At 32.0% G+C, this 64,649-nt stretch overlaps 1 protein-coding gene, 4 long non-coding RNA genes and 1 pseudogene across 10 annotated transcripts; 5 read left to right on the forward strand and 1 right to left on the reverse strand.

The window, feature by feature from the left end:
* Positions 1 to 730, forward strand: part of LOC145792041 (protein GAMETE EXPRESSED 1 pseudogene) — a 1,845-nt pseudogene extending 1,115 nt beyond the window's left edge.
* Positions 731 to 1,663: 933 nt separating this feature from the next.
* Positions 1,664 to 2,211, reverse strand: LOC145790340 (uncharacterized). Its single transcript, XR_014329024.1, has 3 exons — positions 2,090 to 2,211; positions 1,873 to 2,003; positions 1,664 to 1,780 (listed from the first exon to the last, which is right to left on the reverse strand). It is a non-coding gene; the product is annotated as an uncharacterized LOC145790340 (long non-coding RNA).
* Positions 2,212 to 14,587: 12,376 nt separating this feature from the next.
* LOC145791159 (uncharacterized) lies at positions 14,588 to 18,013 on the forward strand. 3 transcript variants are annotated; one of them, XR_014330923.1, is made up of 5 exons: positions 14,588 to 14,926; positions 15,983 to 16,281; positions 16,455 to 16,597; positions 17,357 to 17,473; positions 17,614 to 18,013. It is a non-coding gene; the product is annotated as an uncharacterized LOC145791159 (long non-coding RNA). The 3 variants fall into 3 exon arrangements; XR_014330922.1 differs by having other exon boundaries at positions 14,657 to 14,974; XR_014330924.1 differs by lacking the exon at positions 17,357 to 17,473 and having other exon boundaries at positions 14,661 to 14,974; positions 17,614 to 17,884.
* A 10,096-nt stretch (positions 18,014 to 28,109) lies between these two features.
* Positions 28,110 to 31,529, forward strand: LOC114296977 (uncharacterized). 3 transcript variants are annotated; one of them, XR_003641358.2, is made up of 5 exons: positions 28,110 to 28,482; positions 29,493 to 29,791; positions 29,965 to 30,107; positions 30,867 to 30,983; positions 31,124 to 31,529. It is a non-coding gene; the product is annotated as an uncharacterized LOC114296977 (long non-coding RNA). The 3 variants fall into 3 exon arrangements; XR_003641359.2 differs by having other exon boundaries at positions 28,129 to 28,434; XR_003641360.2 differs by lacking the exon at positions 30,867 to 30,983 and having other exon boundaries at positions 28,129 to 28,482; positions 31,124 to 31,397.
* A 7,105-nt stretch (positions 31,530 to 38,634) lies between these two features.
* Positions 38,635 to 41,844, forward strand: LOC114296978 (homeobox-leucine zipper protein ATHB-13). The gene is made up of 3 exons (XM_082871327.1): positions 38,635 to 39,060; positions 39,576 to 39,958; positions 41,038 to 41,844. Exons 1-3 carry the CDS (start codon positions 38,922 to 38,924, stop codon positions 41,440 to 41,442), a joined length of 927 nt encoding a protein of 308 aa, XP_082727453.1. The 5' UTR covers positions 38,635 to 38,921; the 3' UTR covers positions 41,443 to 41,844.
* A 12,566-nt stretch (positions 41,845 to 54,410) lies between these two features.
* LOC145791161 (uncharacterized) lies at positions 54,411 to 59,385 on the forward strand. Of its 2 annotated transcripts, none has more exons than XR_014330927.1 (3): positions 54,411 to 54,519; positions 58,767 to 58,871; positions 59,126 to 59,385. It is a non-coding gene; the product is annotated as an uncharacterized LOC145791161 (long non-coding RNA). The 2 variants fall into 2 exon arrangements; XR_014330928.1 differs by lacking the exon at positions 54,411 to 54,519 and adding an exon at positions 55,536 to 55,642.
* The last annotated feature ends 5,264 nt before the right edge of the window (positions 59,386 to 64,649 follow it).

Raw genomic sequence — 64,649 nt, forward strand, 5'->3', positions numbered from 1 at the left:
TTTGAGAACGAACAAGAGGAGCTTCTTAGAAGACAAGAACTGCTTCAACAAGCCCATGATCATTTGGTTGAAAGTTCAAAAACAATATTGGCGGCTCAGGTTGGTGTTTCTATAAAGAGTAACCTAAAAACATGAAATGAATAGCCTAAAAACATGAAATGAAAATCCACATGAAACAAGCTCCTTCAAGCCCATTTCAACTAAAGCATACTCTCTATATTTCCTTCTATAGTTACACATCCGATCATCAAGAGCAATGACTTGAATAAGAATGATGTGATGAGAAGAGGAAGATATAATGATACATAGGTAGTTTGACCATATCCAAGCGTATCTATAGCAAATTTATTAATAACTTTTAGAGACTAGATTGTTGACAGTAGTAGTTCAAAGTGCTTTAGAGCAAAACTTTGAATAAAGCATAGCACAACCATCAGAGTTGTCAATATCAAATTCATCAATATTCTGGATCTGCTCTTGTTGCTTCTCAAAAGGCTAACCTTACAATTCAAATCACAATCAATTAACATCACAAAGATTATGAAACATACAGGGAACTTTGAAAAAATTATTGATGCTCAGAAATCACAATAAAAATTATCACGAATTGAAATATAAATATGGCCTCAATGAACAACAATTGAAATATAAAAAGCAGATAGAAAGAGGAAACACAATGATCGAAGAGAAGAAGAGAGTGCGAACAGAGCGATTATCTGTTGGAAATTGAAACTACATGAAATGAAATAGTGAAAAACAGAAATCACGTATCTCTGAAGAAATCGCGAAGAACAAAATTCCAAATGATATTGAAGGCATCGATCATAAGAAGAAATCGCAAAGAACATAAATTGAAGAATAGAAATCATGAAGGACAGATGAATGTATCGATCTAAACCCTAGCAAATATATATACACATACACACACAGGCGATAGAGATCGAGAGAGTGAGAGGAATTAAGAGATCGAGAGATATTGAGAGATCAAGAGAGGAAGGGTGATTCATACCTGTGTTTGGGCGAGCGAGAGAAAGAGAGCGATGCCGAGAGTTTGAGAAAGACTAACAAGGGAAAATATAAATAAATGAAAATAAGTGAAATAAAGCACATACATAACCTCGACTTGGAAAATGGTATATTTTTTGCTACGGTTAAATAGACGGTCGCAAAAAAATAGACGTAAAAAGTCAATTTTCTAGTAGTGTAAGTAGGAACTGCGAACCTGAAAGAGCCTTCAAAGAAGAAAGCAGCAAAGAAAACCCAAATTTAAGCAGACAGATGTTACTGCACTTTTAATGCGCACAAGCTATCTTTTTTTAAAAGAACAGCAGGGGGCAGGGAGCCTGAGCCAATTGGTAATGCCTTACGTTTTAAGCACATGGTATAACAGCAACATTGCTCATTGTGCATTACAAGACTAAAGAAATGGAAACAACTAACATTACCTATTTTCATTAGATGGTATCTTATGTGGATTTCCCAATTTATCAGTATTTGCTTTTTCACAATTGTTTTTGCTATTATATTTTGCACTTTAGATTAACTTGTGGTCTAAAACCACTGCCATTAAGCAAATTGGTCCTAATAACCATGCAAACTTAGTCAAATATACTACCTCAGCCAACGGTGTGCTTAGAGGAATAGCTAAAATCATTTCTATCACATCCACGATTTTTTGAAAAGCTGGATGATCATCGCATTCATTCAAAAGAAATACAATTCTCTGTTGAAGAATTGTAACTAGCTCCACCATCTTAACCATCACAGGAGCATTTGAATCCTAGACACAATTAAAAAAGGAGATAAAAGGTTAAGGACCAAATGAGTTTAAAAAGTAAATTGTAAAATACATAGAAATAAAGCTTGGAAAACCTTGTAAAAAATATATGCATGAGCTGATTTATGAGACGAATTTAATTTCTGTTCATGCTCCAAACAAAGGCGGAACAAGTGTTTAAGAGCAAGTTTAGCATCCAAACTGGACAATAGTAATCCCTCTAAACCTGGACAAAAAGACATCATATGAAATATGTTCTCGTATGAACAAATTACCGCATATTACTTAGATGAAAGTTTTAAAATTAATCACCATTAATCATTCTTATTCCTAGTCTGTAGGAGTCAAGGATGACAACCAATCTGCTTCAGAGACCTTTAGAATTCCAGGCTGCTTTGGGGACCAGAAATTAGAATAAAAATAGTTCATGGTATAAACCTCAGTTTGAATATAGAATACACAAGCACATACAAAGAAATAAAATAACTGAATGTGGCATAAGTTTTAGAAGGCCACAATGATGGAAGCAACAAAACTAAGATCTGAATATATATAGCTAGCATAGAAATAACAAACAAAAGGTAAGTGGCAGATATATTTGATTTGACGTTTATATCAAATTAGAATTAATATCCTCTGTTAAGAAAATGATTAACTCAGTGCAAGAAACATGTTCTCCGTATTAGATTCTCAACACAAAAATTAAAAGACACTACTAGCTTATACTGAGAGCAAGGTAATTGAGTTGCGAAGGTGGAAGGACATTAGGGGAAATAGGGGCAATTGCCCCTGCAGAGATTGAAAGAAAAAAAAAAAAATGTAGCCACTTATACTGTCATTCAACAATAGCTTGCAGAAAATTTAGCCCCACTCACCTTTGAATTTTGCCCCATTTTGATGAGTTATATGAATTTAGATGTACCGTAAGATTTGAGTTTTTGGTATAAATTTGTTTAAAAATCTTGTGAGTCATGTAAACTTTTTATATAATTTTAGAGCTCTAAAAGCCTCTACCATAGAAAGTAATAGATAGTATTATATATCATAAATTTTAATAAAATGTGCAAAATTTAGAAATAGAATTGCATTCAAATCAATTGAGCCTAATTCATTTTCTCCCCCCTGTTTTATGTTCTTTAATGAACACTGAAGTCACAACAAATATTAGAGTTCTCATATTGTCAACAAATACACTTGGCAAGTGAGGGCTCTGTAATATAAAATGTAGTATCATTTATTGAATTGATTTTGCAATCCACAATATGTCATTGAACAAGGATTTATTTGGATTATGTATTAATGATTTGGTTCTGTGTAAACTCAACTTCTATTTATTAAGCAATCCACAATATGTTTTAAGGATTTATTTGAAAATTGCCAAAAAAAGAAGAAAAAAGAAAATCAGAAATGCATTACAAACTTAAGATTTCAAGCTGAACTCAACTTCGAGGAGCAAAAACAGTTAGAACAAACATATATCGAATAAGTCCTACCAAATGCTGGTTCAAATCAAAAAAAAAAAAATTACTCTTTGAAATCGACAAATTTCAAATTCTAGGGCTGAAAATCAAATTCATCGCCTTGAATAGTAGATCATTTTCCATCATTTCCAAAATAATAACAATCTCAGCATAGTCGGCAAAATTGAATCAAAAAATGCATGCATGCTATGAAGTTACTGATATTGCTTGATTTCCAGTTCAATATTCAACTCGAAGGAACAACAAATCAATCAAAAATCAAACTCGTAATCTTTTTTTTTTTTTTTTGGAAGATAAAATTGAAATGAAAAAAAAGGAACCTGAGTGAGTTGGGAGACGAAAGAGTCGTGATTGTGAACATCAGAAGCGAAGGAGCAATGATCGATGCTACTAGAAGCGGAAAACAAGAGGCTGAAGTTGGATGCGACGGTGAAGATGACGAAATCGAATGATCTCTACTGGTTCTGATCATCAAACCTTAGTAGCTCCGGCATTGTTGTCTGCTGCTTCTCATCACAATCTTAGAGAGAGAGAGAGAGAGAGAGAGAGAGAGATGTGTTTGTGAATCGTCGGGAAAGTGAAAGTGAAAAGGGGGTTAGGGCATAGGTATAATAAGAAAGGGGCAAAATAAATAAAAGAAAGACTCAGGTGTTGTTGTAAATATTATTTTTTGCGACCGTTTAATAGTCAGTCGCAAAAAATTAGTCGCAACAAGTCACTTTTCTGGTAGTGGTTGTTTTTGTAGGTTTTTTTAATTGTAGGATATTATTGGAGAAAAAATTTTAGTTGGATTTTTTTGTGGTTGGATGTGATATTTGTGAGAAAAAAAATAAAATGATTATGGGGTTTGATGTGATACTTGGTTTGGATTTGTTTTTTTTTTTTTTTATTTTGTAACCAATTTGTCTTTTAATGAAAAAAAATAAAAAATAAAAAAAACAAAAAATTTCCTTTCCAAACACCCCCATTTTGTGAGAACAAAAAAAAATAATTTATAAAGAAAGAGTTATATTTTTTGTGATAAAAAATATATATTTTGTAAAAAAGTTATACTTTTTTGTATAACATGCATACCATATAAACCAAACAAGGGTACACATTAGGCTTTCCCTACAAAGCCTCCGTTTGGAAAGTGTGTTAACTTTTTGATTTTTTTAGCTATTTGAATCTGGGCTAAAAAATTTGGTTTGGGAAGAACTTTTTGACTTTTTGATTTTTTTGACTTTTTTGACTTTTTTTGTGAGAGAAGAGTATAATGATTATGGGTTGGATGTGATATTTTGTTTATTATGACTAAAATAACATATTTTGTCTTTTGTGACTATTTTAGCCACAAACTAACTTGCCAAACACCACCAAGGTAACATTTTATTTAAAACATGGTCATTTCACTGCTTTTGTCTCTATTATTTCCCTATTCTTCAATTGGAAAATATTAATACTGGTCCACGGAATAATCATTAAATTTGATGAATAAAAAAATATATATAATGAGAAATGTGGGAAAAGGATTTTTTTTTTTTATAAATATTTAACTCATATAAGATATTCTAATGAAATTCAGTGAATTATAATTATAATAACATACAATACATACTTTTTACAAAGAAACTTCTCAAGTAAGAGAAAAAGTTCAAATTAATATTCAGGGAATAAACCCCACACGTAGATGAGGAGATTCAAACTATTACCTTTTAGTGAAATGTAAGAATTTTGACTAATCAAATTGACTTGTTAATTGTGTGAAAAGTTAAAAAATGTAAAAGTATGTGTAAGAATTTTGACTCAATATTGTAATTTTGCATGTTACTCACTCTTGTTAATTTGATCCTTGTTCAATTAATAAGTAGCTAATACTTGCTGAAATGTCACACGTGACCTTAGTTTTTGTATTTTACTCACCCTCTTGTTAACACGAACCTTGTTCAATTCATATAAATAGTTAAATGTTTCGTTGGATCTACAATCACAATCCATTAATTTTAAGATAATTATTCAATAGTCCAGCATATTGACATGATGTCTCTGAAAAAATAAGAGTATAGTAGTTATTTATTTTTGTTTCTCGTTTTTGTAGTTTCATTGATCCAGGCTACATGCACAAAGGCTCCAAGTTAAATAATTTTTCTAAAATCATATCACTTATGTTTTGGATGACAAAGATAAAAGTTCTTTTTAGATTTTTATTTTTTATTTTTTATTATCGGTAAGGTGTTTCAAGACATAAAGGTTTTTTTCTCCTAATTGGCACAAGGTGTTTTATCGTTAATGTGTTTTCACAACCTCCATAGAAAATTTTATTTCTTTTGTGTACAAGTTGTACTTTTTTTTTTTTATCGGAAGAAATATTTCATTTAAGGAAGCCAAACAGCACTTACAAGAGTCCATTCAATTCAAAGCTTACACCAAACAAAGTGAAAATAAAGCAAGAAGTACTAAGGAAGAGAGTTATGAAAATATTCAGACATACATTTCGTACTCGTACTCGTATTGTGAGGCAGAGCCGATCATAAAAGTTCGGCAATAGAGTGTGTCTGAAATAAATCATAGATCCCTACCACAATGAGAGTAAGCTTAACAAATTCGCACAAATAGACTCGAAGAGACCAAACAAACCCAGCAACAGCTAACAGACAAATAGGAAAAGAAGAACAAGGAAATAACTCAAGACTAAACCAAAACAACAAATTAAAAGTAAACCCACAACCAAACAAAACCAGCAGTGATGTCGACGAATCCGGCAATGGAGGTGGTGAAGGCAGCGGGGAAGAGGCGGGGAAGGCGTAGATCCTAAAGCCGCGGAGCCGTGAGGCCACTTCCGGAGTGAATGGAGGGGAGAAAGCTGTTGTTCAAATTTTGAAATTAAATAAATAGATTTATGAAGAAATCAAATTATATATATACTAAGAACACATGCTAATAATTACAACTAAATTTCAACAGAAATACACAAAACAATAAAAGGGTAAAGAGACGAAACCGAAGCCTGCACGGAAGCAGTTTCCTTAAAACAGATTTCGCCGCCTCACTGGTCGAGTGCTTGAGGAATCCCGGCGTCTGTCTCCCAGGATACGATGATCAAAACCAGCTACGGCAGAAGCACTCTCTGTCTAGCTTAGCGAACAAAACAGTGGCAGCACTCTCTCACTGTAGGAACTTTCAGGCAAACTGACTTGTGAAATGGAAGTAAAAATTTATGTGTTTGAGACTTGACAGGAGGGTCTCAATTTATACATGTATAAGGGAGAGAGGAAGAGCCTCCAGCCTTTATGGCTGTTCATAATGCACCATTAACCTCTGCAATAAAGGCAGGAGTTACAAACCCCATTAATGCAGGAGTTACAAACCCTATTAATGCAGGAGTAACAAACTTCATTATCTTTTTTCCATGAAGCTAACTTCATGAGGTAATTTCTCATTCAAATCTCAATGATTTTTGGCCATTCTATCTGTAGTGTAAAGATCTCAATGCAAAGTATCGAGACCCACTTGGACCCAACACAATAGATGGTTGGGACCCACTTTAATTTTTAATTAAAGTCACCACACTTTAATATTAAATTAAAGTCCCCAAAAATCATTTTTTCCAACAATCCCCCACATGAATAAAAATTGACCGAATGACGCAACAAACGAACACCGTTCAACAATAATGACTCTGAGAGAGAGTACAACGGACTAACTCCGACATCAGAGAAGGTAGCTTTTGGCTTTGAACCTCTCCCAGTGAAAACCTATCGAGTTTACTGGCTGATCAGTGAATAAGACATCTTGAACTGCTCTGCCGTTTATGTAAACTGAGACAATAGATCTCACACGGGAATTACTCCTACCACCATTCTGTTCTCACTAGTGTGCCCTGTGTGGCCCTGGACACTAGCCTGGTTCAGCGAGTGGTTTCAAAGAATCTTGGCCTGCCCAATTCTTCTAGAAGCGACCCCACTTCACACTCACATAGGTGACTCTACTTAAGTATCCTGCTATACTCAGCTCAATAGCTTAACACACTAGAGTCATTAAAAGCTCAGCTTAACCTCTACACTTGCAGGTATCACTGATAGAAAGAATGGCTGGAGGTTTAACCTCCTCAGTGACATACCACCGTTACACGCAATTAGGTTGTCCCATTGAACCTGGATCTTGGGATCTCCAGTCAACTAGGTTGGGTTTCCATTCCGGTAACTTCCAAAGGCCTCAACCCCATTCCTTTTGACGACGTTTCGACTAACACTCGATTTAACCCTTTGGTTAGCGGATCCGCAATGTTGTCCTTAGACTTTACATAGTTTATAGAGACAACTCCATTCGAGAGTAGTTGTCGTATGGAATTATGTCTACGACAGATATGTCTAGACTTTCCATTATATATATTACTCTGTGCCCTACCAATTGCAGATTGACTATCACAATGAATACAAATAGCAGGCACAGGTTTGGACCAACTTGGAATATCTTCAAGGAAATGGCAAAGCCATTCAGCTTCTTCCATTGCTTTATCCAAAGCAATAAACTCTGATTCCATCGTTGATCTAGATATACACGTTTGTTTAGAAGATTTCCAAGACACCGCTGCTCCACCAAGAGTGAACACATATCCACTAGTGGACTTTGAGTCCTTTATATCTGATATCTAATTTGCGTCACTATAGCCTTCAAGCACCGCTGGATATCGAGTATAATGCAGCCCATAATCCCGAGTGTAGCGTAAATACCTTAACACCCGCACAATACCCTTCCAATGAGAAGCATCGGGATTACTTGTGTATCTACTAAGCCTGCTAACCGAGTAGGCTATATCCGGCCTAGTACAACTCATCAGATACATTAAACTTCCAATTACCCAAGAATATTCTAACTGTGAGACACTTTCATTATTATTCTTGGTAAAATGTAGACTTAAGTCTACAGGTGTCGATGACACACTCGTATCTGATCCACTAAACTTCTCAAGTACCTTATCAACATAATGAGACTGAGATAGTACAATTCTGTCAGAGATTCTGGTAATCTTAATTCCCAGAATAACATCTGCAATGCCCATATCCTTCATGTCAAATTTAGAGTTTAACAACTTCTTGGTAGTTTTGATCATTTCATCGTTACTGCCTATAATGAGCATATCATCAACATATAGACACAAAATGACATAACCTCTGTCAGTGTCTTTGACATAAATACACTTGTCACATTCGTTGATTCTAAACCCATTTGACAACATTGCGTTGTCAAACTTCTCATGCCATTGTTTAGGCGCTTGCTTCAAACCATACAAAGATTTGACAAGTTTACAAACTTTCCTGCTTTGCCCTGGAGCTGAAAATCCTTCAGGTTGCTCCATGTAGATTTCTTCATTCAAATCTCCATTTAAGAAAGCTGTCTTTACATCCATCTGGTAAATTTCTAGATTGCGCAAAGCAGCAATCGCAATCACCATCCGAATGGATGTTATCCTAGTAACAGGTGAGTACGTATCAAAGTAATCCAGGCCTTCTCGTTGCCTGTACCCTTTGATAACGAGCCTCACCTTATACTTGTCAATAGACCCATCAGCCTTCATCTTTCTTTTAAAAATCCATTTGCAGCCTAAAGGCTTACAACCTGGAGGTAAATCTACTAACTCCCAGGTGTGGTTCTGTAAGATGGAGTCAATCTCACTTTTGATCGCTTCTTTCCATAATGGACTCTCAGGAGAAGTCACAGCTTCGTGGAAAGTTTGATGTTCGTTCTCAACCATATAAGTTAAGAAGTCTGGACCAAAAGATTTGGATATCCTAGCCCTTTTACTCCTTCTGGGCTCATCTAAAACCTCAATTTGATCATCACCTGAATCATCAATATGATCATCCTCACTAGCAAGCTCATCAAATTTCTCCAAAGACCTTGGAACCCTTTCATGGGTTTGGCAAGGAAAAATGTCTTCAAAGAAACATGCATTTCTTGACTCCATAATGGTATTCCTGTGTATGTCTGGAATTTCAGACTTATGTACAAGAAACCGATATGCACTACTATTATGTGCATAACCAATGAATATACAATCCACGGATTTCGGGCCTATCCTAACCCGTTTGGGTGCAGGAATTGCCATTTTTGCAAGACACCCCCACACTCGTAAGAATTTATACGAAGGCTTAACGCCTTTCCATAACTCTTTTGCTGAGCTCTTGGAACAAAACACACTATAGAGTGAGTCTGCCAAGCTGTTGAACACATAGTTCCGGCAAAGATAGTCTGTCTGCTTCCATGTGTCAAGCGTCATGACTTTCTGCCTATTAGGCTTATTCTCTGCCACGGCTGGAGGATCCTCGCTCAGAACCTTTGCAAGGTTTAGCGTGGTCAAGTAGAACAGCATCTTTTGCTGCCATCTCTTGAAGTTTGCCCCAGCAAATTTCTCTGGGCGCTCATGATGACTGAGCGGTCCTCCTGGAATAGCCGGAGTAACGCCATGGTTGACCACAGAGGTCACAACAGTAGGGGTTGGTAACCCAGTTGCCCCGAGGTTCAGATCCCCACCAACATTAGCAGTAGCAGCAGCATCAGTGGTAGTTGCCATTTCGAACAAATAAAACCTCCTTTTTAGCCAAGGCTAAACACTTTGGTTTCTATTCCAGAAAACCAAACCAAAATCCAAACTTACAAGCAATTTAAACTTGCAAACAATTTAAAATTGCTACAACTAAATACATGCATATAAAATGCGTCTAATAAGCAAATAAAACTTGCTACTACAAATTGGTAAACAAACCAACTAAATCTCAAGTAAAAAATTTCTTCAAACATAAAGAAAAATAACCAATCCAATTGAGGATTATAAGTAGTCCATACAATTCCTTTCTACGCTTAGGTATGCCTACAAAGAGAGTTAGTAGAAAACGACAACATAATATAAAGTAATTGTACATACAATCAAATATTATTTAACCTTCTAGCAAATCATAGAATAGCAAAATAACTAAGGAATTAAGATACTATACAAGTTACAAAACCTTATAACTTCTACATTAATAAATTATATAAGAATTTAATTCACAACAACCATGTAAATAAATATATGCAAGTTACACAAATTTTATAACTCCAAAGAATTACATTTAATTCAAACTTTAATTCATCCAATTAAATCACACACTATTCATGGAAATCATAGAAGGGGAATGATAAACCATACTCATAAAATAAGATCAGAGTAATACAATTAAGTATACAAATTATGATAGAGCATTCTAATTAAACTAAACAATTAGAGAATCACATTGCATAATTTACAATCATCGAAATAGGGAGCAATTCCGCAACAGTTCCTAGTAACATTATACAAATGTCTATATAAATCTATTCGATCAATTTCATAGGAAAAACATATATGAAAAATCTGTTTTAAGCTTGTTGTTCAAATTTTGAAATTAAATAAATAGATTTATGAAGAAATCAAATTATATATATACTAAGAACACATGCTAATAATTACAACTAAATTTCAACAGAAATACACAAAACAATAAAAGGGTAAAGAGACGAAACCGAAGCCTGCACGGAAGCAGTTTCCTTAAAACAGATTTCGCCGCCTCACTGGTCGAGTGCTTGAGGAATCTCGGCGTCTGTCTCCTAGGATACGACGATCAAAACCAGCTACGGCAGAAGCACTCTCTGTCTAGCTTAGCGAACAAAACAGTGGCAGCACTCTCTCACTGTAGGAACTTTCAGGCAAACTGACTTGTGAAATGGAAGTAAAAATTTATGTGTTTGAGACTTGACAGGAGGGTCTCAATTTATACATGTATAGGGGAGAGAGGAAGAGCCTCCAGCCTTTATGGCTGTTCATAATGCACCATTAACCTCTGCAATAAAGGCAGGAGTTACAAACCCCATTAATGCAGGAGTTACAAACCCCATTAATGCAGGAGTTACAAACTTCATTACCTTTTTTTTCCATGAAGCTAACTTCATGAGGTAATTTCTCATTCAAATCTCAACGGTTTTTGGCCATTCTATCTGTGGTGTAAAGATCTCAATGCAAAGTATCTAGACCCACTTGGACCCAACACAATAGATGGTTGGGACCCACTTTAATTTTTAATTAAAGTCACCACACTTTAATATTAAATTAAAGTCCCCAAAAATCATTTTTTCCAACAAAAGCAACACCTCACAAAGGAGGGAGAGGGTAGAGAGCCAAAGCCTCCAAGTTATTGGAAAGCAAAGTGGGGAAAGGAAAGAACAAAAGAGAGATAGGGGGAGGGGAGAGGAGGCCGGAGGCCGCCGGAACCCCCTCACCCACCGTCGGTGGCTAGAAGCTCTGAAAACCCTAAGAAAGAAAAGTTTAGAGAGAGAAGATCTCAAAACTAGAGAGAGAATCCTTTGTATAAGTTGTGCTTGGAATCATCTATTTATCACAATATATATAGCAAAAGACTGTCTGGTTGATGTTTCAGAATCTTCTTTTCTTTTCTTTTTTAAAATCAAAAGTTGGTCTTTTAAAAAAATAAAAATTATTCATTATTTTCCATTTTTTGTGATTGAAATAAATTTAAAAATTCAAAAATATTTTTTTTGCGTTTATTTTTGTCAAATTACTTTATAATTTAAAAAAATCAAAAAACAAGTCATGAAAATTCGCCAAACTTATTATAATAGCTCCACCTTAGGGTATGGTAAGAGGGAGGTGGTTCAAGCTGATGGACCAGTGATCAACTTTTTAATTGTAATATAATTATACTAACATATTACGTTACTACCATAGTTCTAAAAATCGGCCGATACGCCATGTACCGGTAGGTCTGTATCGAAAAAATGGAACACCGCGACAGATATAGGCCGGTATAGCGCTGAGATCGAAAATCACAGGAGAATCGGTCAAGTCCTGGTACATAGCGGTTTGTAACCGTTATACAAGCCATTACACAACCCGCAATGGACCGATACTCACCGGTTTGGACCGATAGGGGAAAAAAAAAAACTAAAAAACTTGTGATATGATTTTTAAAATTTTCACCACGACACCTAATTCCCGATACATACTAACCGATACTGATACTCTACAATCGATACCGTTACGTTACCCGATACCGTGATTTAGAACCGTGATTTAGAACCATGATTACTAATGTTGTTTTTGTCAAAGAAAAAAAAATAATTATGAATAATAATCACTTTATTTGGTTAGAGTTTTCCAAAAACACTTTTCAGAAAATTCTACTTTTTTATTTTTCGTATTTTTTTGTTTTTACCTAATTTTTTTATATTTTTAATTTTTAGACATATCTAACATAAATATACCTAAAAAGTAAAAAATTTGTGAATTTTTTTTAAATTCACTAAATACCAAAAATATAAGAATTCAATATATTTTTTGTATTTTTATGTATTTATTAATCTTTTTAAATATTTTTTCACATTTTTTTTACCTTTTAGATATATTTAAGTAAAGTGCATCTAAAAAAGTAAAAAAAAAAAATATTTACAATTTTAAAAATATTCACTAAAAATAAAAAAACACGAAAACCAAAAAACTCCAGTTTTCAAAAAAATTAATTCAGGAAATTCAACCCAAACACACTGAATAATAATAATAAATATTTATAAAAAAAAACTAACAATTTTTTAATTAAAAAATCATATAAATAATATGTATAAATAATTTTAAATTTTTTCTTTTTGATGTGACAATTTAAGGATCCAAATTATTATTTGTTAGACCCTCTTCAATCCTTCATCCGATCTTTTATCAAATTTAAATTTGATGAAAATAGTGCTTCAATCATTTCATCAGTTTGGTTTCAAATGTAGGAATCAGTGCTTTTTTCATCAAATGAAAGGAGCATTTATTCCTTCATCAAATTTGTAGGTAATTGTTAGGTTGGACATCCTCTCAGACAACCGATTTTAGGATGAATTTGATAAAAATTTACTTTAGAAGGACGACTTGCTAGATTTGTTGAAAGGATTAGAATGCATCATATTAGATTAAGCCAAGTTTGAGAACTTGTAAAAAAGTTAAAAAGTCAAAAATTACTCAAAAAGTTAAAAAGTTAACACTATTCACCAAAAGTCAACAATTACGGCTGCACAACTCCCAATTCGAATTTTTCCCTACAAATCAATTTTTATAATTTTTTATTACACATTTTTCCATAAAAAGTCAAAGTTAACCCAAACATCCATATTTTCAACCTCAATTTTTTAGTCCAAAAAGATAAAAAGTGTACTTATTTAGGACACCCCAAACAACCCCTAAACTTTTACTTAAATTTTTATTCAAATTTAATGAAAAATATTTGATAAACAATTGGAGATGCTCTGAGTAAAAAATTCTTGATCAAGTTAAAATAAAGGGTTTGGCTTTTCTCCAATTCGTGATCGGACTAGAGGATGCTGTTGGGTCCGTGGGGTACATCACTAGTCTTGTTCGATAATCCGAATCGTTCAATATGTAGAATTTGTTGATTACTATATGTCTATAAAAAATCACATCGATCGGATATCGATAGCTATCTCATCGGATCAGATTTCTATCAATCTTTTATTTTTTCACCGTCTATTTTTTTTTTATACAAAACTGATTTGATCACGTAACTATTAATAGCCGATCAACGTGATTTTTTATAGACATATAGTACTCGATGAGTTCTACACATTATATGGTTTGAATTATCAAAACTGGATCCATAGTGGAATCTTACGGGCCTAACAACACTCTTTAATTTGATCACAGACAAAAGGGAAACTAGACTTAAAATAATATATATATATATATATATATAAAGAGTGGTGCTACATGTACCAATTAAGTTACTAATTAATATACCAATACTAGTTATGATCTTATTAGTGACTATACTTATTATACAAATTACAAATATAAAAAATATCTTAAACTATATTAATTTATCAATTAAAACACTAGTTAATACCCTAGTTTGGTGTATACACCATTACTTAAGGCCATCTCCAACGTTGCATCAGATTCAGTGTCAAATTTTAAGTTGATTAAAAAAGTCACTTTTTCTGCTCTAATGGTTTCACAAACTGATATCAAACTGAGAACGGAGCAAATTTTTCACCAAATTGAAAATCTGTGTGAGCCTTTACTAATTCACTGTACTGTAGCGTTGTAAGTGGGCCAACCGGTCAACTTGCCGAACGTCCGGCTAGTCGACCCATCGGTCGACCGGAAACAGGTTCAAACAGTTCAATTAGGTAGGTTCAAACAAATTTAAAAAGGTAAAACAAAATATTTTTTAATCTTACCGATTGACCTGCCAGACGTCCCTTCCTCTGATGCATAACGTTAAAACAAGCTATATCAGATTAAGAAAATGAGTTATTTTTTATTTAAATTTAATAAAAAAAATAATACACCGTCGGAGGTGCTCTAAAACTTGAATTGTACGGAAATTTGTGGTAGATTTCCATCAACGTTTACCGATAATCTCCCACAAAACTCAACCCTACGCCCGCCTAAATTCGATCATTTTCTCTCTCTACTTCTCTGTCTCTCTCTGGTTCCGCATTTCGAAACCCTAGATCTGGATTTCTAGCGATGAACAATGAACAACGCAAGTCAGAGAAAGTGTAATTGGCTTCGGAATCGAAATTGGCGGGGCTACGCGAAGTTCCTCCTCCTCCTCATCATCATAGGGTAAAGCTGGAGCTGGATGATAAATCCAAGGTTTCCATTGAGAGCCACTCTCTCTCTTTCTCTCTCAATGCCGTAATTGTTAGTATTCTGGTTTGTGTCCTGTGTAAAATTGTTCATGTGTTGATTTTGGATATTAGTTACCATAAATATTGAAATATTTATAATTAGAAGAGAGAGACTAACATGAACATCTGGACTAGCTCAATAAGATTTGGTAATATATATGTGTGTGTGTGTGTTTGCATTTGCAAATTGTGTGATGGTATGCTTTGCCAAACTTTCTGGGTTTGAAATTCAATGCTTAACTGGTTTAATTATTTGTTTGTTTTGTTTTTGCGGAGCATATTGGACTCCAAAGCTATTTTTGGAGGGAATCTAGGAAGGAAAGAGATTAAATTTTGAATCTTGACATTTTGTCCACTAACCACTGTACAAGACGTGAAACACAATTTTAGTTAGTTGGCCTAATTTATTTATGTTTCCCTCATTTTGTGAAAAAGGACAATGATTTAAGTGGGGTGTAATTATTAACTTGTTCTGTTTTCATGTTTACCCATTTTTTGATCAATTGGATGCTAATATGGTATTTTGGTCTAGTTGAAGATAAGTTTTAATTCTTGATCGGAAGTGTTTGTATCTCGTAACTTGAATAAAATGAATGTCTTTAAACAACGATGGAAGTGAAGCACACCTGATGAAAACTACTGCTAATTTGGTGAGGTCCATCTTATGCGAAGCATATCGAGAAAAGTGTAAATCATTTGGATTGAAAACAGAGCTAGTATTAGTAGTTCAATATATATATAGATATATATTTCCTTTTCGGGCTTTTGGAAGTCCACAAGGATGTATAAAGGTAAGCAAAATTGGAAGTCCACAATGATGTATATGTATAAGGGTTTTACATCAGGTTAGATTAGCAAGCCACTGAAAATTTCTTTTTTGTTGTATGATCACATATTAATTATGAGATGATCTCTAAGTTTTTTTTTTTTTTTTTGACCATCAAATGCTTTGAATAAGAAACATTAGTCTTCCAGATTCACATTGTTTACCATATTATATTCATGCTTGTGAACACTCTAGTTTGCGATGGAGTTTCCATTAACACAAAGACAGCTCCATCTTTTGGAAATCCTCAGCACATGCTCTACTCTATGTCCTTTCAAAATCTCAGACTGACAGACATGTAAGATGACAATCCATTGGGGAACAAGTCTGAGATTAGTTATCACATGGAAAGAATCCAGAATCAAAAACCGAGGAAGATCAAAGTGAAACTTTCAACGATAGCCCCGGTGCAGTCTTGGTCAATTTGTTGACAAGCTTAATGCATTTACCACCATCCATGCATTCAGTGGCTGATTGTTCTGGCTCTTACCTGGGTAAGTGCCTAATTGTTGTGCATCACAACTTGCTTCACAGCTATGTGGTGTCTTGTCATGTTAGCATTGGGCCAATTATCTTTTGAGTGATTATTTTCTATGTATTTATTGCTGTTTTAAGTTTTTATTTTCTCCCTTTTCCGATGTTATAGCAATTTCTTTCCTTCATGCAGTTGGCGTGGTTTCCCTTTTTCCTTTTGATACGGAATGGATGGGGAGAGAAGCTTATCTTCGAGACCCAAAAGGGGATATCTCTCGAGTTCAAACTTATGATCAAGGAGCCAGAGCAGCAACATTTGATTTTCTATTGAATTCAGTAAGAACTCGTATTGTGCATCATGAATTTTACTTTTCCTCAATATTTATCATTGGCAATGGAAAGTTTATGCAATGACAAGGATTTTATTTGTGTTTCATAATTATGTTGATCTTATTGTGCCATGTGTTTTCTTCTGCTCTTTGTTCTTTTTTGTTTTTCCCCTTTCATCTATACTTCTATACTATCATATAAGGCACACCACTCACTAGGTATGAACAACTTTGTCGCACAATTTTGATTCCCAAAAAACCCCAACAATACTATATTTTCCCCAAATATTTGTCTCGCCTACTAGTTACTATAAAGACCAAAAAGTAAAATCACTAAACCAATAACTGCTATTTAGTAGACGCGACTCTCTTCAATCACACCCACGACACTTCTAGTACTATTAGAAAGTGTATAGGTCATTTGGTGTGAACATTTGGTCATGCTTTTGTGATTTTCCAAAATTCCCACAACAATTGATGAATTTGAGAACTACCATGCGAGAAAATCAAGCTCATTCAAAATTTTAAAATTCACATAAATATGGATGATTTCTATTCATCTTCTTTATTCATAAACTACATATTTTTGCATGTGCATCGTGTGTGCACACACTGCTAGTATATTTAAACTAGTACATTGTTTTGGATATGTTGTCCTTGGCATTAGCTCTTTCTTCATTGAGCCAATGTGTTATGGATACAAGACTTGTTTGGGCAATTAGCAATTTTATTGTTTGAAATAATTAGTGTCGTTTCGGTGAGACAGTATTCCAAAGGGATTCATGTGATTGGAGGAAACAGAGCAATCAAGATTGTCTCCTTGGTTGTTTTCGCTCGTCTCAGCTTGCCTCTTTCTGTAATATATCTCTATTCTTGCTGCAAGGTAGTGTGCTGCGTTGTTGGTTCCCACACACACACCTCATGTATTTACAAATTCTTCATGATCTTGTGTCAAGAGTGCTGCCATGTGTCCATGTTCTTTGAGTTCTTCCCGCATAATTTGTTTTTGTCTGCAACTTGCAGGTTACTTCTTGTGTTCCCTTCTATGTTACAGCTGAGTTGACTGCTGATACAGGAGACGATCAAGGTTTGTGTAAAATATTCCAAAAAGAGATTCCAAAAAAGTCTGCTCTTTTTTTTTTTGGGTTTTATTTTTGGTATTTGGTGAATTTTTTTCCTATATATATATATATATATTATCTTGTAAAACCTAGAAGTGTAAAGCTTTTCGAAAATCTTTAAAAAAATTCATTAAAAGCCAAAAAAATAAAAATAAAACTAATCACAGGACAAACCATTGTGAGTTTAGAATTAGTAGTTTGTGGAGTGTTGGTATTTGCACTTGATGGTGGTAGGTCTTTTCTTAATGAAGATTTGTGGATGGAACGGTGAAAAAAAGTGATATAAATTTATTTAATTTAAATGAGTATATAGTTGTGGCTAAAAGAGACCAAAACAGGCCAGTTTGGTCTGGTCGGGTCAGTTAAATTGGATTATCTGATTTTCTTTACATGGGTCAAGACATGCTACTTCCACATGTTAATACACATTTTTATGTTTTATTATTGGAAATATATATATATATATACATATAAAAGAATATTGTACGATTTTTATGTAAAAAGTATCTCATATCATTTTGTTTGCTTAAACAGTATTGTTTACGATATATATATATATATATATATATTTAAAATTCATAGAAAATATTTTCTTATATGGTTGCATTTTTGAAATTAATGTATTAGTATTTGTATTAGTGGGTGGGTGTGTGAGAAGGGAGGGTGTGATGGAGGTGGTGGTGTTGGTGGTGGAAGTGATGGTAGTGGTGGTAATGTGTTTGATAAAAAAAGATGTATAGAAAACGTTTTTACTTTTTAAAACTAAATATTTTTTGCCCAAACAAATTTGTTTTTTATTGATTAAGGAAAGCAAAATTTTTTTTTTTTTTTGGTTGGTTTTCATCTTTCACTATACTAACTGTAAAGCAATGCGAAAATATTTTCCCTTTAATTAGTGTGAATGCCAAATTATTACAACCAATTGAACAAACAATGTGGGAGGCAAACATTTAGGTCCTGGAGGTTAAACACCAAGCTCACAACAGAAGCATCTCTAATCTGCAAGTGTTTTTAGCACAATGTTAAATAAATGTCATTTGTGAACCAATCATGAGAAAGGTTGAGATAAAATCTTGCTGTTTGGTAAAAAATTTAGCCTTGGTTTGACTATCATTTTGGAGTTAAAAAAGCACATAATGATAAAATAGACTAAGTTAATAAGACAAAATATCATATTCAATCAATAATCATTACACTTTTTCTCTTATGAAAGTCAAAAAAATTAAAATATTTAAAAAAATTAAAAAATTTAAATTAAGCGAGGCTAAAAAAGTCAGATTAAAAAAGTCACAACACAAAAAAATTGGCTATATTAGCCAATGCCAAATGAAGTTTGTAATGCTATAATTTGGCAGCAGAATGATAGACCTCTGGGAGCTTCAATTTGTCAAAATTGAAGATTTTAACTTCACTATTGTGGGACTAATCTTTACTAATCACCGTTTTGAATAGTTCATCTCAATTTTTGGCCGTTTTGAATAGTGCATCTCAATTTTTGGCTAATTGTCTGGAAACTTTAACTCCAATTTGTCAAATACATAGCCAAATTATAGATATTTCAAATCTTTCGTCAAGTTTGATACAAATTTTGGCAAAGCAAGATCTGCCACATCAACTCTATAGGATGTTCAACGACTTTAATTACGGTGAGATAACCTAATGGTTGCAAAAGAGGAAAAGGTTGTCGTGTCTAAAAATGACTCTAGTACCAGAGGAACAATATTGTCAAAATAAATAAATAACAAACTGACACTGTAGATAGCCAAAAAAGAATAATTTTGGCTTTGCTAAATTGGCTATAATCGGTGAAATGCTCTAAATTGACAACATGATCAACACATTATCGGAGATTATGTTAGAGAAGTCTTTGCTAAATTTTGGCAAATCTCTTGGTTTCTATGCCTCTGTTTGGGAAGAGGCTTTTAGGGTTTTTTTTGGCTAAAATAACAATAAAAAACAAAATAGATTTTTTAACCTAATAAGAAAAAACATCACATCCAACCTGTAATCATTATATTCTTTTTCTTACAAAAAAGTCAAAAAAGTTAAAAAAATTAAAAGTCATTTTCAAATCAGACTTTTTAGTTCTAGGCTAAAATAATAAAAAAAGTTAAAAAGTCAACCTACTTCTCAAACGCCACCTATGTTTATTAGTGAAAAAAAATAGTCAATTGTAACATTAAGGTTCATTTTAAAATCACACGAGTTGAAGCTGAGGCACTGAACAAGTTAAAAGTGAAGCTTCCGTTGGTCGACAAAAATAAAGAAAGAAAACAACTTCACATAATTTTTAAAATTTTAATAAAATATCTGATTAATTAATTGACCCACTTCAAATAGAATATATCAAACAAATCCAGCTAAAAAAATATTTAAATAAATCATAGCAGAACTAGTGGTTGAAGAATCACCATCAACAGATGGAGAGAGATGAGAGAGACAGAGAGAGAGTGACGTCAAGCACAGAAGGAACATGGGATGATCAGTTTGTAAGCTGAACTCACCAGAAACATGAAGGCATGTGTGGATGAGAAGATTCAGCTATTTCTTTTAATATTTTTTTGATATGGTTGAGGCTTATCTCCAGTTAAACTTTAACTCGAGTTGTCGTTGGGCTTCAGTAGGTAGGTTGATCGTGAGACTCACAACAAGGATCAGAACTACTATTCAGATAATAGTGTTGTTTGAGTAGATTATTTATGGAAAAATTAAATTAATTAGATAATTGTGACTATCTAACTAAATCACATTTGTTATAAAATAAAAGACGACAAGCATAATTTCCAGGTTAGACCATTCATTATTTTAAATACAAATATAATCTATTTATGTGTTTAATGTGTCCGATCAATTTGATTTTTTCATGAATGATTTGCTCGGAAATTTTTACAAATTGATCGGATTAAATTATTAAGGTGAGTCTACAGTGGACTCACAATGACCCAACAACACCATCTCATTGGCTCTGTTTGATATATATATATATATAGAAGGTGACTTCTCTTTATCCGCATTAGTGGACTGAACTACACAGTTCCCGCTCTAGTAATTTAAATCATTTATCTTATCTACCCTTATGCTATATCGTTAATGAAAGAAATCAAGTTATTTCAATAGTCGTAGAGAGATAATTTTATTAGATTTATTTTTAAAAAAATTGATAGTAAGGTCTCGTTTGGAAATAAATTATTTTAATAATTTTTTGACTTTTTATAAAAAAATATATATAAAAGTAGAGAGTAATTTGATAACTTATAATAATTTTTTGATTTTTTAATTAAAATAATTCTTCTTCAAACGAGGCCTTAGTTGATCTATGCACGGGTTGGATAGTAAGTATAATTATAATTATTAGATTAATTTAAATTTTATTATGAATGATCTATGCACGGATTGACGAGTGAAATACAGAGAGAATCACCATCCTATACATATATATATATATATCATATAATAATAGTAAGATTAGCACGCAAAAGAGGCTAAGAACATGGATCCACATTATTCCAGTGGGTAACCCCCATCAGCTTCCAACTAATAAATCATGTGATGGAGTGAGAGAAGCTTGTCCTTTAGCCAATATTCTTTGAAAAAATGGTTAAAAGTTAAAATTAATTTTTAATTTATTTTGGGTCATATTATTTTTTTATTTTTTTATATATTTTAAAAAAAAATTAAAAAATCAACTTTTAACTAACTTCTCAAAATAATTTATAAAAACCAGTTTAGTTGCGGGACCCAAACCACCCTATCATCACCAGTATATAGATAGGGGGGTCCATTATTCCTTTGGATGGTAGATGATGATGCATCCCTATTTGACCTATGCTTCCCCCATCAAAACTAGAATGGAACTTGCCTCAAGTTCAGGAATTAGATTGGAGGATTCAGTTCATGGATTGTGGATCTTTTCAATTATTTGGTTTTTAATATTTGTAATAAAAAATATATAATTTGATTATATATTTTTTTTTTATAGAAAAACATTGACAGTCTATTCTCTTAAATTTGGAATCAATTAAAAATTAAATTGATAAGATATTAACAACTATATAAATTGTCAATATCCCATTTTGTGTTTACAAATTTTACATCTGCAATGCCCATATCCTTCATGTCAAATTTAGAGTTTAACAACTTCTTGGTAGTTTTGATCATTTCATCGTTACTGCCTATAATGAGCATATCATCAACATATAGACACAAAATGACATAACCTCTGTCAGTGTCTTTGACATAAATACACTTGTCACATTCGTTGATTCTAAACCCATTTGACAACATTGCGTTGTCAAACTTCTCATGCCATTGTTTAGGCGCTTGCTTCAAACCATACAAAGATTTGACAAGTTTACAAACTTTCCTGCTTTGCCCTGGAGCTGAAAATCCTTCAGGTTGCTCCATGTAGATTTCTTCATTCAAATCTCCATTTAAGAAAGCTGTCTTTACATCCATCTGGTAAATTTCTAGATTGCGCAAAGCAGCAATCGCAATCACCATCCGAATGGATGTTATCCTAGTAACAGGTGAGTACGTATCAAAGTAATCCAGGCCTTCTCGTTGCCTGTACCCTTTGATAACGAGCCTCACCTTATACTTGTCAATAGACCCATCAGCCTTCATCTTTCTTTTAAAAATCCATTTGCAGCCTAAAGGCTTACAACCTGGAGGTAAATCTACTAACTCCCAGGTGTGGTTCTGTAAGATGGAGTCAATCTCACTTTTGATCGCTTCTTTCCATAATGGACTCTCAGGAGAAGTCACAGCTTCGTGGAAAGTTTGATGTTCGTTCTCAACCATATAAGTTAAGAAGTCTGGACCAAAAGATTTGGATATCCTAGCCCTTTTACTCCTTCTGGGCTCATCTAAAACCTCAATTTGATCATCACCTGAATCATCAATATGATCATCCTCACTAGCAAGCTCATCAAATTTCTCCAAAGACCTTGGAACCCTTTCATGGGTTTGGCAAGGAAAAATGTCTTCAAAGAAACATGCATTCCTTGACTCCATAATGGTATTCCTGTGTATGTCTGGAATTTCAGACTTATGTACAAGAAACCGATATGCACTACTATTATGTGCATAACCAATGAATATACAATCCACGGATTTCGGGCCTATCCTAACCCGTTTGGGTGCAGGAATTGCCATTTTTGCAAGACACCCCCACACTCGTAAGAATTTATACGAAGGCTTAACGCCTTTCCATAACTCTTTTGCTGAGCTCTTGGAACAAAACACACTATAGAGTGAGTCTGCCAAGCTGTTGAACACATAGTTCCGGCAAAGATAGTCTGTCTGCTTCCATGTGTCAAGCGTCATGACTTTCTGCCTATTAGGCTCATTCTCTGCCACGGCTGGAGGATCCTCGCTCAGAACCTTTGCAAGGTTTAGCGTGGTCAAGTAGAACAGCATCTTTTGCTGCCATCTCTTGAAGTTTACCCCAGCAAATTTCTCTGGGCGCTCATGATGACTGAGCGGTCCTCCTGGAACAGCCGGAGTAACGCCATGGTTGACCACAGAGGTCACAACAGTAGGGGTTGGTAACCCAGTTGCCCCGAGGTTCAGATCCCCACCAACATTAGCAGTAGCAGCAGCATCAGTGGTAGTTGCCATTTCGAACAAATAAAACCTCCTTTTTAGCCAAGGCTAAACACTTTGGTTTCTATTCCAGAAAACCAAACCAAAATCCAAACTTACAAGCAATTTAAACTTGCAAACAATTTAAAATTGCTACAACTAAATACATGCATATAAAATGCGTCTAATAAGCAAATAAAACTTGCTACTACAAATTGGTAAACAAACCAACTAAATCTCAAGTAAAAAATTTCTTCAAACATAAAGAAAAATAACCAATCCAATTGAGGATTATAAGTAGTCCATACAATTCCTTTCTACACTTAGGTATGCCTACAAAGAGAGTTAGTAGAAAACGACAACATAATATAAAGCAATTGTACATACAATCAAATATTATTTAACCTTCTAGCAAATCATAGAATAGCAAAATAACTAAGGAATTAAGATACTATACAAGTTACAAAACCTTATAACTTCTACATTAATAAATTATATAAGAATTTAATTCACAACAACCATGTAAATAAATATATGCAAGTTACACAAATTTTATAACTCCAAAGAACTACATTTAATTCAAACTTTAATTCATCCAATTAAATCACACACTATTCATGGAAATCATAGAAGGGGAATGATAAACCATACTCATAAAATAAGATCAGAGTAATACAATTAAGTATACAAATTATGATAGAGCATTCTAATTAAACTAAACAATTAGAGAATCACATTGCATAATTTACAATCATCGAAATAGGGAGCAATTCCGCAACAGTTCCTAGTAACATTATACAAATGTCTATATAAATCTATTCGATCAATTTCATAGGAAAAACATATATGAAAAATCTGTTTTAAGCTTGTTGTTCAAATTTTGAAATTAAATAAATAGATTTATGAAGAAATCAAATTATATATATACTAAGAACACATGCTAATAATTACAACTAAATTTCAACAGAAATACACAAAACAATAAAAGGGTAAAGAGACGAAACCGAAGCCTGCACGGAAGCAGTTTCCTTAAAACAGATTTCGCCGCCTCACTGGTCGAGTGCTTGAGGAATCTCGGCGTCTGTCTCCTAGGATACGACGATCAAAACCAGCTACGGCAGAAGCACTCTCTGTCTAGCTTAGCGAACAAAACAGTGGCAGCACTCTCTCACTGTAGGAACTTTCAGGCAAACTGACTTGTGAAATGGAAGTAAAAATTTATGTGTTTGAGACTTGACAGGAGGGTCTCAATTTATACATGTATAGGGGAGAGAGGAAGAGCCTCCAGCCTTTATGGCTGTTCATAATGCACCATTAACCTCTGCAATAAAGGCAGGAGTTACAAACCCCATTAATGCAGGAGTTACAAACCCCATTAATGCAGGAGTTACAAACTTCATTACCTTTTTTCCATGAAGCTAACTTCATGAGGTAATTTCTCATTCAAATCTCAATGGTTTTTGGCCATTCTATCTGTGGTGTAAAGATCTCAATGCAAAGTATCTAGACCCACTTGGACCCAACACAATAGATGGTTGGGACCCACTTTAATTTTTAATTAAAGTCACCACACTTTAATATTAAATTAAAGTCCCCAAAAATCATTTTTTCCAACAAAAGCAACACCTCACAAAGGAGGGAGAGGGTAGAGAGCCAAAGCCTCCAAGTTATTGGAAAGCAAAGTGGGGAAAGGAAAGAACAAAAGAGAGATAGGGGGAGGGGAGAGGAGGCCGGAGGCCGCCGGAACCCCCTCACCCACCGTCGGTGGCTAGAAGCTCTGAAAACCCTAAGAAAGAAAAGTTTAGAGAGAGAAGATCTCAAAACTAGAGAGAGAATCCTTTGTATAAGTTGTGCTTGGAATCATCTATTTATCACAATATATATAGCAAAAGACTGTCTGGTTGATGGTTCAGAATCTTCTTTTCTTTTCTTTTTTAAAATCAAAAGTTGGTCTTTTAAAAAAATAAAAATTATTCATTATTTTCCATTTTTTGTGATTGAAATAAATTTAAAAATTCAAAAATATTTTTTTTGCGTTTATTTTTGTCAAATTACTTTATAATTTAAAAAAATCAAAAAACAAGTCATGAAAATTCGCCAAACTTATTATAATAGCTCCACCTTAGGGTATGGTAAGAGGGAGGTGGTTCAAGCTGATGGACCAGTGATCAACTTTTTAATTGTAATATAATTATACTAACATATTACGTTACTACCATAGTTCTAAAAATCGGCCGATACGCCATGTACCGGTAGGTCTGTATCGAAAAAATGGAACATCGCGACAGATATAGGCCGGTATAGCGCTGAGATCGAAAATCACAGGAGAATCGGTCAAGTCCTGGTACATAGCGGTTTGTAACCGTTATACAAGCCATTACACAACCCGCAATGGACCGATACTCACCGGTTTGGACCGATAGGGGAAAAAAAAAAACTAAAAAACTTGTGATATGATTTTTAAAATTTTCACCACGACACCTAATTCCCGATACATACTAACCGATACTGATACTCTACAATCGATACCGTTACGTTACCCGATACCGTGATTTAGAACCGTGATTTAGAACCATGATTACTAATGTTGTTTTTGTCAAAGAAAAAAAAATAATTATGAATAATAATCACTTTATTTGGTTAGAGTTTTCCAAAAACACTTTTCAGAAAATTCTACTTTTTTATTTTTCGTATTTTTTTGTTTTTACCTAATTTTTTTATATTTTTAATTTTTAGACATATCTAACATAAATATACCTAAAAAGTAAAAAATTTGTGATTTTTTTTTTAAATTCACTAAATACCAAAAATACAAGAATTCAGTATATTTTTTGTATTTTTATGTATTTATTAATCTTTTTAAATATTTTTTCACATTTTTTTTACCTTTTAGATATATTTAAGTAAAGTGCATCTAAAAAAGTAAAAAAAAAAAAATATTTACAATTTTAAAAATATTCACTAAAAATAAAAAAACACGAAAACCAAAAAACTCCAGTTTTCAAAAAAATTAATTCAGGAAATTCAACCCAAACACACTGAATAATAATAATAAATATTTATAAAAAAAAACTAACAATTTTTTAATTAAAAAATCATATAAATAATATGTATAAATAATTTTAAATTTTTTCTTTTTGATGTGACAATTTAAGGATCCAAATTATTATTTGTTAGACCCTCTTCAATCCTTCATCCGATCTTTTATCAAATTTAAATTTGATGAAAATAGTGCTTCAATCATTTCATCAGTTTGGTTTCAAATGTAGGAATCAGTGCTTTTTTCATCAAATGAAAGGAGCATTTATTCCTTCATCAAATTTGTAGGTAATTGTTAGGTTGGACATCCTCTCAGACAACCGATTTTAGGATGAATTTGATAAAAATTTACTTTAGAAGGACGACTTGCTAGATTTGTTGAAAGGATTAGAATGCATCATATTAGATTAAGCCAAGTTTGAGAACTTGTAAAACAGTTAAAAAGTCAAAAATTACTCAAAAAGTTAAAAAGTTAACACTATTCACCAAAAGTCAACAATTACGGCTGCACAACTCCCAATTCGAATTTTTTCCTACAAATCAATTTTTATAATTTTTTATTACACATTTTTCCATAAAAAGTCAAAGTTAACCCAAACATCCATATTTTCAACCTCAATTTTTTAGTCCAAAAAGATAAAAAGTGTACTTATTTAGGACACCCCAAACAATCCCTAAACTTTTACTTAAATTTTTATTCAAATTTAATGAAAAATATTTGATGAACAATTGGAGATGCTCTGAGTAAAAAATTCTTGATCAAGTTAAAATAAAGGGTTTGGCTTTTCTCCAATTCGTGATCGGACTAGAGGATGCTGTTGGGTCCGTGGGGTACATCACTAGTCTTGTTTCGATAATCCGAATCGTTCAATATGTAGAATTTGTTGATTACTATATGTCTATAAAAAATCACATCGATCGGATATCGATAGCTATCTCATCGGATCAGATTTCTATCAATCTTTTATTTTTTCACCGTCTATTTTTTTTTTATACAAAACTGATTTGATCACGTAACTATTAATAGCCGATCAACGTGATTTTTTATAGACATATAGTACTCGATGAGTTCTACACATTATATGGTTTGAATTATCAAAACTGGATCCATAGTGGAATCTTATGGGCCTAACAACACTCTTTAATTTGATCACAGACAAAAGGGAAACTAGACTTAAAATAATATATATATATATATATATATAAAGAGTGGTGCTACATGTACCAATTAAGTTACTAATTAATATACCAATACTAGTTATGATCTTATTAGTGACTATACTTATTATACAAATTACAAATATAAAAAATATCTTAAACTATATTAATTTATCAATTAAAACACTAGTTAATACCCTAGTTTGGTGTATACACCATTACTTAAGGCCATCTCCAACGTTGCATCAGATTCAGTGTCAAATTTTAAGTTGATTAAAAAAGTCACTTTTTCTGCTCTAATGGTTTCACAAACTGATATCAAACTGAGAACGGAGCAAATTTTTCACCAAATTGAAAATCTGTGTGAGCCTTTACTAATTCACTGTACTGTAGCGTTGTAAGTGGGCCAACCGGTCAACTTGCCGGACGTCCGGCTAGTCGACCGGAAACAGGTTCAAACAGTTCAATTAGGTAGGTTCAAACAAATTTAAAAAGGTAAAACAAAATATTTTTTAGCCTTACCGATTGACCTGCCAGACGTCCCTTCCTCTGATGCATAACGTTAAAACAAGCTATATCAGATTAAGAAAATGAATTATTTTTTATTTAAATTTAATAAAAAAAATAATGCACCGTCGGAGGTGCTCTAAAACTTGAATTGTACGGAAATTTGTGGTAGATTTCCATCAACGTTTACCGATAATCTCCCACAAAACTCAACCCTACGCCCGCCTAAATTCGATCATTTTCTCTCTCTACTTCTCTGTCTCTCTCTGGTTCCGCATTTCGAAACCCTAGATCTGGATTTCTAGCGATGAACAATGAACAACGCAAGTCAGAGAAAGTGTAATTGGCTTCGGAATCGAAATTGGCGGGGCTACGCGAAGTTCCTCCTCCTCCTCATCATCATAGGGTAAAGCTGGAGCTGGATGATAAATCCAAGGTTTCCATTGAGAGCCACTCTCTCTCTTTCTCTCTCAATGCCGTAATTGTTAGTATTCTGGTTTGTGTCCTGTGTAAAATTGTTCATGTGTTGATTTTGGATATTAGTTACCATAAATATTGAAATATTTATAATTAGAAGAGAGAGACTAACATGAACATCTGGACTAGCTCAATAAGATTTGGTAATATATATGTGTGTGTGTGTGTGTTTGCATTTGCAAATTGTGTGATGGTATGCTTTGCCAAACTTTCTGGGTTTGAAATTCAATGCTTAACTGGTTTAATTATTTGTTTGTTTTGTTTTTGCGGAGCATATTGGACTCCAAAGCTATTTTTGGAGGGAATCTAGGAAGGAAAGAGATTAAATTTTGAATCTTGACATTTTGTCCACTAACCACTGTACAAGACGTGAAACACAATTTTAGTTAGTTGGCCTAATTTATTTATGTTTCCCTCATTTTGTGAAAAAGGACAATGATTTAAGTGGGGTGTAATTATTAACTTGTTCTGTTTTCATGTTTACCCATTTTTTGATCAATTGGATGCTAATATGGTATTTTGGTCTAGTTGAAGATAAGTTTTAATTCTTGATCGGAAGTGTTTGTATCTCGTAACTTGAATAAAATGAATGTCTTTAAACAACGATGGAAGTGAAGCACACCTGATGAAAACTACTGCTAATTTGGTGAGGTCCATCTTATGCGAAGCATATCGAGAAAAGTGTAAATCATTTGGATTGAAAACAGAGCTAGTATTAGTAGTTCAATATATATATAGATATATATTTCCTTTTCGGGCTTTTGGAAGTCCACAAGGATGTATAAAGGTAAGCAAAATTGGAAGTCCACAATGATGTATATGTATAAGGGTTTTACATCAGGTTAGATTAGCAAGCCACTGAAAATTTCTTTTTTGTTGTATGATCACATATTAATTATGAGATGATCTCTAAGTTTTTTTTTTTTTTTTTGACCATCAAATGCTTTGAATAAGAAACATTAGTCTTCCAGATTCACATTGTTTACCATATTATATTCATGCTTGTGAACACTCTAGTTTGCGATGGAGTTTCCATTAACACAAAGACAGCTCCATCTTTTGGAAATCCTCAGCACATGCTCTACTCTATGTCCTTTCAAAATCTCAGACTGACAGACATGTAAGATGACAATCCATTGGGGAACAAGTCTGAGATTAGTTATCACATGGAAAGAATCCAGAATCAAAAACCGAGGAAGATCAAAGTGAAACTTTCAACGATAGCCCCGGTGCAGTCTTGGTCAATTTGTTGACAAGCTTAATGCATTTACCACCATCCATGCATTCAGTGGCTGATTGTTCTGGCTCTTACCTGGGTAAGTGCCTAATTGTTGTGCATCACAACTTGCTTCACAGCTATGTGGTGTCTTGTCATGTTAGCATTGGGCCAATTATCTTTTGAGTGATTATTTTCTATGTATTTATTGCTGTTTTAAGTTTTTATTTTCTCCCTTTTCCGATGTTATAGCAATTTCTTTCCTTCATGCAGTTGGCGTGGTTTCCCTTTTTCCTTTTGATACGGAATGGATGGGGAGAGAAGCTTATCTTCGAGACCCAAAAGGGGATATCTCTCGAGTTCAAACTTATGATCAAGGAGCCAGAGCAGCAACATTTGATTTTCTATTGAATTCAGTAAGAACTCGTATTGTGCATCATGAATTTTACTTTTCCTCAATATTTATCATTGGCAATGGAAAGTTTATGCAATGACAAGGATTTTATTTGTGTTTCATAATTATGTTGATCTTATTGTGCCATGTGTTTTCTTCTGCTCTTTGTTCTTTTTTGTTTTTCCCCTTTCATCTATACTTCTATACTATCATATAAGGCACACCACTCACTAGGTATGAACAACTTTGTCGCACAATTTTGATTCCCAAAAAACCCCAACAATACTATATTTTCCCCAAATATTTGTCTCGCCTACTAGTTACTATAAAGACCAAAAAGTAAAATCACTAAACCAATAACTGCTATTTAGTAGACGCGACTCTCTTCAATCACACCCACGACACTTCTAGTACTATTAGAAAGTGTATAGGTCATTTGGTGTGAACATTTGGTCATGCTTTTGTGATTTTCCAAAATTCCCACAACAATTGATGAATTTGAGAACTACCATGCGAGAAAATCAAGCTCATTCAAAATTTTAAAATTCACATAAATATGGATGATTTCTATTCATCTTCTTTATTCATAAACTACATATTTTTGCATGTGCATCGTGTGTGCACACACTGCTAGTATATTTAAACTAGTACATTGTTTTGGATATGTTGTCCTTGGCATTAGCTCTTTCTTCATTGAGCCAATGTGTTATGGATACAAGACTTGTTTGGGCAATTAGCAATTTTATTGTTTGAAATAATTAGTGTCGTTTCGGTGAGACAGTATTCCAAAGGGATTCATGTGATTGGAGGAAACAGAGCAATCAAGATTGTCTCCTTGGTTGTTTTCGCTCGTCTCAGCTTGCCTCTTTCTGTAATATATCTCTATTCTTGCTGCAAGGTAGTGTGCTGCGTTGTTGGTTCCCACACACACACCTCATGTATTTACAAATTCTTCATGATCTTGTGTCAAGAGTGCTGCCATGTGTCCATGTTCTTTGAGTTCTTCCCGCATAATTTGTTTTTGTCTGCAACTTGCAGGTTACTTCTTGTGTTCCCTTCTATGTTACAGCTGAGTTGACTGCTGATACAGGAGACGATCAAGGTTTGTGTAAAATATTCCAAAAAGAGATTCCAAAAAAGTCTGCTCTTTTTTTTTTTGGGTTTTATTTTTGGTATTTGGTGAATTTTTTTCCTATATATATATATATATATTATCTTGTAAAACCTAGAAGTGTAAAGCTTTTCGAAAATCTTTAAAAAAATTCATTAAAAGCCAAAAAAATAAAAATAAAACTAATCACAGGACAAACCATTGTGAGTTTAGAATTAGTAGTTTGTGGAGTGTTGGTATTTGCACTTGATGGTGGTAGGTCTTTTCTTAATGAAGATTTGTGGATGGAACGGTGAAAAAAAGTGATATAAATTTATTTAATTTAAATGAGTATATAGTTGTGGCTAAAAGAGACCAAAACAGGCCAGTTTGGTCTGGTCGGGTCAGTTAAATTGGATTATCTGATTTTCTTTACATGGGTCAAGACATGCTACTTCCACATGTTAATACACATTTTTATGTTTTATTATTGGAAATATATATATATATATACATATAAAAGAATATTGTACGATTTTTATGTAAAAAGTATCTCATATCATTTTGTTTGCTTAAACAGTATTGTTTACGATATATATATATATATATATATTTAAAATTCATAGAAAATATTTTCTTATATGGTTGCATTTTTGAAATTAATGTATTAGTATTTGTATTAGTGGGTGGGTGTGTGAGAAGGGAGGGTGTGATGGAGGTGGTGGTGTTGGTGGTGGAAGTGATGGTAGTGGTGGTAATGTGTTTGATAAAAAAAGATGTATAGAAAACGTTTTTACTTTTTAAAACTAAATATTTTTTGCCCAAACAAATTTGTTTTTTATTGATTAAGGAAAGCAAAATTTTTTTTTTTTTTTGGTTGGTTTTCATCTTTCACTATACTAACTGTAAAGCAATGCGAAAATATTTTCCCTTTAATTAGTGTGAATGCCAAATTATTACAACCAATTGAACAAACAATGTGGGAGGCAAACATTTAGGTCCTGGAGGTTAAACACCAAGCTCACAACAGAAGCATCTCTAATCTGCAAGTGTTTTTAGCACAATGTTAAATAAATGTCATTTGTGAACCAATCATGAGAAAGGTTGAGATAAAATCTTGCTGTTTGGTAAAAAATTTAGCCTTGGTTTGACTATCATTTTGGAGTTAAAAAAGCACATAATGATAAAATAGACTAAGTTAATAAGACAAAATATCATATTCAATCAATAATCATTACACTTTTTCTCTTATGAAAGTCAAAAAAATTAAAAAATTTAAAAAAATTTAAATTAAGCGAGGCTAAAAAAGTCAGATTAAAAAAGTCACAACACAAAAAAATTGGCTATATTAGCCAATGCCAAATGAAGTTTGTAATGCTATAATTTGGCAGCAGAATGATAGACCTCTGGGAGCTTCAATTTGTCAAAATTGAAGATTTTAACTTCACTATTGTGGGACTAATCTTTACTAATCACCGTTTTGAATAGTTCATCTCAATTTTTGGCCGTTTTGAATAGTGCATCTCAATTTTTGGCTAATTGTCTGGAAACTTTAACTCCAATTTGTCAAATACATAGCCAAATTATAGATATTTCAAATCTTTCGTCAAGTTTGATACAAATTTTGGCAAAGCAAGATCTGCCACATCAACTCTATAGGATGTTCAACGACTTTAATTACGGTGAGATAACCTAATGGTTGCAAAAGAGGAAAAGGTTGTCGTGTCTAAAAATGACTCTAGTACCAGAGGAACAATATTGTCAAAATAAATAAATAACAAACTGACACTGTAGATAGCCAAAAAAGAATAATTTTGGCTTTGCTAAATTGGCTATAATCGGTGAAATGCTCTAAATTGACAACATGATCAACACATTATCGGAGATTATGTTAGAGAAGTCTTTGCTAAATTTTGGCAAATCTCTTGGTTTCTATGCCTATGTTTGGGAAGAGGCTTTTAGGGTTTTTTTTGGTTAAAATAACAATAAAAAACAAAATAGATTTTTTAACCCAATAAGAAAAAACATCACATCCAACCTGTAATCATTATATTCTTTTTCTTACAAAAAAGTCAAAAAAGTTAAAAAAACTAAAAGTCATTCTCAAATCAGACTTTTTAGTTCTAGACTAAAATAATAAAAAAAGTTAAAAAGTCAACCTACTTCTCAAACGCCACCTATGTTTATTAGTGAAAAAAAATAGTCAATTGTAACATTAAGGTTCATTTTAAAATCACACGAGTTGAAGCTGAGGCACTGAACAAGTTAAAAGTGAAGCTTCCGTTGATCGACAAAAATAAAGAAAGAAAACAACTTCACATAATTTTTAAAATTTTAATAAAATATCTGATTAATTAATTGACCCACTTCAAATAGAATATATCAAACAAATCCAGCTAAAAAAATATTTAAATAAATCATAGCAGAACTAGTGGTTGAAGAATCACCATCAACAGATGGAGAGAGATGAGAGAGACAGAGAGAGAGTGACGTCAAGCACAGAAGGAACATGGGATGATCAGTTTGTAAGCTGAACTCACCAGAAACATGAAGGCATGTGTGGATGAGAAGATTCAGCTATTTCTTTTAATATTTTTTTGATATGGTTGAGGCTTATCTCCAGTTAAACTTTAACTCGAGTTGTCGTTGGGCTTCAGTAGGTAGGTTGATCGTGAGACTCACAACAAGGATCAGAACTACTATTCAGATAATAGTGTTGTTTGAGTAGATTATTTATGGAAAAATTAAATTAATTAGATAATTGTGACTATCTAACTAAATCACATTTGTTATAAAATAAAAGACGACAAGCATAATTTCCAGGTTAGACCATTCATTATTTTAAATACAAATATAATCTATTTATGTGTTTAATGTGTCCGATCAATTTGATTTTTTCATGAATGATTTGCTCGGAAATTTTTACAAATTGATCGGATTAAATTATTAAGGTGAGTCTACAGTGGACTCACAATGACCCAACAACACCATCTCATTGGCTCTGTTTGATATATATATATATATATATAGAAGGTGACTTCTCTTTATCCGCATTAGTGGACTGAACTACACAGTTCCCGCTCTAGTAATTTAAATCATTTATCTTATCTACCCTTATGCTATATCGTTAATGAAAGAAATCAAGTTATTTCAATAGTCGTAGAGAGATAATTTTATTAGATTTATTTTTAAAAAAATTGATAGTAAGGTCTCGTTTGGAAATAAATTATTTTAATAATTTTTTGACTTTTTATAAAAAAATATATATAAAAGTAGAGAGTAATTTGATAACTTATAATAATTTTTTGATTTTTTAATTAAAATAATTCTTCTTCAAACGAGACCTTAGTTGATCTATGCACGGGTTGGATAGTAAGTATAATTATAATTATTAGATTAGTTTAAATTTTATTATGAATGATCTATGCACGGATTGACGAGTGAAATACAGAGAGAATCACCATCCTATACATATATATATATATATATATATCATATAATAATAGTAAGATTAGCACGCAAAAGAGGCTAAGAACATGGATCCACATTATTCCAGTGGGTAACCCCCATCAGCTTCCAACTAATAAATCATGTGATGGAGTGAGAGAAGCTTGTCCTTTAGCCAATATTCTTTGAAAAAATGGTTAAAAGTTAAAATTAATTTTTAATTTATTTTGGATCATATTATTTTTTTATTTTTTTATATATTTTAAAAAAAATTAAAAAATCAACTTTTAACTAACTTCTCAAAATAATTTATAAAAACCAGTTTAGTTGCGGGACCCAAACCACCCTATCATCACCAGTATATAGATAGGGGGGTCCATTATTCCTTTGGATGGTAGATGATGATGCATCCCTATTTGACCTATGCTTCCCCCATCAAAACTAGAATGGAACTTGCCTCAAGTTCAGGAATTAGATTGGAGGATTCAGTTCATGGATTGTGGATCTTTTCAATTTTTGGTTTTTAATATTTGTAATAAAAAATATATAATTTGATTATATTTTTTTTTTTTTATAGAAAAACATTGACAGTCTATTCTCTTAAATTTGGAATCAATTAAAAATTAAATTGATAAGATATTAACAACTATATAAATTGTCAATATCCCATTTTGTGTTTACAAATTTTACATTTGGAATCAGTTTTAACTTTTGTTAATGAAAAAAATTACCAAACAAAGTTTTTCGTTTCTGAAATTCAAAAAAATAAAAATGAAAACAGGAAATGAAAGGATTAACCTATTTGGTATCGTTTTTGTTTTCATAATAAACAAAAGTGTTAAAGAATTTGAAAACACTCCTATTTTTCATTTTATATAAAAAAAATAGTTTTTAAAAATTCAAAAACAATTTTTTCATGTTTTTCTAAAAAATGAGTTGTTTTATTAAGATTTTTCTCAAAAATAGTTCATCAAACAAGTCCTCTCGATTTTTTTTAAAAAAAATAAACCAAACAAGATAATTAAATCACAATACCCATAAAATCAAAAATAAATAAAGGGCATTGCTTCCGACCCCAGTGGCACCTCCAGTGACGTGGCAGCGTGTGGCTGGCTGAAATCTAAAAAAAAAAAATTATTTTTACACCAATCAGGGATGACCCCAGCACCCCCAGTTGGGGGTATAAGTCATTTTTCATAAATAAATTAGTGTAATTAGGGTTAAAGAGATGTCTAATCTGTCTATTGTAGTTATAACTAGGCATTGTGCATTGACGTTAACAAAAGCTATATTGATTGGATTACATTACCTTACAATTGTCATCAGCAATTGTCAAAATCAAACCTTTTCAAGTTTTAGATATGCTCAATATCTCAATATTGATACACTGATGGTGATCATATAATTACCAAACCATTGAATTTTCTCCATATCTGTCTTAAGTTAAACAAGTTCTAAACAATTGATTTGGGTGCTTAAATCTTTCCATGGGGTCCTATGTCTTTTCTTTGGAGTTTTGTAACTTTAAATTGATTTACATTCTTGGGTTTATTTCCTCGTGAATTAAAATCATCAGTTTATGAGATTTTTCATGTCAGCAATTGTGATTTTATGAACCAATAAGATTTAAATAAAACGAGACAAGTGATTCACATGTTAAGATTCAGAGATAATTAGTTATCTAACATGGCATTGAAACCAAGTTATTGGAGATCCATAGTTTATATCCCTAATATTGTTATACCATGCTCGATACTTATTCATTTTTAGAGTTTGACAATTACTTTTTAATAGTTTTTCATTAATTTTTCCATTTTTAGTGCATTAAAAAAATTAAAAATATACATTTTTATATTCTATTAGATTACACGGATTTGGAAAGTACAAATAAATATTCTTTTGGAAAAAAAAAAAAGTCTATTAAAGAGAAAAGAATACTGAAGATTAAAAATATACAACATTATTAATTCATCCCAAATAGAAACCTTTCTACACATCATTGCTTATGAATAGATTTCCTTTGGAACTTGAAAAGAGTTAGGACGTGAAGAGAGAGAGAGAGAGAGAGAGAGAGAGAGTGAGTGAGTGGTGAGAAGGAAGGAGAGAGGAAAGAGAGGGAGGAAGAGACATGTCAAGGGGGCCATATTTGGGTGGTGTGGCAGCAGAGAGAGGTGCAATACGATAAAGATGGACACTATATGCGGGCACAAAGACAAAATAAACCAGCTTGGTAGGGTTACCAAAGAAAAAAAAAAAAGTGTTTAGGAATTTCAAAAACCAGTTTACAAAAATTAATAATAGATTAAGACACAAATTATATATATGAATTAACAAGATTCTTTAAGATTTGTTAGTGAAACCTATTTTTTAAAAATATTAACTATTTATATATATATATACCAATTTTATAATTAAATTTTGTGTTTATAAACTTAATTTTTAAAAAATCTCACACCTTTTGCTGAGGGGATAATGGATGGGAAAGGACTTCCTCCTGGTGCATGATACATGTTGGTGGGTTAGGTGGCAACCCCTGCCCCCTCAATGGACCCATACCTAGATTCCTGCTCCTCTTCTTTCTCTATCTCTCTCTTCAAAATCTTTAAGTTCACTAATACATGAATTATTCATACAATTAAACACATAATATATATATATATAGATGTATTAGATTTTTCAAAAGTTAATTTAACAAATTTTATAAAATATTTTCTATTTATATGTATTATATGCTTTATTCTGTGTTTAATTTTTATATTCGTAGCACAATTACACTAAAGAGTAAGCCAACTCATTTTTTTATTTTCTTAAGAAACCTCTTAGTCCCAAAACTAAAACAACGGATAATAAAATAACACCTCTTTAAGCTCTCCTCAAAACACCCCACCCATTTGATGTCTCTAATTTATTTATATAGCTAGGTTTTTAAAATGAGTGCCCATTGCTTTTCTCTTCAAAGACACTTGTCACTTGAAAAGCATATAAATTATAATATGATCCCATTCTCTCTCCTTTTATTAGTGAAGGAATCAAGCCATGCAACAAGAGCTTGCTTCTCCTTCCTAAGTCTAATATGTTTATGAATAAAATTTTACTATTATTTTTATATAGTTCTCATATAAAATGATATGATTTTTAATTTTTTAATTTCAAACTAAAATCCATTATTACTGTTTATGATTTTTGTAAAATACATCAAATCAAAATACAAATTGCAACTTACAAATAATTTCCTAGTGTCGAATTCACAAATTTGTGAGTGTGTTTAGTGTACTGTTTGATTTTTACAATCTACGTCTTTAATAGACAATGGAGTATTGAATTAATGCATTATATATCTTGCAATAGAGATCACAAAAACCTCCCTGAGTGCCCAAACAATTTGTTCATTCTAGTGTAGCCTTGCTCGGGGAGCTTCTATTTACACACACAATATACACTTTTTACACATCTTCCTCACTATATTTTTTACACACCTTCTTCATTAAGTGTGTGTATAGAGTGAGTTTGGTGTGTGTAAATAGAAGTTCCCCCTTGATCGAGAGCGCTTTTGGCATAATGTCAATTTTGTCCTTTTTAGCTTTGCAGCATTAGAGACTTGTACCTTGCATTATTGAACTCACTTGTACCTTCCGATGCTTGCAAAACTTCTTGATGTAGATTAATTAATGTCTAAAATTAACAAAACATATACAATAACTCAACAATCAAATCAAATAAAAATTACAAAGACCGTTTTCCCAACGAAATTGCCAACTTAACTAATGAGTCAATGATACTATATCATTCACCACTCAATCACAATTATCGACAAATTTTCTATATAAAAATCTGAGGAGAATTCTCCACTTAGAAAATATACCCATCTTTGTCACAAGGCCAAAAAAAAATTTAAATTATGAAAGTAGTCTGAATTTGATGGGAAGAAACTACAAAATATATATTATAAACCATAAAAATAAAAGTACAAGTTACATAAAATCCGAGCCCATATATGAAGAGAAAGCGACCTCTCTCTCTCTCTCCCTCCCTCTCTCTCTCTCAGACAGAAATATATATATATATATAATAAAAACTTGGATCTGATAAGGTATATAAGCTATCCATCATACAGCAATGAATGCTCCCCCTTCCCAATTCAAGAAATTCTCATTTTTTTCATGTTATGACAAAACAAAAACCTATGTGATATATTAAGCCTCTCCTTCCTTCTTCCGCACCAAAATCCCCCCCTCCTCTCAACATGACAAGCAGATCATCGGCACCACAGTTTTTCAGATTGGTGGCCATACCAAGGTCATGACCTGCATTGGAATGGCATTCTTTCAATCCAATTTCATGCTTCAAACTCCTCATGAAGATGGGCATCATCATCATCATCAACCTCCAACCTCTCTCGGTCCAATTCTACCCCCTTGCGCTTCTCAAGACTTCCATGGTACTACTCCCTCTATCTGTGTTTACTGATCTATATATATACCATATAACCATAGATATCAGAGATTTGAATATCGGCCAAATACATCATCAAATTGGAATTTTAGACTTCTGATATCCGATATAAGCTGATAATGTTTCATATTTGCCGATAATACTAATATATAATCTATTTTTTTTATTATTATTTAAAATCATGATAAAAGGTTTTTACGTATCGGGATTTTGGACTTCTGATGCTATTATTCATTGATGTATTAATTGATACTGTTGATATGATAGTTTCAACTCCCAAGCTCGGAAAAAGGAGGGGAACCCTCAACTTTCCAATAAGGCCAACGGGAATAAAAACACTCGACCAACTGGGGGGGAATGAATATTGAGACTTTGAACTTCCAAAAATGTTACTCATCGATATATCAGCTGATGCATATGAGCTGATATATACTGATATGTATCCCGATACAGTTGATATATATAGGATTTGAATTTTTTAATGATGGTGGCAATTGGCAGGTGTTGCATCACTTTTGGGGAAGAGATCTATGTCATTTTCAGCCATTGAAGTGTGTGATCATGAAACCAATGGGGTTGAAGATGACTTATCAGATGATGGGTCACAAGCTGGCGAGAAGAAGAGGAGACTGAACTTGGAACAAGTGAAAACACTTGAGAAGAACTTTGAGTTGGGAAACAAGCTTGAACCTGAGAGGAAAATGCAGCTGGCAAGGGCTCTTGGGCTGCAACCAAGACAAATAGCTATATGGTTTCAGAACAGGAGGGCTAGGTGGAAGACAAAGCAGTTAGAGAAAGACTATGATGTTCTTAAGAGACAGTTTGATGCTATCAAGGCTGATAATGATGCTCTCCAATCTCAGAACCAGAAACTTCAAGCTGAGGTATGGTTTTTGAAATTTTTGTTTTTTGTGTTTTCGGAAACAAAAATAATGAGGAGTTCAGAAACACTTATCGTTTTCGTTTTTGTTTGAAAACAGCTGTTGAAAATTTGGAAAAGCTTTTGGAAGTGTTTTTCTAAAAGACGGGTGCTTTTAGAAATTGCCAAACAAAGTTTTCAGATCATTTTTTTAAAAAAAAAATAATAATTTTGAAAACAAAACCAAAGGGAATTGATTCCAAAATTATTTTGATGCTTTGGGAAGATGCTTGTGTTGATAACTGTTAGATTTTAGTTTGGACAAAATTCCCCTTCTTTATTGCCAATTGAGTAAGTGACTTTTCTTTTCTTTTTCTTTTTTTGGGTGGATTGATTAAGAAGGAAAAAAAAAAAATTCAATTTGAATCACTTTAGATAGCCGTGATTATGGTCGTCATTTTGGGTGTAGTTTCTGTTTTTCAAGTTTTCAGAAACAAAAACAATGAGTAGTTCAAAAACACCAATTGTTTTCATTCTTTTGTGAAAGTAACTTTGAAATTTTAAAAAACAATTCAAATAAGCTTTTTTCAAAAAACTTCAATTTTCAAAAACAGTTGGCAAGCAAATTTCCTAAGTCAACTTCTATTTTCTGTTTTCAAAAGTAAAAGACTATACTAAACTCACCCATAGAGTTGTTGATTTTCATTCCATTCTGTTGCAAACACAGAAAAGAGCATAAAACATGCATTAATGAAATAAAATTTTATAAAATTCGCTGATGAGGCCCACCCTTTAAAAAAATTGCCTTTCCATATATAGTAATGCTACAAATCCGGAAGATTTACTTTAGAAAATCACACAGAAAAAAAAAAAATTCAATGGTCTACATCTATTGTGAGTGTGTGATCCACATTTCATCAATTTTAAATTTACATCACGCACTCACTTTTAGAATAATATTCAAAATAAATTTTCATGAACTATTGCATTTTATTCCATATATATTTTATGTCTGATGCTATAATCAGTTTTTATGTATCCAAAACTTCTTGATTTTTCCTATCTAAACAACAAGCTTGTTGATTTTGAATCAAATGAATGCAGATAATAGCACTTAAAAACAGAGAGCCAACAGAATCAATAAACCTAAACAAAGAGACAGAGGGTTCAAGCAGCAACAGAAGTGAAAACAGCTCAGAGATCAAGCTAGACATCTCAACAAGGACCCCACCAGCCATGGACAGCCCTTCATCAAACCATCATCATGGCCATCCAATTATTCCAACAAGCAGCAGCAGACCCCTCTTTCCACCCTCCATCATCACCAGGCCCACTTCTGCTGCTGTGGCCCACCTCTTCCCAAACTCTTCTTCTTCATCAAGACAACCTGACCACAAGATCATTGATCATCAAAATGCTGTCAAAGAAGAAAGCTTTTCCAACATGTTTTGTGCCATTGATGATCAATCTGGGTTTTGGCCATGGTTGGAACAACAACACTTCAATTGAATTGAAACCCCCCCTTGGCTGTATTAGAATCAACAATGCTATATATTCAGAAAACAAAAAAAAAAAGAAAGTAATGTTACATGTAATCTCATTTGTTACCTTATTTTCTCACTCATAAATGCACTTGAGACCCACTTACTGTGTTTAGAGATGAGAAAATACGATAAGAAATATTATTATATGTATCATTTTTCATTCAAAAAAGTGTTCAGAAAATGCTATGTATGGATTGGATCAGTCTATGTGGGCCCATTTCACGCCAAATTTGCATTTTCACCGTACATTTCATTTCTTTGGGATATTTTTTTGAATTTTTTTCAAGTACTTAGCAACTTGTGACCCGGGTTCAGTGAGACTAAGTAAGAATGAGAAAATATTTTCTATCTGTGAGGTTTGATTAAATCTTGTTTTTTGATAGTTAAACTTGGTGTAAAAAAGGAGCATATATATCAAGTTAAATTTAATTGTGGACTTTTGAAGATCTTTATGGAGGAATGGTCTCTTTGCATTTATACATATACCACGTTTTTCCAAACTCAGATAGATGTTTGTTGGGTTGGTTCATGCAACAAAGATTTCAAAGTTGAATTTATTTATTTATTTTATTTTTTGCTGGTTTAGCTCTAGAATGGGCGGTGAAAAAAAGAGATTCTGTCCTTACAATTTTAAATCTTTACTATTTGTCTTCCTTTTTTCTTGCTTTGGAATCATGTTTTTTTCTTTTTCTTCGTACTATCAAAGTGGTACGAAACAAAGAACTTTTAATGATTTTTTCTTTTGCTGATTTCATCATCAATAATGTAGGTTGAGGATCGTATTTATTTATTTATAATTTCATTTGTTATTATTTTATTAATTTCATAATTTCATAAGAAATATGAATTGAAATTCCAATTTGAGTAGTCTATGTTCGTCATGTTGATGTTTTTTTTTAATAAATTAATGATATAAATTTTGTCTATCTATTTAAAAACTTTATATTAAATTTATGTAAAAAAATTGAAAAAAATATTTAATAAAACAATAGGTAGGTAAAATTCAAAATTTTAATTTATAAAAAATGCCAATGTTGCCGAAATCCATTGCTCAAATTTTTCTCTCTGTAAATAATTTTATGGTGCTATGCATATAACAACCTTCATAATCCAAAATCGTGAACTATCATGATTTTCACAAATAATAACATACCCGAATCAGTTATGCGAAATCTTTGAAGGACCCAAAATTGATTGAACATAAACCTAATAATAATATTAGTGGAAAAGAGTTTCTCTCTCTTGACCCTCTTTAGAATACATTGAATTCAAAATTAATTTGATGAGTATTCTAAATGTCCTTTTATAGGTAGAGAGAGGACCAGTTTCCTTATTCAACAATGATTCCACTTTCCCATCAAAGTAGGATATTTGGAAAATATTCTTCTTTATTTACCAATTAATTGTAGCAAAAATGTGGAATCATAATCCTGTCAAATCTCTAATTCATATTACCATATAATGTGGGTCAATATAATAACTAAATAAATAATTCAGTCTTACATTCTCCCACTTGGCCTATATGAGAACTTACATCAAGATTTAACAAGATTAACAATAGGCACGCAATAAATCATATTCAATATTACATTTAAATTAGTTATCATCATAACACTATAATTAAATAGTTCACTAATGTGAGTCATGGCGGTTCTACACCAATAGTGCGACATAATCCCTTCTATGTATTACAGCACTATCAACTAGTTTAACATAGACCTTTAAGTGAAGAGTATAAAGAGGTCCAGCAATAGTGTTTTTTATGAAAGACTATTCCTGTCATCATTAATTCATTCCCATATATGTACGTACTCATTTCATAACAGGAAATATATCAGAAACACAATTAATGAGATCTCAATATGTCAACAAACACAATCAATCATAAACAACTGTTATGAATTACATTCAAGACCCAATTGGCAAGTTTCTTAATTGCCTTTAAGAGTAATCCTTTCATCAATAGATCTGCACTTAAAATTTATATACTTACGTGTTTTATTGACATTTTCTGTTTCTGAAATTCTTCTTCAACGACAAACTATTTCAATTTTATATGTTTAGCATCATTAGAATACTTGTCATTCTAAGAAAATAAAACAATTACGAAATTATCACAATAAATTCTCAACGACATGGTAACAAAAATCGACAATCCCAAGTCCTAAGATAAAGTTTCGCAATAACAATTCATGAATTGTGATCTCAAAGCACACCACAAATTCAACTTTCATAGAAGATACTTATGATAGTTCATTTTACACTTTTCTTAATATTGCTCCTCCACATAAAAGAAACAAAGAACCAAAAGTGAATTTTCTACTATCAATATATCATTTAAAGTCTGAATCTAAGTAGCCAATCAATTCACACTACAACAAAAAAGGTCTATGGTGACAAAAACGCGTGACGAAAAAATAGTTCGTCTCCAAATATACATGTTTTAGTGATGAAAATAAGATTTCGCCTCCAATTGTACTATTTTTAGAGACGAAAATCAAATTTCGTCACCAAATGCTTAAAATCAAATAAAACAATAGGTGATGAAAATTTTATTCGTCTCTAAATTTTATTTTTCGTCACAAAACAATTTCCCACCCTTGGAAAATTTGGCGCCATTTTGGAGATGAAATTTGTCGTCACCATTGTAAAAAAATTTAGAGAGGAAATAATTTCGTATCCAAATGTATTATTTTTAGAGAGGAAAATCAAATTTCGTCACCAAATGCTTAAAATCAATAAAAAATATAAGAAATCTAAGCTATTGTGACAAAATTTGGTGACGAATTTTTTTTTGTCTTAAAATTTAAGCCAAAGATGACGAAATATTAATTTTGTCGTTTGTTTTAATTTTTCTCAAAAGTATAGGTGACGAAAACAAAATTTTGTGTGCAAAAATGAGGCGCCAATTTCATTTGCATTAGCGCGAATTATTTTAGCTCATTGGAGACGAACATTTTTGTCACAAAATATAATTTTTTTTGTGACGAACGTAATTCGTCGCCAATAAATTCCATACCTATTAAACGATGTCGTTGCATATTTCCATTTATTAGGCGACAAATATATTTTTGTCTGGGAAGGATAAGTTATGGAAGACAAAAATATTTCGTCATCAATAAACACTCCATCATGCAGACAATGTCATTTCATCTTTCTATTAAATAGGCGACAAATATATTTTTGTTTCAGAAGAATAAGTTGTGGGAGACGAAAATATTTCGTCACTAATAAATTCTAATTGATTGCGTGACGAATACATTTTTCATCTCATAAAGTTAAGTTGTGGAAGACAAAAATATTTCATCACCAATAATAAATTCTTTGTTCTGGTATTGAAGGATACAAAAATATTTTATCACTAATCATTTCTCTTTATTAAAATGCCATGGTTTTGTGTTTCGAAGCATTGAAACTGTGACCCCAAGAGATACACTCTAACGCTTATCACTCATTTTCATGTACACGGACCTTGAAGTCGTGGCCCAAGAAGACACTTTCTACAAACCCTCATTTCTCTCTCGCACTTGAGTCTACTCCTCTCTCACAAGTATTGAAATCGTGACTCAAGAAGACACTCTATAAACCATTTCTTGTATTTCGTACAAAAGCCCCTCTCTTCTGTCTCACACTTAAGCCCTTCGTGCATGCCAACATTGAAGCTATTATCCAATAAAGCACCCTATGTACGCAAGCACTTTTTCTCATTGTCTAAACCAACTCTACCATTTCCGTCTAGAACACCTATTTCAAAAAAATCAAAGGTCAAAACCTCTCTCCACAAAAAAAAAAAAAAAAAAGATAATTAATGTAGCTATTTTTTTGTGAGAAAAAAAACAGAGAAACAAATAATAAAAAATTTGTAATTTTCAAAATTAATAGAAAACATTATCTTGTTTAGTATGGAGTTTTCAATAATTAATTTTTAAAATTTGGTGAAAAAATTTATTTTCGTTTTAGAATGTAACCCAAACATGACCAAATATTACTTTTGTCGTTTCTTTTTATTCTTCTCAAAACTGTAGGAGACGAAAAAATAAATTCATTAGAAAAAAAAGAGAGGCTCCGATTTTTTTTCTTGTTGGCGCCAATTATTTTAGCTCATTGGAGATGAACATTTTTGTCACAAATTTTAAAGTTTTTTGCGACAAAAGGAATTCGTCACCAATAAATTCGAAACTTATTAGACGATGTCGTTTCATTTTCTTATTTATTTGGTGACAAATATATTTTTTGGCTGGGAAGGATAAGTTATGGGAGATAAAAATATTTCTTCACCAATAAACTCTTCATGCTCATTTTATCTTTCTGTTAATTAGGCGACAAATATATTTTTGTCTCAGAAGGATATGTTTTGGGAGACGAAAATATTTCGTCGTTAATAAATTCTCCATGTGTCGTGTTGCATTTTGAGTGATTGTGCGACGAATATATTTTCGTCTCATAAGGTTAAGTTGAAGGAGACGAAAATATTTCATCACCAATAAATTCTCCATCCCCACACAACGTTGTTTTTGTATTTTTGTTGATTAGGCAACGAACATATGAGTTTGAGACGAAAATATTTTATCCTTAATTATTTCTCTTTATTAAAATGTCGTCAGAAACTAAGAGATCACTCTCACCTTAATCACTTACTTTCACACACACATAAATACTAAAGTCGTGACCCGAAAAGACACCCTCTACAAACCCTCGTTTCTATCTCGCACTTGAGTCTCCTCTCTCACAAGTATTGAAGCTGTGACTCAAGAAAATAATCTCTATAAACCATCTCTTCTATTTCGCACTAAAGCTCCTCTATTCTCGCCGTTTGTGTATGCAAACATTATTATCCAAGAAGACATTTTGTGCAAAGCTATTATTCTTTCTCATAGTAAACCCCTCACCACAATATGAAAAAAATAATAATAATAATTAAACAAGGAAACAAAATACAAGAAATCTAGGCTATTGTGACAAAATTTGGTGACGAAATTTTTTTTGTCTTAAAATTTAACCCAAAGATGATAAAATATTAATTTTGTCGTTTGTTTTATTTTTTCTCAAACGTATAGGAGACGAAAAAAAATTTCATCTGCAAAATTTAGGCGCCAATTTTATTTGCTTTGGCGTGAATTATTTTAGCTCATTGGAGACGAAAATTTTTGTCACAATATATATATATTTTTTGTGACGAACGTAATTCGTCACCAATAAATTCCCTATCTATTAAACGATGTCGTTGCATATTTCCATTTATTAGGCGACAAATATATTTTTGTCTAGGAATGAGAAGTTATGGAAGACGAATATGTTTCGTCACCAATAAACACTCCATCATGCAAACGATGCCGTTTCATCTTTCTATTAAATGAGCGACAAATATATTTTTGTCTTGGAAGAATAAGTTGTGGGAGATGAAAATATTCAGTCACTAATAAATTTTGATTGATTGCACAATGAATATATTTTTCGTCTCATAAGGTTATGTTGTGGAAGACAAAAATATTTCATCACCAATAATAAATTCTCTGTTCTTGTATTTAAGAAGACAAAAACATTTTTTCACTAATTATTTCTCTTTATTAATATGCTATGGTTTTGTGTTTCGGAGCACTAAAACCGTGACCCCAAGAGACACACTCTGACCCTTATCACTCATTTTCATGTGCACGGACACTCAAGTCGTGACCCAAGAAGACACTTCCTACAAAACCCTCATTTCTCTCTCGCACTTGAGCCTACTCCTCTCTCACAAGTATTGAAGTCGTGAAGCAAGAAGACACTCTGTAAACCATTTCTTCTATTTTCGCACTGAAGCCCCTCTTATACGTCTCACACTTAAGCCCTTCATGCATACCAGTATTGAAGCTATTATACAAGAAGGCACCCTATGCAAAACTGACTATTCTTGCTCATAGTGAAGGCGCCTCTTGCATAAGCACTTTTTCTTATTGTCTGAACCAACTCTACCCTTTCCGTCTAGAACACCCATTTTAGAAAAATCGCAGGTCAAAACCCCTCTCCACAAAAAAAAAAATAATAATAATAATTAATGTAGCTATTTTTTTTTGTGAAAAAAAAACAGAGGAAAAATTAATAATAATTTTTCAATTTTCAAATTAATAGAAAACATTACCTTGTTTAGTATGGAATTTACAATAATTAATTTTTAATTTTTAATCTATATGTTTTTAGTGAACATTTTTTAATATTATAATTTTTTGTTCTTTTTTTTTTTAACTTTTTAAATCCCTTTAATTTAGATGAGAGCAAATTGCAGCAGTTGTCCTGGTACTTTGGTCCTTGTGTCATATAAATGGTATGTGCCATATCTATATCTATCTATCTATCTATCGATCTATCGATCTATCGATCCATATCTATCTATCTATCTATCTATCTATCTATCTATATCTATATCTATCTATCTATCGATCTATATCTATTTATTTATCTATATCTATACTATATATTAAGCAAAAGGGGGTTTTTAACCCCAAGGCCTGTGGGAGCTTCAATCTTCTAATCCTAATTTTCTAATTTTTTGATTTAAAAAAAAAACCTCAGCATTTATTGACTTCTCCCAACCCACAATCCCTTTTGACTTCTCTCATAATCATTGCAACACCCTTTTCAATTTCTCCCATATACTATGGTTACACACAAAAGTAAAAAATAAAAAGATAAGAATTTAGCTATAGATCTCAAAAAGATATAACATCTAAATTTGAATTATGATTTAATAATATAATTATGTATTTTTTTTATGTATATCTATCAAAATTTTAAATCACTTAATAGGATAAATTAATCAATTTTCCAAAATTATTGATTTTTAATTTACAAAATAGATTAAAAAAAACTATTGACTAATTTATTTATTTAATAACAAAAATATTTCATAATCCCTCCCTCCTAATCTCTCTCACAAATTTTCAAAAAAAAATATTAAAACTTGAATTCATTTTCTCTTCCCAAAAAATCAGATAATATTTTCTTTTAAAGTTGCAGATATCTACCTATATTTTATATATTACATTATAACATAACCAAAAAAACTAAAAAACTAAAAAAAAAATCTTTAAAGTTTATCTAAATAAACTTTAAATCAATAAAACTTACATGTCTATCACATATCTAACTCACATCATAACTTACCTAAATAATAATAATTAAAAACAAATGAAAATCACAGATAAATTAAATTTTAAAAAAAAAGATACCCACAACTCCATCTTAAATAAATTGAAAAAAAAAATACCTGAATAGAAACCACACAAAAAAGAAAAAAAGAAAAAAAAGAAGATATATCTATCTATCTATACTATACTATATATTAAGCAAAATGGGGTTTTTAATCCCAAGTCTTGTGGGAGCTCCAACCTCCCAATCTAAATTTCTTGATTTTTTGATTTAAAAAAAATAAAAATCTTAGCATTTATTAACATCTCCCAACTCCCAAATTTTACCCTCATAATAACACTTTAATGCATTAAGAACAAGCTTAAAAAAAACTTCTTTAAAATCCAACACATATGAATTCCTTGAAAAGTTTCAACACATATGATTATTATCCCTCATAATAACACTTTAAAGCATTAAGAACAAACATAAAAAAATTTCTTGAAAAGTTCAACACATATAATTATTATCAAAATATTAAACTTTAATATAATATAATAAAAAAAAGACATTTAATTCCTTGAAAAGTCCAACACATATGATTGTTATCAAAATATTAAACTTTAATATAATATAAAAAAGGAAAAAAAGAAGATATTTAAAAAAAAATTTAACAATCACAATTCACATATATAGATAATTATAAACACAATAAAATAGGAGGGCATTCATGTCTATACTTTTTTTTTATAAGATCTCATCCAAAATATCTAAAACAGACATAAATTTTTATTAAATCTATCTATCTATCTATATTTTCTATATATTAAGGAAAATGGGGTTTCTAACCCCAAGCCCTGTGGGAGCTCCAATATCTCAATCTAAATTTCCTGATTTATTTATTTAAAAAAAAAAAGCTCAGCATTTATTGACTTCTCCCAACCCACTTTTTGACTTCTCCTATATCTACTCCTACGCCCTTTTCAACTTCTCTCATACACTATGGCTAGTGATGAGATTGTTAAATTATTTTTATAAAAAAATCTTAAAAAAAATAATTTGTATATTAAAAAAATATCTAAAACAAACATAAATTCTTATTAAATCTATCTATCTACCTATCTATCTATCTATCTATCTATCTATATCTATATATTAAGAAAAATGAGGTTTCTAACCCTCAAGCCTTGTGGGAGTTCCAATCTCCCAATCTAAATTTCCTGATTTTTTGATTTTAAAAAAAAAATCTTAACATTTATTAACTTCCCCCAACCTCAAGCCTTACCCTCATAATAACACTTTAATTCATTAAAAACAAGTATAAATTTTTTTTTTTGAAATCCAACACATATGAATTTCTTGAAAAGTCTCAACACATATGATTATTATTCCTTATAATAATACTTTAATGCATTAAAAACAAGTATAAAAAAATTTTCTTAAAAAGTCCAACACATATGATTATTATCAAAATATTAAACTTTAATATAATATAATAAAAAAGAAAAGACATTTAATTCCTTGAAAAGTCCAACACACATGATTATTATCAAAATATTAAACTTTAATATAATATAAAAAAAGGAAAAAAACAAGACATTTAAAATAAAAAATAAAACATTTAAAAATCACAATTCACATATATAGATAATTGTAAACACAATCCGTTCATAGCACGGGTGATATGCTAGTCTATACTATATATTAAGCAAATGGAGGTTTTTAAGCCACAAGCCTTGTGGGAGGTCTAATATCTCAATCATAATTTTCTAATTTTTTGATTTAAAAAAAAAAATCTCAGCATTTATTAATTTCTCCAAATCCCCATGTCTTTTGGGAGATTTGGTCAAAACCCCCCTCATAATTATTTAATCGTTTTATTTACTATTTTAATGGTTCTTCTTTACAATTATTTTTTTTATTATGAAAAAAATATTATTGTAATTAGATAGCATAAAAATATTTGTGATTTGTATGATTGAAGTTATCTCATTTTTTGATGTATTTGGTCTAGCAAAAAAAAAATTATAATTTGTATTTGGTTTAGCAATTTCTTCTTTTGTGTACTATTTTAATGGTTCTTTTGATTGAAGTTATCTCCTTTTTTTATTTGTATTTGGTCTAGCCAAAAAAAATTATAATTTGATTTTTTAATATGATTGAAGTTAGATAAATATAAACACTCACAAAGAGAAAAATGTGTTTGTAGTTAGTTCAACAATTCTTTTTTTTAATGTGATTATAGTTAGTTCAATGGTTCTTTTTTTTTTTTTAATGTGATTGCATTATAATTAGTTTAATGGTTCTTTTTTTTCATTTATTTTTTTTATTATGGGAAAAATGTGATATGATTGTAGTTTGTTCAATGATTCTTTTTTTTAATGTGATTGTATAGTAGTTAGTTCAATGGTTTTTTTTTTTCATTTATTTTTTTTATTGTGAGAAAAATGTGATGTGATTGTAGTTTGTTCAATGTTTTTTTTTAATGTGATTTAATCATTTTAACGGTTCTTCTTTATAATTAATTTTTTTTATTATGAAAAAAATATGATTGTAGTTAGATAGCATAAAAATATTTGTGATTTGTATGATTGAAGTTATTTCCTTTTTTTATTTGTATTTGGTCTAGCCAAAAAAAAAAATTTGTAGTTTGATTTTTTAATATGATTGAAGTTAGATAAATATAAACACTCACAAAGAGAAAAATGTGATTGTAGTTAGTTCAATGGTTATTTTTTTTAAATGTAGATTGGTTAGAAGAATGTCTATACCTTTCAAAAGGTTAAAAAAAAGGGGGTAAATTACATTGACACCCCCTGAGGTTTATGTTTATTACACTTCTCCCCCTCACCTTTTGGAAATTACATCTCCCCCCTGAGGTTTAAAGTTTCATTGCAGATTCCCCCTCAGCCCTTTCAATTTTTTTAAATACCAATTTTACCCTCATTGGGTAAATTACATTGACACCCCTCACATTTTAGAAATTATAATGCCCTCCTTAAGGTTTAAAGTAATATTACCAATTGTCCCTTGGTTAGTATTAGTTGGAAAAAAAATTCATTGAAAAAAAAAATTAATTGGAAAAAAATTAATTGAACAAAAAAATTTGTTAGTAAAATTTTTAAATTTTTGTTTAAAAACCAACGTAAACTCATTTTTTGAATTTACGTTTTTTCCTCAAATTTACAAACTGAGACAACCATTTATAAACCAAAAAAATTATCAAACAAGTTTTTATGACAGTTTTTAAAATTTTTATAAATATAAATTAAAAATTAAAAACGAAATGGTTACCAAACAGGTTTTAGATGGTAAAAATGTCGTAAAATTAACAAATAATTAAATTAGTTATCAACATAAGAAATGACTTATCAAAATATTCTTAGGCTATGTATGGTTTGATTTTTCGAAATTTTTTTAAGAAAATTAAAAATTAATTTGGTTAAGAAATAAAAAAATAAAAAAATTATTTTCATTTTGTTTAAAAAATAATTTTTTTATTTCTTATTTCTTAACCAAATTAATTTTTAATTTAAAAAAAAATCTAAAAATCAAACCATACATAGCCTAAGAATCTTTTGATAAGTCATTTTTTACGTTGGTAACTTATTTAATTATTTGTTAATTTTACGATATTTTTACCATTTGAAACTTGTTTGGTAACCATTTTGTTTTCAGTTTTCAATTTATATTTACAAAAATTTTAAAAACTGTCATAAAAGCTTGTTTGATAATTTTTTTAGTTTATAAATGATTGTTTTAGTTTGTAACCTTGAGAAAAAAAACGTAAATTCAAAAAATGAGTTTTCGCTGGTTTTTAAACAAAAATTTACAAATTTTTCTAACAAAATTATTTTTTCAATTAATTTTTTTCCAATTAATTTTTTTTTATGAATTTTTTTTCTAATTAATAATAAAAGTTTCTACGACGTGTATATGGCGTGCCGTTAATACATCAATTACACACGACGTACATACGATAACCGTAAAAAATATTACACTTTTCACAGCGCACAAAAAGTCAGTCGTTAAAAATATTAAATTTTTCACGACGCACAAAAAGTCAACCGTTAAAAATATTAAACTTTTTATGACGCATAATCTAAGTCGTTAATAATAAGATAAAAAACATAAGCGCGAAAATATAAATTTTCTCCAAAAAAAAAAAAAAAAAAGCGGCAAAATAAATTCTCTTATACGCTTTTTCCCCCAAGAATCTCTTTGGCTTCTAATTGGTTCTAATTTGGAAAGGGAACGTAGAGAGGGAAGGGTTTCAATCTCTGTAAGACCGAATCGATCTCTCTTGTGTATCTGAAATCAGAGTTATCCATCTCTTCTTCATGGTGTTCTTCCTGTAAGGAGTCCTTGAAAGCAACGATTGAGAGTGTATTTCATTGACTGGTAAGTTGGTTGTCTTCATCTTCATCTTCATCTTTGGTTTTGGTTTTCCCCCCCCCCCTCATATTTGTGTAGATTCATAGACTGCTTCTTCCTCTCCTTACCTTACTTTGTATGAAAATTATTTAATTTTGATTTTTTCAGATATTCCCCAAATTTGTAATAAGGGATTTCGAATATGAGTTCCATTGTTTCGAATCTAATTCAAAACCATGAAGCAGATAAAAAAAAATTCGACTTGAAAGTTCTCTCTCTCTCTCTCCACCATTTCACAAAGAAACAAAGTAAGTAGTGTTTTCTTCGTATTCTTTGCGAAGCTCTGAATCGCGAGACCACAAAATCGAACGAAGACAGGTCTTCATTGGCCGTCGAATCTGCTGGGCAAAACCCTAGATCTGAGTTGATCTGTTTTCGATCGGCCTCAGCATTCTGAATATTGGATCCATTGGATCGGAGACCATGCCAGTGGCTGCTTCCGCCATATACTACTTGAATCTCCACGGCGATGTCCTCATCAATCGTCTCTACTGCAACAACGTTGGGTTAGCTCCTCTCTCTCTCTCTCTATACATACATATATATATATATGTATATTTATTCAATTATAGGTTTATATGCTTGAAATGTATGAATTACATATGAAGAATAACTTGCATTGAGTATATATTTGACTTCCTTGATGTGGATTGACATACATATATATATATTTTTCTTTCTTTCCTCTTTTGCATAGTAACTCGAGGAATTTTGCTGCTTAAGTACTTTAATTTTTTCAAGGACCAAATGTATTTTCCTTAGTTATGGTTCGTTAGTTTGTTCCACTCTTTTGACTTACCCTTCTTTAACTGAAGCAGATTTATTGTTATTTATGGATCAAGTTGGGATAATACTTAACATTTTTTTTTCTTTAGCAGACGGTATAAAGAGAAAAAGGAAGAAGTGGCCGAGACGGAGGTTGATCCTGAACGAGATCAGCGGATGGTTTTTGCTTATGAACTTTTTATTGCTGTATCAATTACATTTTATGTCTTGGGCAAACCTAAATAAAATCCAAAACTTGGGAATTTTTTAACTGTATTTTTATACAAGAAATTGGAACTTGCCATATTTTATTTAAAAAAGTTCAAAGGGTGCTAAATGAAATTCAATTACTTAGTCTTTACTGTGTTTGAACTTTGAAGATCTATTATTTTATTTTATACAGGTAAATGAAGCTGGCCAAAATGAATCAATTTTCACATTGATTTTAATTTCTATTATCTTTAGCGTACGATTTATAAGATTTTGGTAGGCGATCAAAGCCATCTATTGGAGACCCACTTACTCTGTGCATGCTTGCCTTGCAGCTGCCACCAGAAGTTTCATGCTTCTTGGGCTACTCACTGTGGGGCTATAACGTAATATGTGATGGTATATTACGTTTGATGGTGAACTAATTATTTGTGCTGAGTATTTCTAATACCGTTGAATTACAGTTCCAGGTCTGAGATGTACGCCTTATAATGGACCGCAATTCAAGTCATTCCAAGAGAGTTGGGTAAGTTCAATTTTTCCTTCCATAGCCAAAAAATTATCTCAATTTAATTTTTTATTATGCTATAACTATTTTAATTCTATCATTAGTGGAGGTTTGTCATCTCGTAATGAGGTCAAAGATAGAAGTCTACACTTCTTTTAACAACTAAGGCTATTATCAACAAGTGAAGATGACAGAGCAAAAGGCACACTAATCATATTGAAAAAGTCTACATGCTAAATTGACAAGTAATTATGGGCTAACAAAATTGCAGTAAGGCCAAGTCCAATGCTTTGTAAGATAGATGATGACCCCCTACCCTTCTCTTTCACCCTCCTTCCCCACACAATGTAAACTCGCCAAGTTGTTTTTTTTGGTTTTGGGGATGGGCTTCATGAAATTGCATTGGTTAAAATTTGGTTTCGGTAATGGAGAAATGTTTTAAACATTGCGTAGCTATTAATGGATTTGTATTATTCTAGTGATTTTAAAATATTAAGGGTGAATATTGTGGAAAAAAAACTGAAGGACATTTTTTTTTTTGGTGAAGGATGGTATTTGCTTTGATGTCTCATATTTCATTTATTAGTGGAAGTTGTTTACTTTCCCTAGTGCTTCCACGCATTAATAGATATTTGATCAATAACAATTAGAGAGTGTTTGATTGTATGATTCGAGTTCATTAAATTGTATACTGCTGGTATATTCTATAAGTCATAATGGTCCATTCCATTTATTGGTTGTTGTATCCCCTGCAAGTTAGTGGGTTTGATGGTGTGGTTAATAATATATTCCCCACCCACCTCCAAAAAAGGAAAAAAAATATGTTTAGACTGGGCAGTATCATTTGTTAATCTTATTATTGTATTCACTTTCACATCTAATCAATGTCCATTTCCCTTCTTAGTACCATCTAGATGCTAATGCAGCTTCTTTGCAGTTATATTGAATTTTTTGATGCAATGCCAGCCCCTATGGCAATAGCACTCTCTAGCCAGCCTCTTCTTGGTTAGCCAGTAATGGTTAAACCATCAGAAGCAGAAAAAAATCTGGTTCAGTCTACTACAGCCACAGCTGGGGCTGTAGGTGGGCTCATAGGCCCCTATTTGGAGGGAGCTAGAAGAGTATGTTCCTTTCTATTGAGGTAAGAAACATCTTCTATTCCTTTCTTATGCTTTTTCTTATACATGGTTGTGTTGCTGCAACATTGTGTCCTTGCTGCCCAGGTGAAGAAACCACATTGGTTGTCTTACCCATGTGCTGCCACTGTCCATGTGACATGACCATAAAGAAAGGATTGGTTTTCCCTCAGCTGATGATTTTTCTTTAGTTTTTCATGTATGAATGTCTAAGTTGATTGGTTTACTTTTTGGGTTGAAAATTTTGCCCTAAATCTGGATGATTTTAACATAATGCATCTGACCTTTCTCAATGATAAAAGTGTTTTTTTTTTTTTTCTTTTCTTCTTCTTCTACTTCTTCTTCTTCTTTTTTTTTTTTTTTTTTTTTTTATAATCTTTTCTGAATCCCAGATTAGGAACAAAAAACGGACCTTGGAAATTGGTTTGGTCGGAGATAGAGTAGGAAAATGCCTGAACTCGTGCATAAGTTCCGAGTTCCATATTTTCCCCCTCTGTGCATAATGATGAATTCAAACATAATTTCATGATGGGGTAACTGTTTATGCTATGGAGATTCACAAGTACATAAAAGAAAATTATCTTATTTTGAAGTAAAATATGGCTTGATTCCATTAGTTCTAAAATTTCATGTTTATGTGCATTGGCAGAACATATTTTGCAAGGCTCTTGGAAATTTGATGTTGTTAGTTAGAATATATATTCCAATAATGTTGTCATACATTACAACACAAGTTCATCATAGAACTTTGGCAACATCACTCTCCTCAAAACAATTTTTGCATCCCAGGGATTGAGTGTTAAAGACCTTGTTGTTCTTTTAGTTGTAGTAATTTGTCTACTTGGATGATTGTTAACTTGTTGTGCTTGCTGGTATGGCTCATGTCACGACCCAAACCCGCCCCGAGAAGGTTGGCATCGAGACCGGCCAGTAAACCTAGATTACCACAGGCCTTTCTGTACAAACATACATAACCGGGGCTTGCGGAAGCAAAAACAAAACACTAATAGTCCAAAGAGCTGTGCATTTATATGAACATACATTACATGCCAAAAATGTTAATTTACCCACTACATTACATCACATATAATCAAAATTCATATACAAGACATAGGCTCACGCCTCATGTACAACCAAAACCAAGCTTCCTAACGGCCTTCTGGGCCTAGCCCCAACTCGGAGGCACCAAAACACCGGGTAGGCTTCAAAACGGCGGCTCAGCTCAGACTCCGCCTAGGCTTGACTCCCAGAGTGCTCACCTATAATTACATATATACAAACAATGAGCTAAAGCTCAGCAAGTAACATTAAAGTAAAGGGGTAGTGAACGAATCCCACATTTCATATATCCATAAAATAAACCATTCATAAACATAATCATCTCATATCAGAACATACATAATGGCATACTCCATAGAACATAACATTTGTCGTCCAACGACTAGAGTAACCGGTCCCGGACACCGATTAAACACATACCGAGATCTCGTAAACTGGTCCACTTAGGACTATCTATGGATGTCATACTAGATTCGCAAACTGGACATTCGTTCACAGAAAACATTTATCATTTCAAAACCATAGCATAACGTAGCACTTTTAAACATAGATCATACTAACATATCTTTACAGAAATGTTACTCACAGTGGGTTTCCAAAACCGGTTGCACGGTCTTCGCCTCTTGACCTGCAATTATCAACATTATAACACATTTCTTCAGTACACATTATCATTAAATCACTTAATTCATGCCATTCTATCCTTTCCTTATGAAATTTCATGTTTATAAGATGATAAATGATGCAATTAACATGTTAAAATCAAGTCTGCAACTTCCCCAAAGTTTTCTTGAAAAAAGGCCTTCCCGCTCGAGCGCCACTTTGGCCGCTCGAGCGCCACTTTGGCCGCTCGAGCGCCACTTTGGCCGCTCGAGCGTACTGTAAAAAGTCCCAAAACTGCTGGGAGGCTGTTTTCACCGCTCGAGCGGGCTTCCCTCCGCTCGAGCGTACAGAGCAAAATCCGAATTTCTGGTTCTTCTTCCAAGCTTCATTCTCCTCTTTACAAAATCACTTTCCACATTTATGAAATCCAAGACCCAAAACACTTGAAACACAACTTGAATTACACATTATAGCTTCTAAACAAACCCAAATGCATCATATACAAGATCAAACCATAAATTGAGGTGAAGAATCATAACTATTCATGTAAAAGCTTCATTTCTTCATATCCATGGAGGTTCTTCCTCAAGAATGCCAAATATAAACATAAATCATCTATTCATGCCATACATGCTCAAATTAAACATATTTCTCCTTTCAATCCTCTTATTTGACACGAGATCATTGATGATTCAACCTTATTTCAAGAAAGTAGAGAAGAAATTCTTACTTTAAGCACTTAATTGGAGAAGTTGTAGCTTGATTCCCCTTTTTTCCCCTTCTTTCCCTTTCTCACGAATTCTCCTCTCTCTCTTTCTAGATTTTTCTTTTCTTCTCTTTTGAGTCAAAGAGTCAACATCCTTATCTATGTATAGATATATCACACAAAAAAAACTAGAATTGTGCCATAATCTTGAGCCAAACATGACTTAGCGATTCAGACGAAATTCAGTCCTCAATTTATTTTCCCAAATGGTTCTAATAATTCCCGGTATCTCATAGACGCGCTCAATTTTGTTTTCTGAACCCATTACGGTCATCAATTTCTTTCCCAAAGTTCTCATCTCAACAGATATTCTTCTAATTCAAACAGATATTCTTCAATTAATTCGCATAAACACATAATTAATTACTGATAAATATGACACATGTTTTGGGGTCATTACAGCTCATTTGAGAGTTGTGTTGTTGTGTGTTTGGGAGACTTACCACTCACTTACGATGGTTGTTTTGTGTTTCAAATGGTTTCATATTTTTTTTTTACTAACTTGGTAATACAAAGGCAAAGCAGTGAAACATTTCAGATATTGAAATTGAACTTTTATTAGACTTTATGCAACTAGGATTAGATTGAGAAGATTTGTCAGTGAGAGTCCTAACTGTTGATTGGCTTTGATTTTGCTGTTTCTGCAATATTAACCAGGTGCTTCTCTTTTCTCTTTTTTCTTTTTTGCCCCTTGCAAATAGCGTGAAGATGTAGCTTATAATTCTGACTACGGAACCCCCATCCACACTCATTGATCTTCTTCCTTTCTCCAGTGGTGATGATAACTCAGCTTTAGCACCTGAGCGGTAAGCTATTACACATTAATGAGATGCACCTTGGGAGGGACCAATATAAGTTGTATGAACTTACGACACATTAATGGGATACACCATTTGTGAATTAGCCTTAAAATTAATTTTTTGTTCTCATAATCTCAAAAAAAGTCTGTTACAGGGATAAATTGTATAATTGATCTAATTGTAAATTGATGAGTTACTAATGTTTTTAATCTTTTGTATAATTGATTAATTACTAAAACTTTTAATTTATTTTTTTGCAGATTGGATTAGAGTGGCATTTTTGACGTGCAACAATGATGTAATTTGCTTGAATGTTCATTTTTGTTTGATAAGGATACACATACTTTTTGGAGTTGCACTAGTTATTGTTGGATTTTTGGTGGAATTGAACAAGTTATAACTTTTGGATATTTTGTGGATATTTCACTATTTTATTGTATTAGGATGAAATTATTTGTAATGATGAATGGATATCTTCATTTTGTTAATTCGTAAATGTGTTGATAACAGGTTAGGTTAAGTTGTGATGGAATTGTTATATTCAACAGGTTTCAACATGAACATGGTCATATTTGTTGAACTAAAATTTAGATTTTGATAAAATAGGTATATAATGTGGAAAAAAATATTATGGAATTATTGACAAAATTTTTCATCCCTAAAGAAGGTTTTTTTTTGTCTCTTATTTAGCTTAGGTGGATGATTAATTTTGTCATGAATTCTTTATTTCGTCGCTAAATGAATTTATCATGACAAAAAATATTGTCACATTTTGTCACTATTACCCTCAATGTGTGACGAATTTTTTTTGACATTATTTCATTATTTTTAATGATGAATTTATTTTGTCTCTATTGGTAGCTTCTTTGACAAAAAATTTTCGTCTTCGTTTATATTAAACGTGACAAAATTATTTTGTCTCCATTTCTTATTTTATGACAAAATACTTTTGTCTCTAATTTCTCTTTAAATGACAAAATATTTTGTCGCTAATTACTTCCAAGTATGTTCCCAACAGAATGTATTGGAGACAAAAAAATTCGTCACAAATTTATCATTTTTAATGATGAATTTGTTTTTGTCTCTATTGGTAGCTTCCTTGACAATTTTTTTTTTGTCTTCGTTTATATTAAACGTGACAAAATTATTTAATCTCTATTTCTTATATTTATAACAAAATACTTTTGTCTCTAATTTCTTCCTTTAATGACAAAATATTTTGTCGCTAATTACTTACAAGTATGTTCCCAACAGAGTGTGTTGGAGACAAAAAAATTGGTCACAAATTTTTCATTTTTAATGATGAATTTGTTTTTGTCTCTATTAGTAGCTTCTTTGACAAAAAAATTTCGTCTTCATTTATATTAAACGCGACAAAATTATTTCGTCTCTATTTCTTATATTTATGACGAAATACTTTTGTCTCTAATTTCTCCTTTAATGACAAAATATTTTGTCGCTAATTACTTACAAGTATGTTCCCAACAAAGTGTATTGGAGACAAAAAAATTCGTCATAAATTTATCATTTTCAATGACGAATTTTTTTTTTCCGTCTCTAAGACCCTTTAGCGACGACCCTTTGGCGACAAAACGGGTGACGAAAAATGTTCGTCGTAATTACTTTGGGTGACGAAATATATACATTTTGGGACAAATTTGTTTCGTCTTTAAATCCTAAATTGGTTGTAGTCATGATTATCAAACTTCATAAATGTGAGCAAGTAATCTTTTATTCCTTATGATTACCTTATCACTTCCTTATTTGAGCATTAAATTTCATACAATAAATGTATAAAGAATCATTTCCATTCTAATTGATTTTATAAAAATTTGCATAAGAATTGATTTATTTCTTTTCGAAACATGGATAACTATATGCGAATATTCTCTCATTCTGAATCTCAATAGAACTTTTAATAAATATATATATATATATATATATACATTTTTAGACAACCTCAACAATTCATGTGATTCATTTAGAAATATTTCATTTTCTATCACATAGGTTGTCTTATTAATATATTCCATTTCAAAGTTCTTAGAGAAAAATTTCTTAACTCGTGCAATAAATCATGTACATTATTGACAAACAAAATATCATCAACATACAAAATCGTAAATATAAACTTGTTCTCACTGATCTTTGGATATGTACACTAATCAAAAATGTTTTCTTTAAATCCAAAAGGAAAATAGTATCATAAAAATTAAAATATAATTTTTAGAAAGCTTGTTTAAGTCCACAAATTGATTTTTTTAAGTTTGCAAGTCACATTTCATTTTTTTCAATAGAGAAACTTTTGAGTTGATCTACACAATATTCTTCATCTAAACTCTCCTTCAGAAAATTAATTTTCACATATATTCAACTCAATATCATAATAAGTTACTAATGCTATAATAATTCTAAATCAGCCCTTTAGAATACAAGTAAAAAAGAATATTTCATTGTAATCAATGTCTACTTTATGAGTAAAATCTTTGGCCACATATCTAGCATTATATCATTTTATATTGCCCTTAGAACAATAAATATTTTTGTATCCCTAGACAATTCAACGAAATCCCAAATTTCATACTAGTCCATTGATTTTAACTCATCATTCACGACATCAATTCCTTTAGTAGAATCAATACTTTCTATGGCTTGTGACAATAAAACTGAGTCTTTACTTATCCCAATATTATAATAAGATTGTTATAGATATACCACATAATCATTCGAAATGATAAATCTCTTTACCTTATGAGATCTTCTTAATATTATTTCTTGTGATTCTTCTACAACTTTTCATTGGTGATAATTACATTATGGAGTAATTGATTATTCATTTGTTGTTCCAAGACATTAAGTTGTTTAACAACTATAGGAACAACAATTTCCTTCAAATTATGGATAATGATACTTGTACCCAAACTTATTGAATAATCACATTTCATGATTTATCACTCTCATTGATTTCACCATTCTTATTAAATTTGATATTATTGGTTTCTGCAATTCTTGTGCTATGGCCAAGATAGTAAAACTAATACCCTTTGAATTTTCAAGATAATCAACAAAATAACCACTGATTATTCTGAAATCTAATTTCTTTTCATGTGGATCAATAATTCTGATTTTCGTAAATAACCCCAAACATGCAGGTATCTTAAGTTCAGTTTCCTTCCTGTTCACGGTCATTACTGCAAACGAACCAAGCCGAGTCGAGCTTTGTTGAGCTCGAGCTCGGCTCGTTTACTTATCGAGCTTGTTTATTGAGCTCGAGCTCGACTCGGCTCGGTTCGGTTCGATAATATTTTTTTAATATTATTTATATTATTTAAATAAAAATATTTAAGTAAAAAATATTATTTATATTATTTAATATATAAATAATATATTTATTATATAATTTAAACAAAGATAAACGAGTCGAGCTTAACGAGCCGAGTTTATGCGAGCTCGAACTCAATTTGTTTACTAAACGAGCCTAATAGTCGAGCTCAAGCTCGGCTCGCTTACTAAACGAACCGAACCGAGCCAAGCCGAGCCCTTAACGAGCCAAACCGAGCTTGTTCATTAATAATTTGGTTCATTTGCGGCCATATTCACAGTTCAGAATGAATGTTTGGAACTGCCTTACTAGGAACCCGATTTTATATGAAAACAATAGATTAATGACATACATCCACCATGTTATGGGTATTTAGAAATTATTTAACATACTCTTAGTCATATTCATTAGAGTACAATAATATTTCTCAGCTACATCATTCTGCTGAAGCATTCACAAATATTACGTCTTTCATAGAGTTTAGCAAATAGACTTGTGTTTTACACTATCTTTATGATTTTCACATTTTTGTTTAACTGCATTTCTTCCTTGATAATGTACACATCAATGTGTCCATTTACTAGATATTTGTTATGCAATAAATAAACAAAATCATAAGGTGAAAATTCATCTATAAAAGTGATAAAAATAACTTTATTTACCAAACATGAAGGGTCAAAATAGCACATTAATGTCTATTTGGATAATATAAAGAAACCTTGTATATCTTATGGTGTAACAACCCCAACCTCTGATTAACGCTAATCCATGATTAATTATGCCCAATTAGGAATTTAGTTGAATCTTGAATTAAAATGCATATGTGTGTGTTGCATTGTTGTATTTATATCTGTTAGGCGTAGAAAGATCTGTTCACAATTTAGTTTCGATTTGCGAATTGAAACCCTTGTCGGCATTCGAATCAGAAATTGACTTGATTTATATGTTAGTTAGAATTTATAGAATTTTATGGTAGGCTTAATTAAAATTCGATTTGGAATATGTGAATTAGATTAAATAATGTTGAATTGCATTAGTTGCCTAATTACACAAATGTCACTTAGTGGCTTGATTTGAGACACACCTTATTTCATTGAGAGGCATCTCTCCTCAGCCATTTTTCCTTGACCAAACCGACTAGAGAGAGAAAGAGAGTTAGGAGAAAATAGAGTTCATCAAGAATTGCTTGGAAATTAGAAGAATTAAAGAAAGGATTGCATAATTGAGCCTCCACACTTGGAATTGAAGACCTAAAGGTAGAGAATTCACTATTTTATTATGAATGTGAGTTGTTCTTGCTAGGTTCATGGTGAGATTGGTATTTAAAGTCAAGATTTAGCTCTAGGTGTGGTTTTGAGAGTTTATCCATGCATGCATGCATAAATTTCCATGCTTTGAGTTTGAATTCTAAGATTTCTTCCATGCATGTGTTCATTTCACTCATATTTTGGTAATTCATCTTGTTGTCCATCAAATTATCAAGTTTGATCATGTTTTGAAGAGCCTTAGCTCAAAAATGTACTTCCACGTGATGTTCATAAATTGATTTTGAATTTAAGTTGAGTTTGTGCAAAATTGGTATCCTTTTGGGCCATGATTTCTTGAAATGATCTTGTAAACATGTTGTTCTATGAGTTATTAAGTGTTTTTCAAAGTTTTGGGCCCAGAAAATTGAGTTTGATGCTTCAAAGGTCGAATTTGAGCTTGGTGATCAAATTTGGAATTTCCAGAAAATTTGATCCACGCTCGAGCGTGGGACTCTACGCTCGAGCGTGAAATCTGAGTACGTGCACTCCGCTTGAGTGACGATGTTTACGCTCGAGCGTGAAATGCATACACCCAGAAGTTCTTGTGTTTTGCAGTCCGTTCGAGCGAGGGAATTCACGCTCGAGCAAGGGTCTGAGTCTCACGCTCGAGCGTTGGTCGAGCGCCCGTCGAGCGTGAAAATCATGCATCCAGCACTTTTTCATGAGTTTACAGTACGCTCGAGCGAGGAAGTTCACGCTCGAGCGAAGCTTCTTTGTCTGCATGTCCGCTCGAGCGAGGAAAGCCACACTCGAGCGTGGACTTTATTTTCAGCAAATCTTGAGAAATGTTTTCCAACGCATTTTTGCATCCTCATTCCATCATAGGCATTTCTAAGTCATGTTTAAGACTCCATAATGAGGATTAAGGGTTAGAAACGCACTAAGAGCAAACGACATGAGTTATGTACAATTCGAACGTGTGTTTCAAGTGTGTGTTTGTATGTGTGTTCATGTAGGTCACGCGCCTCAGAACAAGTAAAGGGCCGCCTTACCATCTAGTTAGGGCTACCAATCATCTGTGAGTAATAACTTTGTAAAGTTATATTTAATGTTAAGTATTTTCTGAATATTATGATACGAAGTAATTAGTTCTTTGAAATACCATGCTATGTTTGAAATGAATAAATGGTTGTCCAAGATTCTGAAAGTCATTCG

This window comes from Camellia sinensis, chromosome 5 (genome assembly GCF_055761805.1).
Source record: "Camellia sinensis isolate YWXY chromosome 5, ASM5576180v1, whole genome shotgun sequence".
Classification (NCBI taxonomy): domain Eukaryota; kingdom Viridiplantae; phylum Streptophyta; class Magnoliopsida; order Ericales; family Theaceae; genus Camellia; species Camellia sinensis.

Coding starts and splice junctions, on each gene's coding strand:
- LOC114296978 (XM_082871327.1), top strand. CDS start 38,922: ATGACCTGCATTGGAATGGCATTCTTTCAATCCAATTTCATGCTTCAA. Junction 39,061..39,575: donor CGCTTCTCAAGACTTCCATG/GTACTACTCCCT, acceptor GGCAATTGGCAG/GTGTTGCATCACTTTTGGGG. Junction 39,959..41,037: donor ACCAGAAACTTCAAGCTGAG/GTATGGTTTTTG, acceptor AAATGAATGCAG/ATAATAGCACTTAAAAACAG.